General features: G+C 44.1%; 1 protein-coding gene and 1 pseudogene across 1 annotated transcript; one reads left to right on the top strand and one right to left on the bottom strand.

The window, feature by feature from the left end:
• The first annotated feature begins 14,250 nt into the window (after positions 1-14,250).
• Slc38a5 (solute carrier family 38 member 5) lies at positions 14,251-23,556 on the top strand. Its single transcript, XM_075957066.1, has 16 exons — positions 14,251-14,350; positions 14,666-14,719; positions 14,806-14,881; positions 15,442-15,557; positions 15,651-15,724; positions 16,396-16,488; positions 16,605-16,683; positions 19,510-19,592; positions 19,973-20,031; positions 20,141-20,269; positions 20,445-20,524; positions 21,143-21,243; positions 21,438-21,553; positions 22,201-22,345; positions 22,436-22,539; positions 23,123-23,556. The coding sequence occupies exons 1-16, from the start codon at positions 14,328-14,330 to the stop codon at positions 23,222-23,224; spliced, it is 1,434 nt and encodes a 477-aa protein (XP_075813181.1). The 5' UTR covers positions 14,251-14,327; the 3' UTR covers positions 23,225-23,556.
• A 15,896-nt stretch (positions 23,557-39,452) lies between these two features.
• On the bottom strand, positions 39,453-41,818 carry LOC142840543 (kelch-like protein 24 pseudogene; annotated as a pseudogene).
• Between the last annotated feature and the right edge of the window lie 30,271 nt (positions 41,819-72,089).

Consider the following 72,089-nt stretch of genomic DNA (forward strand, 5'->3'; position numbering starts at 1 on the left):
GCGAACAGATAGACCTCCATCTAAGACAGTGTGCTAGACTGTGTGACATTCTTCCATTAGGGTATGGACAGGCCTCACCCAATGCCTAGGCTGGGCTCCAAGACACTGAGACACACCCAATTTGATGACACCATCCATACTTCTTACTCAGCTACAAATGCTCTCCCTATCTCTGTCTGGGTGACCAAGTGTCTAGGGTCCTTTTCAGGTTAGGTTGCCTAAGATGAGCCTCTAGTGACATGGTTTCTGTCCTAAGGCTTACTCTGTCCCTTTGTCTCTTTGGACTGATGTATCTAATGTCTGTGCCAAACCTGTTGGGGACACATTTAACTGCACATACCTGTCTAAGTAGCCTCTTTCTGTTACTGGCTCTGATTGCCTTTGGCACTCTTCCTGGTTACTGTGTGAACCCATTTCCACCTACCTGTCTGAGTTTGCCTCCATGGCGTTTTCTTTCTTTCTTTTTTTTTTTTTTTGTTTTTCGAGGCAGGGTTTCTCTGTGGCTTTGGAGCCTGTCCTGGAACTAGCTCTGTAGACCAGGCTGGTCTCGAACTCACAGAGATCCACCTGCCTCTGCCTCCCGAGTGCTGGGATTAAAGGCGTGCGCCACCATCGCCTGGCTCCATGGCATTTTCTTCCAGCAACTGTCTTTCCAGATGTTTTCCACTTCCTCTTTCCCTGTGCCTACCCTATCTGTCTTTTTGATCCACTACTTCCTGTCTACGTGCTGTATCTCTTGACCTCTAATTTGTCTAAGACTCTCTCTTTTTGTCTCCTCTGTGCTCCTCCTCTGCTGTCTGAGTCTGTTCCTTTCTCCTGCCTGTCTGTCTCTGGATGTGGCTACATCTCTTCAGTCATTCAGTCCATCCATTCGGTACACTTCAACACACACACACACACACACACACACACACACACACACACACACACACTTTGTTTCCTTTACATGGGTCCAAATGGGTAACCTAGGGTTCAAAGAAGTGAAACTCAATTAAAGCCAACACTTTTTCCCTCTCCCCCAAGCAAAAAAAAAAAAAAAAAAAAAAAAAACAAACCCAGCAGAAACACCCAACCAACCAGCCAACTAACCAAAAAGAATTCCTCTGGTGTGATGGCAAAGCTGACTGGATGTGGGACAGGCACTTGGGAAGTAGGTTGGTATGGGACAAGGCAGAGGCACTCCAGGAGGAGCTAAGCTTGGCCAGAGTTCAAGTCTGAGTTGTTTCAACTTCAGGACTTGAGAGAAGCTTGAAGATGAAGGAGGATGGAAAGCCATGGAGATGGTGGTCCTAGAAACCCTGGGGATGGGTGGCTGTTTTAGGGGTTCCCTGGGGACATTCGGAACGGAAGGAGAATGTCCTTTTGGTGCCTTCCTCATAGGAACTGAATTTGGAAGTGGTGGGAGCCTCCAAAGTGTACTTTGGCTGGGGTGGAGATCCTTTGGGACTCCTCATCCCAGGAGAGGAATTCAGGAATTTTTCCAAGGGCCACACTATTTTGTAAAACTCCATTTTGATTGAGCTGTGAGAATTCCAGTAACTACAGTAATTTGGTTTCTAGAAGTAAATTAACTTGTTTTTCTAGCTTCTTGACTGCCTCTCTCCATGGACCCTCAGTAACGGGCAGCCAGGCCAGATGTTCATGAGGCACCTAACATCCTTTAACTGACTACTCACTGGTTACCCCGGCAATGGTCAACTGCAGATCCAAATGGAAGCCTTTTAACCTCATTTCCTCCCCGCTTCTCCTCTATTACTAACTCAGTTTATAAGAGGACAGTGGACACTGAACCTAACAGAGACTCCTCTGAAGGTTTCTCCCTGCAGATAAAGTCTGCAGTGTCTTAAGTCCCTTGTTCCCTTGTCTGTTTTTCCTTCTCATTGACCTTTCATTTGGTGGCCATATGGGGAGTCAGTGTGTGTGAGCTCTCCCATAGGGTTTCTCTCCCACCCCTCATGCCCTTCCTTTCTCTAGGGACCATCTCTCCATTGCAATCCTCACATATACCACCAGTTGACTGGCCCTTGGGTGAGTTTTGAGATTCCTTTCCCTTCTCAATAAACCCTTCTCTTCTGACTGTGTGCCTGGAAGCCTTCTCAGAACCCATGGGGCCTTGTAGAGGGTTTTCCTAGAATGAACTCTTGGTCTCCTTTGAGGACTTCAGTAGAGATATCTCTATCCTCTAGATGGTCCTCTTACTGAACAGAGCCATTGGCTGAGGGACACCTCTTTCTTTCTGCTTATTTTCCATCAGGAACGACTCCCCTCCCCCTTTTTTTTCACTGCTACTTGCAGCCTTGGGACAGCTATCTTCTAACTGCCTAGAGACTTTTTTGGTGTATCTTAAATTTTTTCTACTGTAACCCAGCCTGGTCATTGTACCCCTGTGACAATGGCTACCACTGGCCAGACAGCAACAAGCTTTTGATGTCCAAATTCAAAGACTGATGCAAAGGAATATGGTCTAAAGTCTCCTGCATTCAAACCTTCATTTTTGTCAGTTTTGGCCTTTCTGGTTCTGCAAATCTCCTAGGTCCCATCTTACTCCTAACTTGTGATGAGTGTGTTTTCTCTTGTTGCAAAGGCCACCTCTTCTATCAGTTGCATGCTGCTTTCCAAAGCCTGCTTCTAAAGATCTACTTCTCCAGAAACCCTTCGTCCTGACTGAGGGGCAACTGCCTAGCAAAACCTGCTCCCTAACCAAACTCCTGTTCTAATCAGATAAGAAGGCCCAGGCAGGCCCTCTCTGTGCTTCTCCTCACACTCTGATATGCTTGACAGCTCATGACCACTATCCACTCCTCCTCGGAGAGTTTCTCTGCCAAATCTCCTCATTTCTGCCTGCTTCCTGCTCGACAGCTCATGACCACTATCCACTCCTCCTCGGAGAGTTTCTCTGCCAAATCTCCTCATTTCTGCCTGCTTCCTGCTCGACAGCTCATGAGCACTACCCACCACTCCTCGGAGAGTTTCTCTGCCAAATCTTCTCATGTCTGCCTGCTTCCCACTTAGCTTTTTCATGCCTGGTCTAAAACTGGAATGGGCCATTCATCTCCATGTGGGCATCTCACCCACATTTGCCTGCAGGGATCCTTCAGTGAGAAACCCACTATGCCTACATTTGCAGTTTCTCTCGCTAGACATGTAGATCAAAGCAAGGACCAAATTCTTAGCTTCTCTAGAATGGCAAATCAATCTTCACCCACCTGGCTGCCCTGAGGAGCCACTGGAGGCTCCCCTCATGGCTGACTGACCCTCCAAGCTGTATTTTAAAATTCTATGTTAAACATGTTGCCACAGTTTTATTTATTTATTTACTGTAATGGAGGCCTGCCTGCCACACCGTATGGGGGATGTCAGAAGATGACTTGTAGGACTCAGTTCTCTCCTTCTATCATTGGATCCCAGGGGTGACTCAGGTCATCCAGCAGATGTGGCAAAAAGTGTCTTTACCTGCTGGGCCATCGAAGGGCCCCATCTTAATTGTTTTTTAAAAAAAGCTAAAATACTTCAATCTGCAGACTTCTCTAGCCTGTAGGGATGTGTTCAGTTGAACCTCTTTCTCTTTCTGACCATACCCCAGTTTCCTGCCCCACCCACCCTGCAAGAGGTCTCTCAGCCAAGCTGCAATAGATAAGGTGCTCTAGAAGGGGGCAGGGTTAAACTGCCCAAACTAACTCCTAGCTGTACCTCTGTTTCCCAAATGCCCACAGTCTGCCCAGATATAAAAGTTTACACTATTTTTGCCCTTCAGTGATTCATTTGATCATGTTATTTTAATGTGTTCATTTTTTTTTCCAAGACAAGGTTTATTTGTGTAGTCCTAGCTGCCCTGGAACTCTCTTTGTAGATCAGGTGGCCTCAAACTCACAGAGATCCGCCTGCCTCTGCCTCCTGAGTGCTGGGATTAAAGGCATGCGCCACCACCACCCAGCTAATGTGATATCATTTTTGTTTGCTTCAGCTGCTTGTTATCTATGTTCATAAGTGTTCTGTGTTACATGTATATAAACTGTCTTTATGTTTCATAAAACCAGTGGCCACTGTTAAGAAAATAGAGTACCTGGTTTAAAGATGTGTTCCATACAGGAGGTGGGGCTTAAGGAGGTAGTTACAAGAGGTGGTGAAAAGCGCCATCTGGGGGCTGGAGAGATGGCTCAGTGGTTAAGAGCATTGCCTGCTCTTCCAAAGGTCCTGAGTTCAATTCCCAGCAACCACATGGTGCCTCACAACCATCTGTAATGAGGTATGGTGCCCTCTTCTGGCCTGCAGGCAGACACACAGACAGAATATTGTATACATAATAAATAAATAAAATATAAAAAAAGAAGACATTTGATTAAAAAAAAAAAGCGCCCTCTGTTTTTCCAGAGAACCTTCGCTTGGTTCTCAGCACCCACAGCCATCTATAACTGCTAACTGTAGCTTCAGTTACACCTTTAGCCTCCATGGTCACCTGCACACACACACACACACAAGTACAAACAATAAAAACCAGGTGTGCATATGGAGCTGGAGAGATGGGCGGCTCAGCGGTTAAAGGAGTGCTGCTCTTGCAGAGGGCCCGGGTTTAGTTCTCAACTCTCATGGGTGGCTCACAACTGTGTTACTCCACTTCGAAGAGATCTGATGACTTCTTCAGGCCCCCACAAGTACCAGGTATGCATGTGGCAAACATGCATGCCAGCAAACACACACACAAAAGGAATAAACCTTGTTTTTTTAAAGGTATGTGAATGTGTACCAACGTGTATGACTAGATAGATATTTGTAAACACATTAAGGTGACTTAATTTTTAAAAACTGCATATACAGCTTTCCTATTCAGCATATTTAAAATGATCAGCATATTTAAACATTTGAGATACAGTGTATATATCTTCTTGTCTCGTAAGATTTATTTTATGAGTATGGGTGCTTTGCCAGCATGAATGTCTGTGTACTACAGGTGTACATTGCCCATGGAGATGAGGACAGTGGACCCTTTGAAACTAGAAACTAGGATTATAGAAAGGTTTTAGCTGATATGTTAGTGCTGGGAACTGAACTGGGGCTTTCTCCAATTATAAATATAAAGTATAATTGGTTTTTAAAAGCTATTACATTTAAACAGATACAAAATATAAAGTACATAATTGGTAAAATGTTAAAGGAAAATGGTTTTACATAAAAAAGACTTTAAAAAAGATTTATTTATTCATGTATTTTATGTATATTAGTGCTCTGTCTTCACACACACCAAAAGAGGGCATCAGATTCCATTACAGATGGTTGTGAGCCACCATGTGATTGCTGGGACTTAAACCCAGGTCCTCTGGAAGAGCAGTCAAGTGCTCTTAACCTCTGAGCCATCTGTCCAGCTCCCATAAAAAGATTTCAACATAAAATTTACAAAGGATGGTTATAATATAGTTCTAACTATTTTAACTTCTAATATCTGGTATATCCAGATAAAACTGAAGCCCAATTCTCTATTTACAGCAAGGTCATCTTAAGTATTGATCTGCTCTTAATAATTCTTATCAAATCTTAGTAGTGTTTACAAAAACTGTTTTTGCAAAAGCATAGATTTTAGGGCTGGAGCGTAGGCTCAGTGGTTGGGAGCACTGGTTCTTCTTACAGAGGACCCAGGTTTCATCCCCAATACCCACATCATGGTTTACAACCATCTGTAACTCCAGTGGAATCTGATGCTCTCTTCTGACCCCTGTGGGCACCAAGCACATTCGAGTTGTTGTAAAAAAAAAATGAGAATTTTATTTTATCCTTTTACTAAATGAGAACTTTTCCTTCCTTCCTTCCTTCCTTCCTTCCTTCCTTCCTTCCTTCCTTCCTTCCTTCCTTCCTTTCTTTTTTTATTTTCAAGACAGGGTTTCTCTGTGTAGCTTTGGCTGTCCTGGAACTTGCTCTGTAGACCAGGCTGGCCTCAAATTTACAGAGCTCTGCCTGCTTCTGCCTCCTTTGTGCTGGGATTAAAGGTGTGTGCCACCACTGCCTAACGCTAAATGAGATTTTAAAACCCTGTGATTAGATTTCTCTAAATACTGTTTTTATGTTTTGCCATGGGCTAAATTTCATAGTGATCATATATCTTACTTCATGGGACAACAACTTAAATATATACAAATTTGGTCGATTATACAAAATTTCACTGTGCCTATGACCTTCAGTCTTGTATATTTAGCTATGGGAAAGGGCCATACTTTAATATTTCTGAAATCCTAGATATTTAAATTTTTGCTGAGTTATTTTTCAGTGATAAAGATGACTAATCTTAAGTCTGATAAATTTACAAGTAAAGGTAATTTCAGCTCCTTCTGGTATAACCTCGTTTACCCAGGTTCCCTATCTTATTTTGGGGGTATCCATACTTGAATTCTTCTAAGTTAGAATATCTCACCTGCCTCTGCCTTCCAAGTGCTGGGATTAAAGGTGTGTGCCACCACTGCCTAGTCTATCTTAGTCTTCTTTTTCACTTTTTAAATTTTTTAAAAAAGAAAACAAGGTATCTTTTTTCTTTTTTTTGTTTTTTTGAGACAGGGTTTATCTTTTTTCATTTTACATACGAATCCAAGTTCCCACTCCCTCCCTTCCTCCCATCCCCTCTACCTTCCCCCCCACATCCATCCACTCCTCAGAGAGGGTAAGGCACATTGATGGGGGAAGGTCCAAGGTCCTCCCTACTATATCTAGGCTGAGCAAGGTATCCCTCCATCCAAAGAGAATGGGTTCCCAAAAAGCCAGTACAAGCTGTAGGGATAAACTTGGTTCCACTGTCAGTGGCCCCTCAGTCTGCCCCAGCCACGCAACTGTTAACCACATTCAGAGGGACTAGTTTGGTCCTATGCTTGTTCCTTCCCAGTCCAGCTGGAGTTGGTGAGCTCCCATTAGCTCAGGTAAACTGTTTCAGTGGGTGAACCCCTCATGGTCTTGACCTCCTTGCTCGTATTCTCATTCCTCCCACTCTTCAACTGGACTTTGGAGAGCTCAGTCCAGTGTTCTGATGCGGGTCTCTGCCTCTGTTTCCATCAGTTGCTGGATGAAGGTTCTATGGTGATATTTAAGATATTCATCAGTCTCACTACAGGGCAAGGCCAGCTCGGATCCCCTCTCCTCTATTACTTAGGATCTTAGCTGGGCTATCTTAGCCTTTTAAATAGTCAGTCTAGTACCTTCCTGTATATATGACAGCATTTTGTTTTTTAGATTTATTTATTTTTACTTCATGTGTATGGGTGTTTTGCCAGTGTGTATGCTTCTGCATCATATATGAGCACTGTGGAGACCAGAAAGAGGAGTCAAATCTCCTAGAACTGGAGCTACGGACAGTTGTGAGGTACCATGTGGATGCTGGGAATCTAACCCAGGTCTTCTGGAAGTGCAGCTAGTGCTCTTAACTGCTGCATCATCGCTCCAGTCCCTGTGACAATATTTTTGTGATCAAAACTCAAAATCTACTTAGTGGGATTAACTTTAAAGAGATCTAAAATACCTCTATTAAAATTACCTGTAACTCTATGCTGCCTTTTCTACAACTTCCTCTAAACTCGTAATAATAATAAGCCCTCCACTGCATAGACACTCCTCACCTAGTGCCTGTCTGTCATTAACTTTCCCATTTGTTCTCTAATCCTTAGGATGCTCAGTTTATGTCCAGCTGTATCTCTTCCCACCCTCATGTTCACTTTTCTCTCATCAATTTTACATTGTGTTGGAGGTCTGGTGGCCCCTCCCAGCTTTGTCCTCATAGCAGCATTCTGGTGGCCCCTTTCTACATCGCCTTACTGTCAGGGTCCTGGTGGATCTTCTGCACTTTTGTCCTGCTCTCAGGGTCCTTCCTCACGGCCCATCTTCTTTATGGGACTCTTTAACTTACTCCCGGGGTTCTGGCCCCACCTTTCCTGCCGCTTGCCTTTCCCAGAACTTCTGCTCATTCTTTCCTTCTCCCTGACTAGCTTCTGAGTTATTCAGGACCCCTGTCTGTTCACTGTGCACCTCTCTTTGTGCAGGTAAACTGAGGTATACAGAGATGTGAGTCTGCCTTCTCCCTGTTCTGAACTCTCTTGACTTAACAAATACTCCTTCAGTAATGGGCAACACTCAATCCAAGTATTCCTCCCTTGACTGTGCTTACATACTGTTTTCTGTGCATTAGAAACAGACCTTATGTAATAAGGTCAATACACTTTTTTTTTTTAAATTAGGCTAAAGCGGTAATACCAGACCTCCATGAAAAGGTATCATAGAGTGCAGATAGTTTTTTTTTTTTTGAGGCAGGGTTTCTCTGTGTATCAGTCCAGGCTGCCCTGAAACTCGCTCTATAGACCAGACTGGCCTTGAACTCACAGAGTTCCACCTATCTCTGCCTCCTAAGTGTTGGGATTAAAGGCGTGCACTACCACCACCCAGCTTGGTACAGGTAGTTTTTTTGTTTTTGTTTTTTGGTTTTTTCGAGACAGGGTTTCTCTGTGGTTTTGGAGCCTGTCCTGGAACTAGCTCTTGTAGACCAGGCTGGTCTCGAACTCACAGAGATCCATCTGCCTCTGCCTCCCAAGTGCTGGGATTAAAGGCGTGTGCCACCACCGCCCGGCCGTAGTTTTAATAGTTTTGTTATAGATCTCTTTTTATAGTTACTTCCCTCCACTGTTGATTCCTTTGGTTTTTGAAGCAGCTATTTTACATAATGCAGCTACTGGATGCTAAAAGAAACTTAAGAGATTTCCCCAGCCGTATACACCCTACTCGGGTGAGAAACTGAAGATGCTGGCTTCACTGTTCGTTGTTTTGTGTAGTTTGTTTGTCTCACTATGTAACTATGGCTGGCCTGACACTCACTGTGTGGAGTGTGAGGCTGGCCTTGAACTCACAGAGATCCGCTTGCCGCTGCCTTCCAAGTGCTGAGATTAAAGGTGTGTGCCACCATGCCTGGCCAGCTAACATTCTTTGGTTATACATAGCAATGGCCAACTGCAGGCCAAAAAGATACTTTGAAATTCAGAATATTATAAGTGAGTATTTTTAAAAAATCTATTGTACATTAATTTGGAAAACATAAAAGAAAGGAAATTTCTAGGTTCATCCAAACCACCAAAATTAAACTAAGAGAGATTGACAATTTAAACAAATAAAGAGATTAAAACAGTGATAGAAAGCCTTCTGACTAAAAAATCTCCAGGCCCAGATGGATTCACAGCAGAATTCTACCACTTTTTCTTTTTTTTTAAATTTTAATTTTTATTTTTTTTGGGGGGTTTAATATTTTATTTTATTTTTTAATTAATTAATTTATTTATTAAAGATTTCTGCCTCCTCCCCGCCACCACCTCCCATTTCCCTCCCCCTCCCCCGATCAAGTCCCCCTCCCTCATGAGCTCGAAGAGCAATCAGGGTTCCCTGACGTGTGGGAAGTCCAAGGACCACCCACCTCCATCCAGGTCTAGTAAGTCTACCACATTTTCAAAGAAGATCTCCAGCCAATATGTTGTAAATTATTTAAAAAAAAAGAAAGAAAATCTAGGCTGTGGTAGTTCACGTCTTTAATTTCAGCACTTGAGAGGCAGAGGCAGGTGGACCTCTATGAGTTTGAGGCCATCCTGGTCTACAAAGAGAATTCAGGACAGCCAGGATGGGTTACATAGAGAAACCCTGACTCGAGAAACAAAACAAAACAAAAAAACAAAACAAGAACATAACCCCCCCCAACCCAAAAAGAAACAGTTCCAAACTCCTTCCATGAAGTCAGTATAATATTTTATATACACAACATGTAAAGACACAAGAAAGAAAGAAAACTATAGGCTAATATTATTGATGAACAAAGATGCAAAAAATCCTCAATAAAATGCAAGCCCAATATAGGCATATATCAAAAAGATCATCCATCATAATTAAGTTGGCTTTATCCTGGAGATACAGGGAGGCTTCAAAATACCTAAGTCAATAGATGTAATAAATCATACAAATGGACTTAAGGGAGCCGGGCAGTGGTGGCACACGCCTTTAATTCCAGCACTTGGGAGGCAGAGGCAGGTGGATCTCTGTGAGTTTGAGGCCAGCCTGGTCTACAAGAGCTAGTTCCAGGACAGCTAGGACTGTTACACAGGGAAACTCTGTCTCGAAAAACAAAAAACAAAACAAAACAAAACAAAAAAAACAAAAAAAGAAAAGAAAAGAAAGGAAAGGAAAAGAAAAGAACCAAGTTGAGCAAGCCACGAGAAGCAAGCCAGTAAGCAGCATTTCTTTATGGCCCCTGCTTCAGTTCCTATCTCCAGATTTCTGCCCTGATTTCTCTTTATGATAAATTGTGACCTGAGAGTTCTAATTAATATGAAATAAGCCTTTTCCCACCCATGTTGCTTTCAGTCATGGCATTTGGTTACAGCTTCAGAAAGCAAATTAAAACATATAGTAATAAAACTGTGTTGGCTAATGAGTAAAATAGGAGACTCAAACACGAATACACATTAACTACAGCCATCTGATATTTGACAAAGATGCCAAAAGAAAATCACACTGGAGAAAAGACAACATCAACAAATGGTGCTTGGAAAACCGGATGCCCACATGTAGAAGAACGAAATTAGATTCGTATCTATCATTCTGCAGAAAAATTAACTCCAAGTGGAGCAAAGACCTAAACGTGGATACTGAAGCACTGAAACTGCCAGAAGAAAACATGGGCAGCAGGGCACAGGATACGTGTAGGAGAGGACTTTCTGAAGAGGACTGCTTGGCCAAGAAGTTAAAACCAGCAATTGACAAGTGGGACCTCATAGGACTAAAAAGTGTCTATACATGAAAGGAAACAAGTGAAGATGGAGTCCACAGTATGGGAAAAGATCTTTACCAGCTATACAGTTGGTAGAGGATTGATATCCAGAATATATAAAGAACTCAAAGTCAGGAAAACAAATGACCCAGTTAAAAAAAAAACAATGGACTATGAAGCTAGTCATGGTGGCATTTGAGAGGCAGAAACAGACAGTTCTCTTATGAGTTTGAGGCCAGCCTGGTCTACACAGCGAGCTCTCAGTAGCCAGGACCTTGTCTCAAATTGAAAAAGGGAAGGGGTATGGATCAGAGAGTCCTCAAAGGAAAAAATAAAAATGGCTAAGGAATATCTTCAAGAGTGTTTAACATTCTTAGCAATTAGGGAAACGCAAATCAAGACTAGTCTGAGGTTTTATTTACTCCAGTCAGAATGGCTATCAAGAAAACTGGCAATAAATGCTGGAGGGGATATGGAGTAAGAGATAACTTCCGTTATTTACTGTTGATGGAATTGGTGGAAATCAGAATCTTTGAATTCTCAAAAAGCTAAAAACAAATCTATCATGTGATCCAGCTATACGGCTCCTTGGCATATATATGCAAAGGACTGGGTATCTCAGTCCTGTCCATTTTACCCAAGTATTCGTGTCCTTTTGTGTAGCTGGTAAAGATCCTCACCCATTCTGTGGACTTTTTCACTCAACTTATTGTTCACTGCAACTCTATTCACTACTCATTGAAATTCTTTTATTATTATTATTATTCATTTTACATACCAACTACAGTTACCCCTCCTCCTGCTTCTCACCCCTCCCCCCAGCCCACCCCCATCCATTCCTCAGAAAGGGTAAGGCCTCCCATGGGGAGTCAACAAAGCCTGGCAAGACCAAGCCCCTCCCCGCCCCTGCAGCAAGGCTGAGCAAGGCATCCCTCCATAGGGAATGGGCTTCAAAAAGCCAGCTCCTGTATCAGGGATAGATCCTAGTCCCACTGCCAGGAGTTCCACAAACAGACCAAGCCACACTGCTGTCACCCACACGCAGCAATTTCTAGCTAGAAATAGAAACAACCTACATGTTCGTCTTCTGATGAACGGATTAATGAGAATGTGATACATATCCATTCTGGAATACTATTTAGCTGCAAAGAAAAGTGAAATCCTGAAGTTTGTAGGTAAATAGATGGTAATCGAGAATACTGTACCAAATGAGGTAACCAGACCCAGAAAGACAAACTTCGCACGCTCTCTTTTCTTTGTGATGACTAGTTCTGAAGTTTTGAATATGAGTATATAACCTGGTATAACCAAAGAAACCAGGAAAGAAAAAAAGGAGGAGGACCAAGACAGGGAATGAGGGGTGAGAGAAAGAGCTCTAAAGAGGGAAATAGCAGACATAGGTGTTATATGAGGGCGGAAATGGGAAAAGGGGGGTTAACTGTGGAGGAGGGCATTACAGAGGGAGAGGGAAAGAGGAGGAACAAATGACACTAAATATGTTTGAAAAAGTCACAGGCAATTATTATTTTATATTTACCTAAAATGACATGCGATAAACTGGGCAATGGTGGCCCATGTCTTTAATTCCAGCACTCAGGAGGCAGAGGCAGGCGGATCACTGTGAGTTTGAGACCAGCCTGGTCTATAGAGTGAATTCCAGGACAGTCAAAGCTACAGAGAAACTCTGTCTTGAAAACCCCCCAAAATTACACAATCTCACATGCATGCACGCACTCACTCACACACATACACACACACATACACACACACAAATACATGAACACACACACACACATACTCATACACATTTAAATGAAGTTATACCATTAGGGGTGATAATGCTTCTTGCAAGGGCCATAGTCTATGTAACAAAATCCTCACTTCAGAACTGAGAAGCCTCCTTACAAGTCATTGCTCAGGGAAGTGCAAGAGACTCCTAAAACAATATAGGCTTATTGCCATTGTTCTTGCTTGCCTCCCAGATGCATTCAAAAGTGCAATAGTGGCACTTCTATTTTGGGGGTAATCAACGACTGTCTAATTGGACTTAAGACCCTATCAACAGGAGACAAGCCTGGCACTGTAAACCTAGCCAACTTTCCCATGGCTAGTAAAGTCATGGAACTCAGATGAGAAAGTACTAGTGCCCATTTCTGATACCAGTATAATTTCGATTTGCATTCTAAGTAGTTATCCTTTTAACCACCAGCAAGTGTAACTCTCATTCTTCATCAAAGAAGGTTCTTTTACTGGAGAAGGAGAGCATTATAGAAAGCCCTAACTGATAAAAATGCAGAGAACAAGTAACTGACCATCATCGTGTGCTCATTCCCAATTGATACACATACAACATAACCTCTACATCTAAGGCTTGAAGAACATCATAGAAGAGGGGTCAGAAAGGTTGTAAGAACAAGACGGTCAGGGTTTTGGCTGAGAGACTATATACGACAAGGAAGCGACACTCATACAATCTCAATAGTACGGTTGCCTATACAATGACACCGGTTCATGTAGCCGATGTGTGCTGTGTAAATGAAGTCATAATTGTTATAGGCAGTTAGTGACTGTTGAAAGAGGGAGAATCAGTCATCCTCAGGGATGAGCTCCCCAACTCATTATGCAATACCGGGGGTCAGTCCTGAAAATATATACATTCAAGCCACACTAAAGAGATCCAGCAGGTTGTATTTATATATGTATGTATACATGTAACAATAATAAAGTAAAGAGGAAAACAGTAGGGATAATACATGAAAGCAGAAGGAGGGCTTGGAGGTAGAGGAAGGAAAACAGTGGGAAGCAGGGCAGGATATGGCAATAGAGGAATGAAGACGATCAAAGCGTATTTCAAACATATATGAAATGTCATCATGAAAGCCACTATTTTCTACAATTTATAAATGCTAATTAAAAAAAGACAGACTTTCCAGGTTCACATGGAGATTGCAAAGCCACTCTCACCTTGAGAAACACGTGAGGACCTGGAAGGGGGACTTGGGTCTTGTTGGCAGCTCGTTATCAGGAGGGGGAAATATTTAAAGTCTTACTGGTTTCTGAAGTACTCCAAGCCCAGAAAGTGTTCCAAGTCTGGAAATGTCTCCCAAACTATTTCTTCCAGGAGAAGAGAGTTTAAGAATTGACAGGGGGGTCATAGAAAATTCCTCTAGAACCTAGAAGGGAAGTTCAATGGGAGTCCCTGGGTCAGTTTTTTTTTCTTTGTAGTCCTGAGGATTGAAAGCGCTCCAGCACCCAGCCACACTTCATATGGGTCAGTCATGTCTGTCCCAGGAAGAGGGGCACTTCAATTTGCAGTCTCTGGCGAAGATGTTTAGAACTGCAATTAAAAGCAGTTTTCAGCATTGGGGCTGGGGTCTCTAAGCTGGGGGGCAGGGCGGCGCTAGGAGGGGTGGGGCAGACAGGTGACACGTGTCCCTGCTAAGAGCCAGCCGGAGGGAGGTGGGGGCGGGAGATCAGGGACAGAGAGAGACAGAAAAAGGCAGACACCGTGAGAGACAGAGTTCGCCTTGTGGGAGGAAAAGTCTATTTCCTACTCCAAATGGCCATTTCATGTGCTGTGGGGTGGGTCTCTCTGTATCTTTCTGTGTCTCTCCCTCCCTCTATTTATCTCTCTTTGCCTTCTTTTCCCCCGGTCTTTCTGAGAGGTTGTTTTCGTTTCTCCTCCCCTGATCTTCATCTCTCTTTCTCTCTCTCCTACCTTTCTCAACTCTCCATTTTCTCCTTGGCCCCTCATTTCTCTCTGTTCCGGTTTTTCTCTCTGGCCAATTGCTCTGCCTTTACATCCGTCGGTCTCCTCTCCCCTTCCTCTAACCCTCCTCACTTTCTAGTCCCTTTTGCTCCATTCCTGACCCTCCTATCCCATTTCTTTGCCAGCAGGATGGAAATGCAGGATCCAAAGATGAACGGAGCCCTCTCTGCGGGTGCTGAGGGGTGAGTGGGGGACTCCAAGGAGGTTTGTGGGGACAGGTCGGGGTTACCTTTTCATGAGCCTCTGGTTTCCTGCCCCATCTATCCAGCTACAGGCAGGAACGTGAGGGCTTCCTGCCCACCCATGGTACCGCTCCTGGGAGGAAACCTGTCCAGTTCATGGATGTAAGTAAGCCCACAGGATCTGTTGAAGTCTCACCTCCGCTATCTTAATTCCAACTCCTTCTCCTCCCTAGCTGCTCTCCTGCCTAGCTATCTCCCTGCCCCAGCTATTGGCTTCTTAGTCGCTGCCATCTCCAGATACTCCCTTTCCCCAAGTACTCCCGCTCTACTCTCTCTGTTGCCTACTTTTTCCCTTCCCACCTATTGCCCCTGCCTACTGACTGCTCTCCCTAAATATTCTCTTTGGCTTTGTGCCCCCTACTGTTCCCCCTCTTCTTTTCTTTTGTTTCTTATCTCCAGTTCCTCCCCGACAGCCCCCTTGCATTTCCAGCTGCTCCCTCCAATCTTTCTCTTACGTTTCCTTTTGGAAGCTATGTTTCCAGTTTCTTCCCATGAACTCTCTTTCTGTTTCAGCTTCCTCTCGCTTCCCATCACTCCTCCTGGATGTCTCCCTTCTCAGTTGTCTTAATCTTCCTGCCCTTCCTTCCCTGGATCCAGCTCTAGTCTCTTGTCCCATTTTCCCCCCTCCCCGATGTGTGCTGGACTTTGCCCCTTGCCAACAGTTTGAGGGGAAGACATCATTCGGAATGTCCGTGTTCAACCTCAGCAATGCCATCATGGGGAGCGGCATCCTGGGGCTGGCTTATGCCATGGCCCACACGGGAATCATCTTCTTTCTGTGAGTCTATAGGTAGCCTTTGGGGGGTGGTCAGTGGTGTGGCAGGCAAAATGGGAGGCCTGGGCCAAGTCTGAGCTCTGACCCCTCTTGCAGGGCCCTGCTGCTGTGCATTGCCCTCCTGTCCTCTTACTCGATCCACCTCCTGCTGACCTGTGCCAGTGTTGTCGGTGAGACTCCCGTCCTAGGACCCCATCTTCATCTCATCCTCTCTGGACCTCAGACTCCAGCTTCCAATCCAGACCTCAACTCAGATCTTGAGCTCCAGACCCAGATCTACTTCCTACTGTCTGATTGCAATTCAAATCTGACTCTAGGCACGGCTGCTCTGACCTCAGACCCCAAACTCAGCACCCCAATTCCCACACTCAACTTCCCATGTGACAGATTCCATATTCAACCCTAGCCCTCAGTCTTTATCTGGGCTCCTAGATCATCAGGTTCCAATTCCTAACACCCATCCCGTAGTCTGACCTTGGACCTTCCCCACCAGGACACTCGTAGACTATTCCGTCCCACCTCTAACTTCTATCAGTCTTTGCGACTTCTTAACCTGGAAACGACTACTGAAATCCTCAGACCCCTGATGTCCATGGGTCCAGGATTCTCTCCCTCCATGGTCTCAGTCCATAGTCTGCCTCCAAAACCCCGACACTTCACTCTTAGCTTTTAATGTCTCCCTGGCCTCAGATACCATCTGCTGGATTCTACTCAGAAATTCTACCCTAAGCTGCACAGTCCTCACCTGAATCCTCTGTCAGTCACGCCAAAGCACACCTCTCTCACCTAGCCTGGCTTCCCCAAATTCACAGGCTGTTCTTTCCTGCCTCCTCCTTCGCAGGCATCCGAGCCTATGAGCAGCTGGGACAGAGGGCATTCGGGCCTGCTGGGAAAGTTGTGGTGGCCGTCATCATCTGTCTGCACAATGTTGGGGGTGAGGACTTGGGGAGGGTCAACTAGGGGGAAGAGGGTGGAATGAGGTGGGCTTTTCTCTGGGTGGTCGGAGGCGGGGGGTGGGAATCCTGATTAAATAGTCTCTATCTGCACCAGCAATGTCCAGTTACCTGTTCATCATCAAATCTGAACTCCCTCTGGTTATTGGCACCTTCCTGCACATGGACCCTGAGGGGTGAGTACACAAAATCTCCCTGGCTGACCGGGACTCTACCTGGTGAGCCCAGCAATCATCTCCAACTCTGTCTTCCTGGCTCCCAGGGGCTCTGTTTCAGGTTAACCGAGACTATGATGCCCGTGTATTAGGAGTCAATATTACATGTGACTATAACTCTCCACAGGACTATGGTAGACCATGCGCTGATTCTGAGACTTCTTCAGGCTGATTCTGGCTGGCAGCGGTCTCTGTATGCCTGGTGTATGCTGATGCTGACCATATGTGTGCGTGACCGTACAGATGGAGTAGATGTGGACTCTGGATTTGACTGCTGTCCTGGCTGATTCTCTCTGGTCAGCCATGTGATGGCTAACAGCTGGGTCCTGTATGCTGCAATTGATCCCAACCATATGTGTTTGACACTTGGCTACTCTCATTTTCCCTGTTTAACTAATCAGGGTCCATCAGGCTGCTGGGCTCTATCTAGCTCTAACCGTGTGATTGCTGACTCTAGTGGTCTGTGTGTCGTGTCAACTGTGCGCTCTGTCAACTCCATCTCCTGTTTGCTTTGGCGATTATTGTGTACCAGCTTCTCTCAGGCTGTGTGTGTGTGCTCAGGGAGCTGTAACTGTGGAAATCCTCTTGATTGTGGCCTCAACCATGTGTATGCTCAGTCTGTTAGAACCCAGATTCATAGTCCTGGCACAGCCTCCCAGATGTTTTCTATACATACAGTGGGATTCCAAGTGTGTTCATTTGTGCACATATCTGTGTTTTTCTTCATTTGCATTCATCTTTCTTCCTCTATTTGTATTTTTTTTTAATGTGGCTAGAACCTGAGGCCTCATGCGTACGAGGCAAGTGCTCAGCCACTGAACTACACACTCTCGACTCCCTCTCTGTACCTTTTGGTTGTTGTTTTGAGAGAGGGTCTCTCTATACAGCCTTGGCTGTCCTGGAACTCACTTTGTAGATCAGTCTGACTTTGAACTCACAGAGAGCTGCCGCCCAAGTACTGGGATTACAGGCATGCACCACCATGTCTGGCTTTCTATATATGTTTCTGAGATGGGGCTCTGTTCTGTAGCCCAGGCTGGCCTGGAATTTGTCTTAGCTTCTCAAGGGCTGGGACTACAGGTTGCACCACCATGTCTGGCTTTCTATATATGTTTCTGAGATGGGGCTCTGTTCTGTAGCCCAGGCTGGCCTGGAATTTGTCTTAGCTTCTCAAGGGCTGGGACTACAGGTTGCACCACCATGTCTGGCTTTCTATATATGTTTCTGAGATGGGGCTCTGTTCTGTAGCCCAGGCTGGCCTGGAATTTGTCTTAGCTTCTCAAGGGCTGGGATTACAGGTTGCACCACTTGGCCTAGTGCCTCTGTGTGTGTGTTATTTATTTTTTGAGACAGGGTTTCTCTGTAGTTTTGGCACCTGTCCTGGAACTCATTCTGTAGACTAGGCTGGCCTTGAATTCACACAGATCTGTCTGTCTCTACCTGGACCCCACTCGAGTGCTGGAATTAAAGACATGTGCCACCACCACCCGGCTAGCCTCTGTATATCTTGACATACATATTTGTATGTTTAGGGACCAGCTCTTATTCTACTTAGTAGTCCTATGGACTTTGGTATACATGTGTGGTTTTGTCAGTTAAACTCCGGGATAGTTTTATGTGCCTGTCTGACAGTTTTATGTGCCAAGCTGAATAAGTGTTTGGTTTTTATTATCTGTGTGTATCCTGTGAAATGGTTGGCTTGATTCCGAGATCATCCAATTATGATTAGGTATGTCTGAGTTTTCTTTTTTTCTCCACCTTACTGGGGTTCAAACCTGGGACCTTTGTATATGCCAGGCAAGTGCTTTTACCAGTGAAAGATGTCCCCCTGCCGTAGCAATTACAATTAAGTCCCATGTGTAGGTAACCAAGATTTACTCGATTCAATTTTGTTTATGTGATAGAAAGAGAAAATGTGAATGCCTGGAACATAGACACTCAAAGGGTGTTTGTGTTGTATGTGTGTAAGTGTGTTTTTTGTTTTGTTTTGTTTTTTTTGAGACATGGTTTCTCTGTAGCTTTGGAGCCTATCCTGGAACTAGCTCTTGTAGACCAGGCTGGCCTCAAACTCACAGAGATCCACCTGCCTCTGCCTCCCGAGTGCTGGGATTAAAGGCATGCGCTGCCACCACCCGGCATATGTGTATGTTCTTATGTATGTGCACATGTGTGTACATGCGTGTAAAGGCCAGAATTGGTCTCAAGTGTCTCTTTTATCTTTCTTTTTTTAAAGATTTATTTATTTATTATGTATACAGTGTTCTGTCTGCATGTATGCCACCAGACCAGAAGAGGGCACCAGATCTCATTACAGATGGCTGTGAGCCACCATGTGGTTGCTGGGAATTGAACTCAGGAAGAGCAGTCAGTGCGCTTAACCTCTGAGCCATCTCTCCAGCCCCTCTTTTATCTTTCTTTATCTTATGTTTTGGAGATGAAATCTCTCACTGAACCTGAAGCTTACCAATTAGGCTATACCAGTGTGCCAGGAAGCCTACAGCATTCTGCTGTCTCCACCACCACCGTGCGGGGAGTACAGATGTGCACTGTGGCATGAGAGATGGAGATCCAAACTCAAGTCTTCACGTCTGCATAGCACGCACTGTATCAACCGAGTCATCTCCCCAGTCCTAAGTTTAGATATTTGTCGGAATGTGTGTATGTGTACCACATTTGCACGGTGGCCCCAGAGGCCAGAAGAGAAAGTCAGAACTGAAAGTTAGGAAGTGAAACTTAGGCATTTGCTAGCCATCTGATGTGGGTGCTGGAATCTTCTTGTCTACCCAGGGACTGGTTCTTGAAGGGAAACCTCCTCATTATCATGGTCAGCTTTCTAATCATCTTGCCTCTGGCTCTCATGAAACACCTGGGTAAGGAGGCTTCCTGGGTTGGTCATCGGGTGGCAGGGGTCAGAGCACTAAGTAGCAAAAGCCCTTATTATTTTCCATATTAAGTTTGTTTTTATTTTGGTCCTGGAGACTGAGCCTAGGAGTGCACACAGACTAGGCAAGTGTAATACCACTGGGCTATATTGCCAGTCTGAAAAAAAGAGACATTTTCCATGGTTGTGGAATGCTGAGAGGGTGGGGAGGGTTTGTCTGATTTGGCTTTTAGCCGATTGGTAGGAGTTTTCTACAGAGGGAGGTTGGTTCAGGTGGAAATGGAAGCGTATTCGAAGGACAGAGTAAGGTTTTGGTGTTTGGTGTACTGGGTTTCTTGATTTCCAAGGCTCTGTTATCACTTCTTGTAGGCTACTTGGGGTATACGAGCAGCCTCTCTCTGACCTGCATGCTGTTTTTCCTCGTTTCGGTAAGTTAGTGAGGACATGAATGGCTGGAGGCGGCGGGGGAGAATTTGAGACACCGAGGCATAGGCAAAACCTTCTTTGCAACTTTGTTTCCTTACTTGGGATACCCAGGTCATCTATAAGAAGTTCCAGCTTGGCTGTGATGTGAGCCACAATGACACAGCAGTGGAGGGTGAACAGCCTCCCATCCAGGGGTTTAACAGCAGTTGTGAGGCTAAGCTGTTCACAGTTGACTCACAGGTAGGTATGCAGGCAGGTAGGAGCTTGTACCACACTGGGCCCTCTTGCCCTATCCCAACATTTCATTTTTTTAATCAGAGTACTGGGCTTTGGGGGCTGTGTCATGTGCCCTACTTCAAAGGTAATGGGGACTACTCAAAGGGTTCTAATTCTATATTCATGGACCATTCCCCAGATGTCGTACACGGTCCCTATTATGGCTTTTGCCTTTGTCTGCCACCCTGAGGTGCTGCCCATCTACACAGAGCTATGCCGGTGAGTAGAGTAGAGGGGCGTTGTGATCAGCCATCTAGAGGGGGGCAGTAGCCATAATGTCTGGCAGTCTCCGTAGCAACCTTGGTATGCTATCTTGAGGGTGGCTGGTTTTGACAAAGGAGGGATTTGGAATGTTTATGAAACCTCAGGGATGCAGAGAAGTGACTATTTACTGACTGGATTTAAGTAGTACACTCTTCTAATGCCCAGAATAAATGTGAGTGGACAGAGTTGGGAGGCAGGGATCAGATGAGTTGATGGAAGAGGTGATGGTCTCCAAAGATGAGGTCGAGGAAGCAAGGATGATCCGATGGCTGGAGAGGGACAGGTGGACAGAAGCGAGGCAGGACTGGGGTTTTTAGAGGATCAGACAGAAGGGGGCAATATAGATGTCAGATGGAGGAAAAGGCAGAGATGGTCATAGGGGCAGAGACATAGATGGACGGATAGGGGAGTCTTGGCTAGTTACCCAAAGGAGGCAGAGATAGAGTGTCAGTGTGTACCAGTTGAACATTGTTGGTCCTAGGAGGAAGGAGACTCTGGAGGGTGGGAGCCAGTTTTGAGGGTACACAAGTTCAAGGGTATGGCCATGACAGTTCCATGATCTATACATTCCAGGCCCACCCAGCGCAGGATGCAAGCTGTGGCCAACATGTCCATCGGGGCTATGTTCATCATGTATGGGCTCACAGCCACCTTTGGATACCTGACCTTCTACAGTGAGTGTGGCCGGGGCCATGGGTGGGAGTAGAGACTGAGCCTGGACGAGAGCAGAAGCCTCTGAGCTTTTGCCCTCCAGGACCTCAGGCCCATCAGTTTTCAAAAAGTAAACATCATGTGTGTAGACTTTCTCATCATATGTGTCATGGTTTCTGGGCTACTGAGCCTAGTGTTCTTGTATCTTGTGTTCCAGGCACTGTGAAGGCAGAGATGCTGGAAATGTACACCCAGGAGGATCTGCTCATTCTTTGTGTGCGTCTGGCTGTGCTGCTTGCTGTTACCCTGACTGTGCCAGTTGTGCTTTTCCCTGTGAGTGGGGGCGAGGAGGGCCTGGGGAGTGAGGGAATAAAGGGATGAGCAGAGGGAAGAACGGGCCTGGTGAACAGAGAAGGCAAAAATAGATGGTTGGACAAAAGGGGACCTGAAGTCAGGTATGTAGCTCAGTTTGCAGAGTGCTTCCTAATGTACACTGTTTTAAATAGTATATAGTGGTACGTGCCTGTAATCCTAGCTCTCTGAAGGTAGAGACAGGAGGATTAGGAGTTCAAGGTCATTCTTAGCTACAGTGTTGAGTTTGAGGCCTGTCTGTGCTACGTGAGATCCTATCTCGAAAACCACGAATAAAGAAGGGACAGGGTGGTAAAGATAGTCAGATAGTGAGAGAGGCAGGGCTTTCAGACAGGGTAAAAGGATAGGTAATGGTCAGAGGGGGAGGTGGAGATGAACAAAAGAGGAGACAGGATTTCCGTAGTGGTGGAAGCAACGATAGAGTCATATGGAAAAAGGAGACGTGGCCTGTTGAGGTAGAGGCATAGATACCTGGTCAGACAGGCTGAAGGCATAGATAGTGGGGTAGGAAATCAAGGATCTTGGACCGAGTAGAAACAGACAGGATCACATACCAGAGGGGACAGCATGTGAGTCCTGATCCCTGTCCTGCCCTTCCTTACCTGCAGATCCGCCGAGCCCTACAGCAGCTGCTCTTCCCAAGCAAGGCCTTCAGTTGGACACGACATGTGGCCATAGCCCTGATCCTGCTGATTTTGGTCAATGTCCTTGTCATTTGTGTGCCAACCATCCGAGATATCTTTGGGTTTATTGGTCAGTATCTTCAACCTCAGTTTCTTGCCCTAGCTAATATGGGCCTTGCCTTCAGACTTAGGTTGATTGCTGTCCCCTTCTGTCCTTCAGGATCCACCTCAGCCCCTAGCCTCATCTTCATCCTTCCCAGTGTCTTCTATCTACGTATTGTTCCTTCTGAGGTGGAACCCTTATTTTCCTGGCCCAAGATCCAGGTGAGTATATCAGGAAGGAGTGCTGGGGAAAGAAGTAGCATTCTGAAGAGCGACCACTTGCTCCATGAGGGCTAGAAATGACAGGAGCATTATCCAGATGAGGTCGGGAGAGGAAGGAGCATTCAGGAAGAGGGACAGGTTGTGAGAAAGAGTGAAGGTGACTGTCTTCGGAAGGGGTAGAGCAGATAGAATAGATAGAACACAAGCAACATTTGGGAAGAGAGAGAACACTCTAGAAGGACTGGTAGGCTGAGCTCGTGGTTCAGTTGCAGCCGGCTTCCCTAGCATTTTTGAATCTCTAGGGTCTGTGTCCAGCAGTGCAAAGTGGGGAGAGGACTAGTATAGAGAGAGGACTCTTCAGGTAGATGGGGAGAGAGGCAGCGATACGCTGAAAAAGTGATGGAGGGAATTAATTCCCAGAAGGTTCTGAAAAGATGGGATAGCTGCTTGCTTTGAGGGCCGGGAGAATAGAGGAGGGCCAGGAATGGATGGGGCTTTGTCGGAAAGGGGTTCAAGAGCATTCTCTGGAATGCTTTGGTGGGTGATCTTGGCCAACTCCACCTTTTCTTCCTCTTGCTCACAGGCCCTGTGTTTTGGCATCCTGGGAGTCCTCTTCATGGCCATCAGCCTGGGCTTTATGTTTGCCAACTGGGCCACAGGCCAGAGCCGTATGTCTGGACACTGACCTGGCCTGGCCTGCCTCACTCAGTCCCCATGTTCACAGGCATGTATATGAGGGCATCCAAGTCACTTTCCTGAGTTCCTCCTGCGTGGGATGTGGAGGTGGCTGGTCTCTATTATATTAACATTGCTGCCAGAGATGGGGACAGTCGAAGCTGTAGAGTAGTTCACTTCCTTCTCCATAGGGTTGCCTTACTTCTACTGCCAACCCCGTGAGAGGAGGAGGGGAGGCTAGGTCCTTAGAAGGGTTCTTACCCAACATAGTTCTCACTTTCTAGATGAAGCTGTTGTCAGGGTTATATTGGGGCTCAAAGGGAAGAATAAAGATGCTGAATGAAACCCTGGTCTGAACTTTCTGATATTTCTCAAAGACTTATTGGAAGAAACAAGCCCAAGTGAAGGCAGGGGTAAACTGAGGCTACGAGTAGAACTGTGTTCTTTCTCATCTGTTCCCTCTTTTCTCCATTCCTCCGGTGACTCTGCACCCAACCCAATCACATGCCCTTTTACTTACTCAGCAGTGACTGTGAGCTTGGGAATATAGCAGTGAATGTTCCAATTGCCATAGATAGAGCCATGGACCAAACAGATCATAGTGCTTCCGTACAAGAGAGAAAAATGGTCTAACTTTGGTCTGCTTCCTACTTCTGAGGGTCCTTGGACTAAAAACGTTTTTTGCAAATTTCTAATGTATTTTAAAAAAATAGAAAGAAGAATAGCGTTTTCTGGTCTGGTAAGATCGCTCAGCAGGTAAGTGCACCCGCCACCAAGCCTGACAAAGTGCGTTTGTTTGTCCTCTGACCTCCTCACGAGAGCCATGGCACTTGTGCACATGCAAATATATGCACGTGCATGCGTGTGTGGACACATCTCAGATGGATAAATGTTAAATGAAAGCTATTTTGTGACCTTTGGAAACTGAAGGAAAGTCACGTTTCAGTGCCTGTACATTTCTGCCGTAATGCGGTCAGTGCGTGTGTTTGTGGACTGTTCATGGCTGTTCGTGCAGAACTAAGGAGTTACTTAGGAGACCATATGGCCTTCGATGCCTACGTTATTTACTCATCTGTCTTTTCCAGAAAAAAAAATTAGCTTAATGCTGACTTAGTGGAATGGAAGAAAAACATCTTTTTTTCTTTTATTTGAGACAGGATTGCATTACGTAGTATTTTCTGGCCTGGAACTTACTGAGTAGACCAGTCCTGGAACTCAAAGAGATCAACCTGCCTCTGTCTCTGCTTCCCACGTGTTGGGGTTAAAAGCGTATTCTATCATGACTAGCCTTTCTAAAAAGGATTGATTTTTAGTGTGTATGAGTGCCTACATATATGTATGTGCACCATATTCATGCTTTGTGACTGTAGAGTCAGAAGAGGGCATTGGATCCCCTGGGATGGAGTTACAGGAGTTACAGGTGGTTGTGAGCTGCCATGTGGGTGCGAGGAACCAAACCCAGGTCCTCTGCAAGAGCAGCAAGTACTCTTAAGTGCTTAGTCGTCTTCCTAGACCCATAAAGATCATTTTGAACACTGAAGCAAATGAGTACAGATGTGATGTTTGAAGTTGTGTGAGGAACCAGTCTGGGAGGTCTCACTGAAGAGGGGCCAGGGACCAGGGATCCTAGTTGGGATAGAAAGAGTAAGCCTTGTGATTGTTTTGACAAAGACTCTCCCACGCAGAGGGCACAGCAGGTACAAAGTCCCTGAGGCATATATGGACACGTCAAGTCCAAGCAAGAGTAAGGAGCAAGGAGGAGCTAGCATGAATGGGTACGGACTGATTTCACCACAGCTTTGTTAATAATCCTGAGTTACACAACACTTATTGGCTGTCAAAAGAGATAAAAATGGTATGGCTGTTACATTTATATATTTATGGAAGAAAATTTCAGATGCTAGGGAACATTTAAGCTCCCAGATAATGTATATTTTTAATATTTCTTGCGCTGAGAATAAAACCAAAGGCTTGATACCTGCTAGGTGAATACTTGATCAAAGCTGCACCCCAAGCCTTCCCAACAATCTTTATGCATACATAGGCCACTACTGATAAATAATATGTACCCCCATGTGATGGGTAGCGTTTTAGTTTGCTGTGAAGAGACACAATGACCACGGCAACTCATAAAGAAAACATTTTCCCTTTTTTTTATTGATTTTTATTGAGCTCTACATTTTTCTCTGCTCCTCTCCCTGTCTTTCCCCTCCCCCGTTCAACCCTCCCCCCAAGGTCCCCAAACCTCAAATTTACTCAGAAGATTTGTCTTTTTCTACTTTCTACTTCCCATGTAGATTAGATCTATATATGTCTCTCTTAGGGTCCTCATTGTTGTCTAAGTTCTCTGGGATTGTGATTTGTAGGCTTGGTTTTCTTTGCTTTATGTTTAAAAACCACTTATGAGTGAGTACATATGATAATTGTCTGTGTCTGGGTTTACCTCTGAGTAGCCAACTACTCCCTAGCGAATTGGCAACCCTGTGCTGTCCTGGGGTATATAGAAGCCAGGGAAGACCAGAAGGGGATTCCATCTATGTGGCTCTGGGGAAGCCCTCATCCCAGCTGGGTAAGGCTTTCCAGGTGAGGCTTGTTTGGGAAAGAATGTCACACCCCTGTAAGTGACCACTCACTTAGGTTCTGCAAGGAAGCCCGATAACTCATTGGTTCTCCAGCATGAACTTGAGATGAATCATGCCTCATGTCACTGAGACCTTAGGAGAAGGAGTAGACATTGTTTATGTCTCCTCTGGGAGGGAATTTTAGCAACGAGGTTGATCTCAAACCCCTGGTTTCAAGGGATCATCTTACATACACCTGAGTGATGGGACTATGCCCAACCTATCTATCTATCTATCTATCTATCTATCTATCTATCTATCTATCTATCTATCTATGTAGTTGAGACAGGGTCTCATGTAGCCTCAGCTGATCTCAAACTTGCCATGTAGGCAACGGTGATCTCGAGTTCCTGATACTCATCCCCAGTCTCTCAAGTGCTGGGTTTTCAGGTGTGCACCACTATGCCCAGTGACGTGCTCCTTGCTTCACTGTTCTTTGATCCTCACAAGCCCAAGGCCTACCTGGGCCATAAGTAAGTTTAAAGGCAATTAAGTGAAGACTAAAAAGTCCCGTCTCTTCAGAAACAGAAAGATCTGGAGGTAGATCTCACTGGGAGAGTGCTCATCCAGCTAGTACTGGTGAGGCTTCAGTTCCTAGTATCATGCACATAGAACAAAGAATAGCCAGGAACTTCCTTATTCAGAGCTGGACATCAGATCCAGAACCTTGTGCATAGTAGGCAAGCTCTCTGCCAACTGAGCTACACCCCTGCTTTACAGCCCAGGATTTTTTGAAAATGAGGATAATATGATATAATTTTTAAATTTTATTTTTTTATTAATTAAACTTATTCATTTACATTCTGACCACATGAGAACCTATTTCCCATATACGGTTGCCTTGCCCAGGCTAAATACAATGGGAGGAGCTTAGTCCTACCTCAACTTGACATGCCATGCTTTGTTGATACTCATGGCAGGCCTGCCCCTTTCTGAATATGGCATATTTGCCCTAACAAATATGAAAATGTAGCTTAAAATAATAGTCAATGGGCTAGCGTGGTGTTTTAAGCAAGATAAGGGTCCCTCAAAGACATCTACATCCTAATTCATAGAACCCATGAACATGTTGAAGAGAAACTGAAGTTGCACGTGGAATTAAGGTATATAACCCTTAAAATAGTGAGACCATGTTGGCTTATCCTCATGGTTCCAATGTCATCATAGTGGTCTTTATAAGTGGCATGTAGACAATAGTCTGAGAAAGACTACAGAAACAAAGCCAAAGAAATGTTATGTTGTTGGCTTTGAAGCAGCAAGACGAAAGTCGGGAGCCAAGGCAGGTAGGCAGGGAATGTTTTCTTTGCAACACAGTTCTCTACCTTGCTTTAAGTCCAGGGAGATTTGTGCTGGATCTCTGAACTAAAGAAGTGTAGGATAATACATTTGTGATTCTTTAGGCCACTGAATATGTGACAATTCATCATAGCTGCAATAAAAACGAAATGCACGTAAACAGGTCAGGTAGCGAAACAAAAGAGAAAGGTAGGAACTAGACCAAACTACACATGAAGCCACCATTCCCAAACAGTGGGCAGAGGATGTGTAGTAATATGGGGCGGCGGCGGGGCTATGTCCCCAAACACCCCAGCCATCTGCCCTGCCCGGCTAGCTTATGCCCCGAAATAATTACACACAAACTGTATTCATTTAAACACTGCTTGGCCCATTCTCTTCTAGGCTAATTCTCACATATTAATTTAGCCCATTTCTAATCATCTGTGTAGCGCCCCTAGGTGCGCTTACCGGGAAGATTCTAGCCTAAGTCCATCCTGGGTCGGAGCTGGGGCATGGTGTGCGTCTTCCCTGGAGCAGGTAGCATGGCGTCTCTCCTGCATCTGCTCTGGAGAGCAGAGCTGTGGAGTCTGACCTCACTTCCTCTTCCTCTTGGCATTCCCTTCTGTTTACTCCACCCACCTAAGGGTGGGCCTATCAAATGGGCCTAGCAGTTTCTTTATTGCTTAAACAATGAAATCAACAGATTGATATATGACACTCCCACATCAAGGATGCTTTCATGATACATGATTGACAAGTGCCTGTCCATGCACAAAAATTTAGTACTTACCCGACAAGACAAAAATAATAAATTTAAGAAAAATTAGAGGTTTAACTGCCAAAGGTACGTTAAAAAGTAGATGCAGGCCGGGTGTGGACATGCATGCTTGTAATTCCAATCTTGGGGAGGCAGAGGCAGAATAATTGTGAGTCTATGTGGCTAGCTTGGGCTACTTAGTGAGATCAAGTCTCATAAAACAAAACAAAACATAGCCATAAATTTAGCACAATATAATAATTTAGTGTAAGCACTTCTTGACATGACATAATGGCTACAAACAATAAATCAGATATATTTTAAGATCTGAAAATTAAAATGCCATTTAAGGCAAAAGACACGATGAACTACCACTTAAAAGGCAGATTGGGTGGGAAGGGAAGAGACGTGTAACAGATAAATTGTATCTGTTCAGAGGATACAGTTCATTTTGTAAGAGTGCTTTCCCAGCAATAGATCTGGGTTTGATCCTCAATACCCCATAAGAAGAGTGAGATATGGGGCTGAAGAGATGGCTCAGCTGTTAAAGACTAGGCTCACAACCAAAAATATAAGAAGAGTGAGATATGGAGGTTGGAGGATCAGATATTTCTCAGCTACATAGTGAATTTGAGGCCAGCCTGGGCTACATGAAAATTTTTCAAAAAGAAAATAACTTCTTAGAATATAAGAACAAAGTTATTGTGTATTAGTAAGTAGGTATCATATTGACTGAAATTAACTGAATATTAAAAATAAAGTCAGGGCCTGGAGAAATAGATAACACAGTGGTTAAGATTACTGGCTGCTCTTGATGAGGGTCTAGGTTCAAATCCCAGGACCCACAGGGCAGTCCAGAACTGTCTATAACTCTAGGTCCAGTGGATCTGATGCCCTCTTGTGGCTTCATTATGCATAGACATAAATGCAGGCAAAACACCCATATACATCAAAAAATGTTCAGTAGTATCTCAGCATAGCACAAAAAGACTAAGAAACAAAGAACGGAAGGGAAAGGAACCCAAAGGGAATGGAAAGTAGATTCCAGAAATCCCAACATTCATTCAATGGGATTTTCAGACATAAAGTATAAAAAGAAAGAATAGAGAGAAGGCACTACTTGAAGAAATAATGATCTAGAACTGTTTGAACTTGGCATGAGTCTTTGGGGGCTGGAGAGTTGGCTCAGTGGGTAAGAGCGCTTGTTCTCGCAGAAGACTGTGTTTGATTCCCAGTGCCACATGGTGGCTCACAGTCATTTGTAACTCTAGTTCCAGGGCATCCAACACCCTCTTCTCACCTTATCAGGCATACATGTGGTACACATACATGTATGCAACAAAACACTCATACACGTAAAATAGAAAAATTATAAAAAGAGACAGAAATCTTCAAACTGAAAAAAACTCTATCCAAATCTGAGCACAGTTCTCTCAGTGTCTGATTCCCCCCACAACCTGTGGGGATCCCAGGATACATATATTACAGTCCAACACAGATGATAACATTATGTTGTAATATAAAAATGTTGGCTATACATAGAGGACATCTCATCCCCCAGTGTGGGCCAAACCATCAAGAATTATGTTGCCCAGGGGCTGGAGAGATGGCTCAGAGGTTAAGAGCATGGCCTGCTCTACCAAAGGTCCTGAGTTCAATTCCCAGCAACCACATGGTGACTCACAACCATCTGTAATGGGGTCTGGTGCCCTCTTCTGGCCTGCAGGCATACACACAGACAGAATATTTATTTATTTATTATTTATACAAAGCAAGTTCCAGGGTAGCTAGGGTGTTTCACAGAGAAACCCTGTCTTGAAAAAAAAAAACAAAGAAGAAGAATTGTGTTGCCATAGGACTGGCCAAAGTGCTTGCCTCGCACACACAACATCCTAGATTAAATTCCTAGTATGCCCCAAACAGAAGATTTGTTTCTGGCAGCTATTTGAAAATCCAACCACCTCCACCCATCTTCTGTACCATCTCTGTGGATAGGAAGGAAGCCAACAGCTATTGCTGGTCTCCATCTCTATGTGGAACCACAAATGCCTTCACTTTTTTTTTTCTGAGATGATCTCATCTGATAGCCCAGCTAGCCGCAAACTTACTAGGAAGCTAGCTCAAGCTAGCCTAGAATTTATGGTCCTCCTGCCTCAGCCTCCCTAGTACTGGGATTACAGGAGTGTGCCACTGTCCCAGCTCCTATGCCTTTACAGTTTAATATTCAGATTGTCATTAACAGCTAAAATATATAGTAATACGTATTGGGTGATGCCTGTTGTTCTTATTTTTAATGTATTAGTTCATTGAATAGTTCGATTTTGTACTCCTGCAATCTGGCTCTAGAGTTTGTACCTGAAACTGGCAGAGCTTTGGTGGAAACATGCTTCGTCTTCCTCCTGGGCCCCAAGAGTCTTAACATTTTTCTCAGGCTGGCCTCAAACTCCTGGGATAAAGCAATCCTCCTGAACCAGCCTTCCAAGCAGATAGTGCAAGACTCTATACCTGGCTCTCCTCCTTCTGCTGCTCCTCCTCCTTCTGAGACAGGCAGACAGACAGGGACAGAGGTACATAACTGTAACTCTATCACTTGGGAGGCAGAGGCAGGAGGATTATGGGTTTAGGCCAGATCGGGCTATAAAACAAGATCCTGCCTATAAAACAAACACAACTTTGTTGACAAGGATACACTGATGTAACAGCTCAACAATGTTAAAAAAAAAACTTTCAAATAGGGTGGAAGAAAGAGAGTTATTATGTGGGATTCCCCTCTGTACGCTCTGGGAATGTTTTATTTCCATTGGTTAATAAAGAAGCTGCTTTGGCCTATGGCAGCACAGAATATAGGTAGGCAGGAAAACTAAGTTGAATGTAGGGAGAAAGAAGGCAGAGTCAGGCAGACGCCATGTAGTTGCCCAAGAAGCAAGAGGTAACAAACCACGAGTCTCGTGGTAAAATATAAAATAATAGAATCGGTTAATTTAAGATGTAAGAGTTAGTTAATAAGAAGCCTGAGTTAATAAATCAAAGAGTATGTAGTTAATACTAAGCCGCAGAGTGGTCTTTAATCCTAGTCCTTAGAAGGTGGAGGCAGGAGGATCTCGGAGTTCAAGGCCAGCCTGATCTACACTACCCAGAGAATTCTAGGACAGCCAGAGCTACACCGAAAAACCCTGTCTCAAAACAAACAAGGAGATAGACAGACAGACATCAGACAAAAACAAGCTCATTACAAATTGCTCATAAAAGGCCTTCTGAGTAGGAGGGCAGATTAGAAGTTGCCTTCATGTGGTGCAGTTAAAGAGAAAGAGGATAAGAAAGAAGAGACTCTGTCTCAAGTAGAGAGGAAGAACAGCGGGAATTCACAGATGCAGTGGCCAGTGTGGAGAAGCTGAAAGACAACTCAGCAAACAGCAGCCACACTCGGTTCTCGCCTTGCCTTTCCCTGGTGGGATGGGGAAATACAAGCCTCATCCCACAGGCAAGCCCTAGTCAGAACACACTGGCAGCACTAATGCACACGACAAGCTCTCAGCTCTAAGACTGGAGTCCAGGGGCTGGAGAGATGGTTCAACAGTTAAGAGCACTGGCTATTCTTCCAGAGGTCCTGAGTTCAATTCCTAGCAACCACATGGTGACTCACAACCGTTACGTGATGAGATCTGGCGCCCTCTTCTGGCATGCGGGCCAGAACACTGTATGCATAATAAATAAATCAATCTAAACAAAGAAGACTCAGGTCCAGTGCTGAGTTTTGATGAGATTCTGTGGGACAGTCAGCCGTGGAGACAATCCCATTCTGTTACTCACATAAAGACCTTTTCAGGGCACCCTGAGGGAGAACCTACTATCTAAAACCATAGACCCAGGATGAATGAGCGTGAGAGCTTGCCTGCAGGCTTAGCTCAGGCAGTGAAGTGTACACTGGGAGGGGCCCTGCCCTCCGTGGCTTTCATCCCCTGAGGGTAGTCAGTATCATCCCTTGAGGGTAGTTTCGGAGTTTGATAACTTTCAGCGTGAGGCCAGCGGTTGGCCAGTTGCTAGTGATCTGCAGTGAGAAGCCTTGCTGTAGAGATCGAGCACTCTGAAGCTCTAGCTACTACTTCCAGCCTACAGCTCCAGTAGGCTCACTAATAGGTAGCCCTGTTTGCAAGTATGGGGACAAGTTTGCATATACAGACCTTGAAAGAATACTACTCAACTTCATATGAAAAAAACAAACAAAAACCCAGGATAGCCAAAACAATCTTGTACAAGGAACTTCTGACTTTAACTCTATGATAGAACTACAATAATGAAGTCGGGCGGTGGTGGCGCACGCCTTTAATCCCAGCACTCTGGAGGCAGAGGCAGGCGGATCTCTGTGAGTTAGAGGACAGCCTGGTCTACAAGAGCTAGTTCCAGGACAGGCTCCAAAGCTACAGAGAAATCCTGTCTTGAAAAACCAAAAATAGGGGCTGGAGAGATGGCTCAGTGGTTAAGAACTCTGGCTGCTCTTCCAGAGGTCCTGAGTTCAATTCCCAGCAACCACATGGTGGCTCACAACCATTTGTAGTGGGATCTGGCGCCCTCTTCTGGCATGCAGGCATACGTGGAGGCAGAATGTTGGATACATAATAAATAAATCTTAAAAAAAAAGAACTACAGGGGTTGGAGAGATGGCTCAGAGGTTAAAAGCATTGCCTGCTCTTCCAAAGGTCCTGAGTTCAATTCCCAGCAACCACATGGTGGCTCACAACCATCTGTAATGAGGTCTGGTGCCCTCTGCTGGCCTGCAGGCATACAGACAGAATATTGTATACACAATAAATAAATATTTAAAAACTACAATAATGGTATTGGCATAAAAATAGACAGGTTGACCAATGGAATTGATTTGAAGACCTGGATATTAATCCACACACATATGAACACCTGATCTTTGACAAAGAAGCTAAAATTACACAATGAAAAAAAAAAAGAAAACATCTTCAACAAAGAGTGCTGGCATAACTGGAGTGCAAATACATCCATATCTATCACAAAACTCAAATCCAAATGGATCAAAGACCTCAACATAAACTGAACTTCATGGAAAAGAAAGTGGGAAGTACACTTGAACACACTGGCACAGGAGACCACTTCCTAAATATAACCCCAGCAGCACAGACACTGAGAGAAACAATTAATAAATGGGACCTCCTGAAACTGAAAAGCTTCTGTAAAGCAAAGAACACTGCCAACAAGACAAAACGACAGCCCACAGAATGGGAAAAGATCTTCACTAACCCCACATTAGACAGAGGTCTGATCTCCAAAATATACAAAGAACTCAAGAAATTGGTCATCAAAAGAACAAATAATCCAATTTAAAAAAAATGGAGTAGCCGGACGGTGGTGGCGTAAGCCTTTAATCCCAGCACTCGGGAGGCAGAGGCAGGCGGATCTCTGAGAGTTCGAGGCCAGCCTGGTCTACAAGAGCTAGTTCCAGGACAGGAACAAAAAAGCTACAGAGAAACCCTGTCTCGAAAATTTAAAAAAAAAATGGAGTACAGACCTAAACAGAGAACTTTCAACAGAGAAATCTAAAGTGGCTGAAAGACACTTAAGGAAATGTTCAACATCCTTAGTCATCAGAGAAATGCAAATCAAAATAACTCTGAGATTCTATCTTACACAGAATGGCTAAGATCAAAAACACCACTAAAAAGGATTTTAGTGAGGGGAGGCTCGAGAGGTGACTCAGAGAGTAAAGAACTTGATTGCAAGCACAGAGACCCGAGTACAGAGTGCCAGCAAGCACATCAAAGCCAGGCATAGGAGCTGCTGTCCGGAACCTTGGAACTGATGGGAGAGGAGGAGACAGGTCTTGCTAAGAGGCTTCTTGCCAGCCAGTCTAGCTGAAACAGTGTACAGGAGACACCTTGTCTCCAAGAACAAAATGAAGAAGGATAGAGTCCTCACCAGCAGATGCGAACAGCTCAATAGAACTGTGGGATCTGCACAGAACTTTCATTTGGTTTGTTGAATTCTCATGATGCATCCCATACTCACCTGGAACTCACTATGTAGCACAGACAGTCATCAACCTCGGGGAAATCTTCCAAGTGCTGACATTAAAGACATGTACCACCACCAGTTGGAACTTTCTGTTTTAGTAAATCAGAATGAACAGCTTATAGAGGAGACCAGAACCTATCTGAATGTATTACATACATGAAGAAAATTACCATTGTTTTTGTGAAGCATTTGTTTTCAGATCAATGCCACCTTGAAACAAATACTTCACAAAAACTGTGTGTGTTAGAGATCGAACCTAATGCCTTGTGTGTGTGTGTGTGTGTGTGTGTGTGTGTGTGTGTGTATAGTTTTTTCAAGACAGGGTTTCTCTGTAGCTTTGGAGCCTGTCCTGGAACTAGCTCTTATAGACTAGGCTGTCCTCAAACTCACAGAGATCCGCCTGCCTCTGCCTCCCGAGTGCTGGGATTAAAGGCCTGGGCCACCACCACCTGGCACCTTGTGTATGTTATGCATACAAAACTCCATCTGCAGCTCAGAAGACCCATTCTAAACTGTGGCAGTGGTCAGAAGAGTCTGGACTCACTTCTTTGGATGGATCTCCTATTCTCTCTCGCTTGTCCTTATGTTTTTCAAATTCTTTACAAGGAACAGGGATTATTTATCAAATACGTTAAGAATTTATTGAAACTCTAGACTGGTGAGATGACTCAGTGGGTAAAGGGGCTTGCCACCAAGCCTGATAACCTGAGTTTGATCTCTGAACCCACAAAAGAGGAATGTGTAAGTGTAGAGGAGGAGGAGGAGGAATAACGCAAGGAGTTAGTTCTATCTCTTGGAAGGAACCTAGTACTAATATTTTCAGTCATGACAGCGATCTATGAATCCCCCTTCTCTGTGACTGTCTCCTGTGATTGAAGATCCAAACACGATCATGTCTTTCTAGGAAGAGAGAAAAAGCAAATCTTCACTACTCTTCTGTTTCCACGGAGAAAAAAAATCTCCCTAGACCCCCTCCTTCTTAACCCAACCTCTCCTTTGCATCCTGGAGAAGTCTCTTTTCCTGCTGTTATTTATTTCTGGGTCTTCTTACCTTCAGTCACCTTTCCAATGATACCCTATCTTGGAAAATGGCCCATTGTCCTATTCCCTGAGATTTGGAATTGAACCAGAGGCACATTCAGTTGTCCTTACTACACCATCCCCTCCTGTCCTTTTAGCAGTCCTGAAGTCACATTGAACTCCCAAACCAGCTTCTGTGCCCATGCCAACTCCCTGGTAAGATGATTCCTATTGGTCTCGGTCACCAAATCTACATTTCTGCTTAACATTGGTGGCTTTATTGTTCACCCATACAAAACAGCTTATGGGGAAAGGTCTCTTTTTTTCTAGATTCCAATTAAGGACTGACTACTGTTAAGAAATGTTTGTATTATTTTAAGATGAGGAAGAAAAAGTTTGCCACTGTTTGGCTTTTGATGATTACCTTATTGGTAAGCTTTATAAAATGGAGACGAAAAAAACCTAGAGAAAAAAATGAATAGAAATTTGAAAACATGGATCAATATTTTATACAACGGCTCCCAAATAGGTGAATTCTCTCAGAAAACTGAAACTGCTGCTGGCCAGTGTTGCTCAGACTTAATTTGCGAAAAGTGGTTCCACTGAGAACAGTGGCTTCTGCTTTACACGATTGAGGAATCAGTGTAGGGATTCCTAGGGCTGGTAGATGCTTGCAAGTTAGGGAAGAGGTACTCGACAAAACTTCAGACTAGTAAGGTCCAAGTCTATTGGGCTGGGTACGGAGCAAACCTGTTCTTGTTTGTGTTTTCTTATAGCAGTATTACAAAAACACATTTGGTTTTTAAAAACATTTATTTCTTTTACGTACCTATATATGTGTGTCTGTGTGAATTTATGGGCACCAAATGCCTGTAGATGCCCAGGAAGGTCAGAGGGTGTTAGAGTTCCTGGAACTAGAATTACAAGCCTTTGTGAACTATCTGATATGGGTGCTGGAGCCACACCAGGGTTCTCTGCAAAAGCAGTTGTTGTGGAATATTACTTTGACTAGGCAAAGATGTGTTGCGTTTGTTTATTTTTTATTTTTATTTTTTAAAAGATTTATTTATTATGTACACAGTGTTCAGCCTCCATGTATGCCTGTAGGCCAGAAGAGGGCGCCAGATCTCATTACAGATGGCTGTGAGCCACCATGTGGGTTGCTGGGAATTGAACTCAGGACCTCTGGAAGAGCAGTCAGTGCTCTTAACCTCTGAGCCATCTCTCCAGCCCCTGTTGCGTTTGTTTATACTGTGGAATATTGCTTTAACTGTGTAAAGGTGTATTACTTTTATTTATTTGTGTATTTATTTAACAATGTAAGGATGTGTGGTTAACTATGTAAAGATATGTTGTATTTGTTACATCTCGCCTCCCTAAGGCACCTGATTAAAAGGTCTAATAAAGAGCTAGGTAGTGAAAGGACAGGCGGGGCTGGCAGGCAGAGAGAATAAGTAGGAGGAGAAATCTAGACGGGGAGAGAATGAGAGGAGAAGAGAGAAGAGAACAAAGAGAAAGAGGGGGACACACCCAGGGCCAGAAGCCAGCCACATGGCTGGCAGCCAGTGAAGCAGTGAAGGAAGAGATACAGAGGAAAGAAAAGTTAAAACATCCTAAGATAAAAGATAGATAAAGAGAAACAGGCTAAATTGAAAGAGCTAGTCAGAAACAAGGCTGGGCATTCAGAAGTAATAGTAAGTCTCTGGGTCATGACTTGGGAGCTGGTTGGTGGCCCAAAAGAAAAAGCCTGGTAGAAGCAGTAAGCATTCCTAAACACTGAACCAACTCTTCAGCCCATGCCTTCCAGATCCTGGATACAGGTGTGTAGTACCTGCCTGGCTCTGTCAAGGGATTTCGATTCTTCTGTTAGTTTTTTTGTTTGTTTCTTTTGCTTTTTTGAGACAGGGTTTCTCTGTGCAATGGCCCTAGCTGTCCTTGAACTCACTCTGCAGACTAGGCTGACCTCGAACTCACAGAGATCCTCTTGCCTCTGTGTCCTGAGTGTTGGGATTAAAGGCGCGTACCACCACTGCCCGGTTTTGATTCATTAAGTACTCTGAGAACCTAAGCGGATCACAGTTTTTTTCTTTGCTAGTTATTTAATTTTCCCTCTAGGGACTAAAGTATAATTTAAATCTCTTTATTGTTATATATCTTACATAATTTTACAAAAAGTATTAATTAATTAATTATTATTTTTAGTTTTTTGAGACAGGGTTTCTCTGTGTAGCTTTGGAGCCTGTCCTGGAACTCATTCTTGTAGACCAGGCTGGCCTCGAACTCACAGAGATCCGCCTGTCTCTGCCTCCCAAGTTCTGGGATTAAAGGCGTGCACCACCACCGCCCAGCTACAAAAAGTATTTAATATCAGAGAACAGTCTATAAATGTTGTAATAAGGAGCGGCGGGGCTGCGTCCCCACCACCCAGCCGCCTGCACGGCTAGCTTTATACCCGAAATAATTACACGGAAACTGTATTCTTTTAAACACCGCTTGGCCCATTATATCTAGCCTTTTCTCGGCCAACTCTCGCACCTGAACTAGCCCATTTCTAATAATGTGTGTAGCCCACGAGGTGGCTTACCAGAGAAGATCTTAACCTGCGTCTGTCTGGAGTGGGAGCATCATGGCAACTCTCTGATCCAGCTTCTTTCTCCCAGCATTCTGTTCTGTTTTCTCCACCTACCTAAGGGTTGGCCTATCAAATGGGCCTAGGCAGTTTCTTTATTAATTAACCAACGAAAGCAACAGATTAGAAAGAAATCACTCCCACATCATATAAAGTCATAAAATTTGGTATTTTATGGTAGCAGAATTGTTATGATTCAGCGACAGCATGGCTGACACTTCCGGGTTCCAGGGCCATGTGTGTGCAGACAAGCCCTCAGGCAGAAGTGCCTAATGGCCCCGGGGATCTTAGAGGACCCTGCGTGACCCACGTGCAGCATGGTTGCATCACCTACATCTGATACAACTGTGTGAGGCCTTGCATGCATGCATGAGCTATGTCATCTGCATATGACATAACCATACCATCCCCCTGTGCACATGCCCTGGGCAGCCTTTAAAAACTGGAGACCCCATCTTCCTCTTCCTCTCCTTCCCTTTCCCTCCCTCCCTCCCTTCCCCTCCATCCCTCTCCCTCCCTCCCCCTCCCTCCCCCTCCCTCCCTCCCTCTCTCCTTCCCTCTCCCTCTCCCTCCCTCCTTCCCTCCCTCCCTCCCTCCCTCTCTCCCCTCCCTCCCTCCCTCCCCTCTCTCCCCTCCCTCCCTCTCCCTCCCTTCCATTTACCCCCGTCCTCCCTCATCCCCTTTCCCTCCCCCCACACACCGACCTCACCAGGCCTGTATCCCCCCCCCCACCAATAAACTCCTAATTGGTTTTGTTGCATGTTCCGTGTTTCCTTCTCACTCACACCAGGGAATTTCAAGAATTGTCACTACAGCCAGGCGGTGGTGGTGCACGCCTTTAATCCCAGCACTCGGGAGGCAGAGGCAGGCAGATCTCTGTGAGTTCAAGACCAGCCTGGTCTACAAGAGCTCGTTCCAGGACAGGCTCCAAAACCACAGAGAAACCCTGTCTCAAAAAACCAAAAAAAAAAAAAAAAAAAGAATTGTCACTACAGGACTACAGGGCTGGAGAGATGGCTCAGTGGTTAAGAGCTCTGGCTGCTCTTCCAAAGGTCCTGAATTCAATCCCCAGCAACCACATGGTGTCTCACAACCATCTGTAATGAGATTTGATGCCCCCTTCCTGCCTGCAGGCAGAGCTCTGTATACATAATAAATAAATTTAAAAAAAAAAGAATTGTCACTACATTTTTACAATTAGAAAAAAAGAACTTCAGTGAAATGAATCAGTGTGGATAAAGTCAGTGACAGGGATGTTAAAAACTCATCTCTTCCCTTCACAATGAATTCTAGATGTTCTTAACATCAGGCAGTTCAACTTAAATGAATCTTAAGGCAGGCAATTTTTCTCTACATAACTGACAGAGAGAAAGAGAGAGAGAGAGAGAGAGAGAGAGAGAGAGAGAGAGAGAGAGAGAGAGAGAGAACATTCCTAAAAGACAGTTCATAAATCCCTAAGATGCTTGCAGCTGGGAGTCATTTTCTACCCCACATAGTTTCTCACAGATACAAGAGTATAGTCATAGGCCAAATTATATTTTTTAGAGACAAGGTCTTAGTGTGTAGCCCTTGCTGGTCTAGAACTTGTTATGTAGACCAGGATAGGTTCAAACTCAGAAAACTCCACCTGCCTTTGCCTTCTGGGTGCTGGGATTAAAGGCGTGCACTACTATGTCTGGTTCTAACTACTATTATTCCACTATTATTTTAACACCCCATACTCCCCAGTTACAGGAAAGGATTTATTACTGCTTCAACTATTGATATTTTGAGCAGAAAGGCATCAGGATGGTTTATTTCTTTTTGCACATAGCACAAATGAGCTTGTTAACTGGTTAGTTCTTAAAATTCTGCTCTTGGAGTGGCATGGCTTCTTGTGTAAGGTATCCTGGGTTTAGAGCTTAGAGTGTTTCTCTTTTCTCTCGTATATATGAATGGTCACACAGCCATGATAGGATACTGTCTTGGGCATCATAGTGACCCCTGAGATGATACTTGTTTCAGGATCATAACAGAGAATAGTATTTATGGCTTCTCCGTTTTCCTGTCTTCCACCCAGGATATAGATCTTACCATTACACACAGCCATACCACAATTTTCCCGTGGACTGAATGTGTCCTGTACATGTATCCAGTGGTCTTCAACTGGGTCATAACAGTACACCGCCTTGCTCATTCCACCAGCAACATAGATCAGGTTGTTCAGAGAGACAGCTGTTATGTATCTCTTGGCCATTGGGAGAGATGCGCGAAGGAGCCAAGCATTGGTTTCTGGATCGTAAGATTGGACCTTATCCGAATAAGAGTTCTCATCAGGTCCTCCTCCTATCACAAATAATTTTTTCATGCAGCTTGTCACTGCAGGAGAACTCACTGCTTCCTTAAGCGGCGTAACTTCTGTCCACTGGTTTGAAAATAAATCGTAGCACTCTACACTGCTAAGCCTCTTTTGTCCATCGCAGCCTCCGACAACATACACTTTCCCGAGAAGGGCAGCCATTTTGTGGTGCCACCTGCCTTTGTTTAGAGGAGCGACCCTGAACCAGATATTTAGCTGTGAGTTGTACATCCAGACATTGCGGCTGTTGATTCTTCCACCTGAGACAAGAATGCCATTTTTCAGTGCACAGACAGCATAGGCTGATTTGATGAATTCTGGAATCTTAGCCAGGGACTTCCACGCTCCTGTTACTGGGTCATAGCATTCAGTGTATGGGAGATTAAATCCTCCTGCTTGTTCACAGCCTCCGACCACGACGATCACTTCTGCATAGCCGGTAGACCTGCGGGGCCTAGTTCTCGGAGATACGATTTCATTACCAAGTACATGGTACCTTCTTGCTTCCCGTAGCAGCTGGTAACAGTCACGGGAATTCTGGATCAGCTGGTCTTCCTCAACAGTCTCAACAAAGTAGTTGGGATGCAAAAGAGGGAGTCGGACGTGGTTCAGCAGCTCAGGCAAGAACGGCCTTCGATGATCAACATCTTCATAGATCCAGCGCATGACCGCTTCAAAAACTATCTCCTCCTTCCTAACAATAAGTTCATCGTTACAGATATAACCAATAAGTCCATCTTTGTCCATCTCAAGAAATTCTTCATACTGGTACACATCCTCAAAAGTTTGTAATGCAAAGGTCTGACATTTTGCGAAGAGGGTTTTGAGTGAGTGGGTGTCGGCGAAGCGCTGGATTCCTATGCAATTGCATGGATCAAGCTGTTCCTCTAGAAAATGGACACATTCGTCACAGAGACCGTTGACCTGAAAGAGGCTGGATATTTCGATGAGATACTGAACATTCTCTGCTGTGAGCTTTACCTTTCCAGTATATACGAATTGTAAAAAACAGTCCATCGCTTCAGCTAAGATGCCTTTGATCTCAACCAACATTTCGCGGCTCTCCTTGTGGCCATTACAGAACATGGCCCTGAAATAGTCGCTGCAGGCTGAGAGAACAGCGCGATGGCACGGAAACTTCTCTCCTTCCACGCAGATGATAACATCTGTAAATATGTAATTGTCTCGGAAGTCCTTAAATACCCGGAGTTCATTCTCAGCATGGGCTGACCCGAAAGAAAACTCAAAATACTTGGGACTTCGCAGAGATTTCGGGCCCATTTTATAAACTTTCTGCTCAGCTGTTTGGGAATCACATAACACAAGCTCCTCTGGGTCAAGTCTGCTCTGGTCTGCCTCTCACTATTAGTCCCATTGTTGCATCTGCTGACTATGTAATTGTTGAGCAACGTGGCTGGTAGAGAATCTTAGCATTGGCTTGACCAAGGCCCCAGGCAAAAAAATACCCGTGTTGTTTAAATTTCCACACAAGCTGGGTCCAGCCTGCAAATGCAGTGCCCAACCCGGATAGTCTTCGCTTTGGGTGTCTAGGGCTTGGGGCGGGAACACTGGGAACTAAGAAGTAGAGCCCGGCAGAGAAGGAAGCCGGCAGCCTGGTGGCAGCGCGGGGGGGGGGGGGGGCAACGACGGGGGGCTCCCCTATCAGCCCCAGAGGGTAGCTTTCCTGTTAGTGTACAATGGCACATGGGGAGAGGATTGTCCCATCTCTGCCTTGAAGTCGCCGTTTGTACGACTATTTTTAGGCTTCTCTCATCCTGTGTCTAGTAGAGATTTCCAACTGCTGCTGGCCTGAACCTACACTTGGTGAATCCTTCTGGCCTTGTCTACAAACCACGTTCCAGCACCACGCGCTTCTTCCTGATTCCTTCGCATTTCTCGTTTGCTGATGTGATCTGTCTCATTCTAACACAGTACACAGGGCAGACAATAGCACTACCGCTTAACTCTTCACCGGGAGATGCTATATTCATTTTTTCTCACACTTGTTATTAGGATTTCAGAGTTGTGCCCTTGGTTCTTCTCATTGCTTGGCTATGTTTTGCTCTCTAGGGCTAAGACAAGGACAAGGTCAGAGAAGGGAAGGAAGCACCAGAGAATTCCTGCAGCTGCACGCTCCTGTCTGCAAAACCTGCCTACCCTCCTGTGCCCCACTCCAGAGCCTGCAGCCCAAGTGAAGCCTCTGTTAAGGCAACCCCGATGGCCTCCCCTGGTCTCTGTACTGCCTGCGCATTGAGAACTGCCCCAGGGTTTGGAAGCCCACTGAGCCCCCGGTAGGGAAGGTCTTGAGTATCCAGAACAGGAGTAGAGAAAAGATGGATATTTCAGCACTGTTTGGGGCTGGAGAGACGGCTCAGTGGTTTAGAACAGTTGTTCTTCTCACAGAAGACCTGGATTTGATTCCCAGGACCTACATGGTGGCTCGCAAACATTCATAATGTTAGTTCCAGGGGACCTGACACCCTCTTTGGCCTCCCAGGGCAGCAGGCATATATGGAATGCAAATACATACATGCACACAAAACACTCATATCTGTAAAATAAAATAAATCTAATTTTTCAATAAAAGTTCCAGTGTTACATCTTAAAGAATAAGAATAAGTAAGTGATTTGGGTGAACAAAGGGCCATATCAGAGATGAAAGGTATATTTCTTTTTATTGAAAATAGATTCTTTCCTCATACAATATTACAGTTTCCTCTCCCTCTACTCCTCCCAGCTCTTCCTCAGCTCCTCTCCCCTCCGGATCCACTTTCTGTCTCTCATTAGAAGAATGGGCCCTTACTAGAGCTTATACCTCTAAAGCAGTGTTTGCCACCTGTGGGTTGTAATCCCTTTGTGGAGGGTTGGAAGGACCCTTTCACAGGGGTCACCTAAGACCCTCCTGCATATCACATATTTACATTATTATTCATAACAGTAGCAAAAGGTTATGAATTAGCAACGAAGACAAATTCATAGTTGGAGTCATCACAACATGAGGAACTGTATTAAAGGGTCGTGGCATTAGGAAGGTAGAGAACCACTATTAAATACCTCTTCCTGCCTCATAGAGCTACTATAGGTCTTTAGGGATGAGTGGCTCTTCTAAGCCCTACCCTCTAGCAACTGTTAACTGTCTACAAATCCTCAGAGAGTGGAGGGGGCCCCACAAACTCCTGACCACCTCTGGACAGAATGCTGAGGGGCCTGTCAGTCTGCAGGTAATCATAACTGATTTTCTTCCATAGGACTGCACCTTTTCTTCCACCTCTGCAGCGTTTTCTGCTCCCTCTTCCATAACTTCTGGGCCCGTAGAGGGTGTGGAATGATGTCCTATTTAGGGGTGAACATTTAGTACTCCCTTATTCACAATGCTTCGTGGCCAAAGTTAATATTCTCTGCACTAATTGCTGCCACTGCAAAAAGAAGTTTCTCTGCCCAAACCTGAAAGCAGCTCTGACTTATGGGCATAAGCATAAACACTTAGAAGGCAATTTCTCTTGATATTATTTTTTTTTACTTGAGCAAAGGGCTTACCTTTAAAGATACAGAAATTTGTCATTTTCAAAAAAGATTTCTTTATTAATTATATTTGTGTGTGTATATGTGCAAGCCTGCCTGAGTTTAAGTGCCCCATATGTGTGCAGGATCCCATGGAGTCTAGAAGAAGGCATTAGATACCTTGGAACTGGAGTTATAGGTGGTACTGAGTAACCATGGGGTCCCTGCAAGAGCATCAAGTGGTCTCGTTAAGTTAAGCAGTTAGCTGAGCCATCTCTCCAGCCCCAAGTCTATCATTTTACTGTGGACCTCATTTAATATTTTTTCTAAAATATGGTATACAAAAGTGGACTTGGTAACTATTCCAGAGGAGCTTTTATTGAATATTTGCTCTCACTATCAAGAAACGAACAGAAGGGTGATTCCCAATTATGTATTCCCTGCACTCCTCTCCTTGGGACATATTTATTTTCTTGTTACAATTGGACTGGGGCATAGAGCTTCTAAAAATGTTTAATAAAGCTGGGGATGGTGGTTCATGCCTCTAATCCCAGCACTCAGGAGGCAGAGGAAGTGGATGCAGTTTAATAGTAGAGTACTTGTCTAGTTTGTGTAAGGCAGCAGCTTAATTCTGTATTGGGTTAAACAATAATGAAAGAGAGAAATGAGAAGGGCTCTCATCAAACACGTGCATAAATATTTAGAGACAGAGGAATATGAATTATCCACATTTGATGAGCACACACATATACCTATTAGGAACCATTGCACTGTATTCTAACAGAATATGCAGTATTATTATTATTTTTTTAATATGCAGTATTATTATTTGTGTATTAAAATGAGTTGTGGACAATGTCAGAAGAAATTCTGAGAAGAAACACTGAGCCAGATTTGGTGGGGGAAAACCTGTAATCATAGTACTTGGGATGCTCAGGTTGGAGGAAGAGCATTTTAAAGGTATCTTGGGCTAAATATAAGAGGCTTGGTTTCAGAAAAAAAGTTAAGGGCCGGGCGGTGGTGGCGCACGCCTTTAATCCCAGCACTCGGGAGGCAGAGGCAGGCGGATCTCTGTGAGTTCGATACCAGCCTGGTCTACAAGAGCTAGTTCCAGGACAGGCTCCAAAACCACAAAGAAACCCTGTCTCGAAAAACCAAAAAAAAAAAAAAAAAGAAAGAAAAAAAGTTAAGAAAAACAAACATGTCTTCATTAGAAAGTTAGCAACATGAGAATATTGTATCTTTGTACATCAAAAAGGTATTAATTTCTCAGAAAGCAAAGAAAAAAATCAGTAAAGTTTTATAAAACAAAAACTCCATTTAGTTTATCAAGTGAAATTTTTCCTTTTAAAAATATATTCTTGGCAATCTTACCAAAAGTAATCTATAGATTCAATGCAATGCCCATCAAAATCTCAGAAAATTTTTTCAAAGACCTCAAAAGAACAGTACTCAGCTTCATATGGAAAAGCAAAAAACCCAGGATAGCCAAAACAATCCTGTACAATAAAAGAACTTCTGGAGGCATCAGAATCCTTGACTTCAAACTCTACTACAGAGCTACAGTACTGAAAACAGACTAAGAACAGACAGGAGGACCAATGGAACTGAATAGAAGACCTGGATATCAATCCACACATCTTCGAACATCTGATTTTTGACAAAGAAGCAAAATATATCAAATGAAAAAAAGAAAGCGTATTTAACAAGTTGTGCTGGCATAACTGGATATCAACAAGTAGAAGAATTAAAATAGACCCATATCTATCACCATGTACAAAACTCAAGGCCAAATGGATCAAAGACCTCAACATAAAGCCAGCCGCAATGAACCTCATAGAAGAGAAAGTGGGAAGTACACTTGAACGCATTGGCACAGGGAACCACTTCCTAAATATAACCCCAGAAGCACAGACACTGATAGAAACTATTAATAAATGGGACCTCCTGAGACTTAAAAGCTTCTGTAAAGCAAAGGACACAGTCAACAAGACAAAACTACAGCCTATAGAATGGGAAAAGATCTTCACTAACCCCACATCAGACAGAGGTCTGATCTCCAAAATATACAAAGAACTCAAGAAATTGGACACCAAAAGAACAAATAATCCAATAAAAAAATGGAGTACAGACCTAAACAGAGAACTCTCAACAGAGGAATCTAAAATGGCTGAAAGACACTTAAGGAAATGTTCAACATCCTTAGTCATCAGAGAAATGCAAATCAAAACATCTCTGAGATTCCATCTTACACCTGTAAGAATGGCCAAGATCAAAAACCCTGATGACTGCTTATGCTGGAGAGGTTGTGGGGAAAAGGGAACACCTCTGCATTGCTGGTGGGAGTGCAAGCTGGTACAGCCCCTTTGGATGTCAGTGTGTCGATTTCTCAGAAAATTAAGAAACAGCCTTCCTCAAGATTCAGTAATATCACTTTTGGCTATATATTCAAAGGGTACTCAATTGTGCCACAAGGACATGTGCTCAACTATGTTCATAGCAGCTTTGTTTGTCATAGTCAGAATCTGGAAAAAACCTAAATGCCCCATGATCGAAGAATGGATAAGGAAAATGTGGTACACTTATACAATGGAGTACTACACAGCAGAAAAAATGACATCTTGAATTTTGCAGGAAAATGGATGGAGCTAGAAAACATTATTTTGAGTGAGGTAACTCAGACACAGAAAGACAATTATCACGTGTACTCACTCATAGGTGGTTTAAAAACATAAAGCAAAGAAAACTAGCCTGCAAACCACAATCCCAGAGAACCTAGACAACAATGAGGACACTAAGAGAGACTTACATAGATCTAATCTACACGGGAAGTAGAAAGTATAAAAAGACAAGATATCCTTAGTAAATTGGGAGCATGGGGACCTTGGGGACCTTGGGGGAGGGATGAAGTGGGGAGGGGTGAAGCAGAGAGGTGAGCAGAGAAGAATACAGAGCTCAATAAAATCAATAAAAAATAATTAATAAAAAATCCCAATCAAGCCAAATCACAAGAAGACAAATTAAAAAATATCCAGGTTTAATGGGATTCCTGCACTCTTGGGTGGCTCTGAGGGGGAACCGTGAAGCTGCTAACACTATCATGGGGTGGGGGCATGGGGGGAGAAAGAGACCATGAGGAGACTTTCTGGGGGAGCAGTTTAAATAGACTAGGGGAGTGGTCAAGATTTTGGCGGGCTGTCTTGACCCTCCCCTGGGGAGGGGTCAAGGTTTGGTGGACACAGGAACGGGGCCTTCAAAGATGGAGACCAGAGACGAAGACTCACAGTTTTCTGTCTTGTTTGGTCCAGTATTTCTTTACTATCCCCCTCCCTTTTGGATATACTGTGTATTTTGTGCCATTGTACGTTGGAAGTATGTGACCTGCTTTCTTATTTTGATTTTACAGGGATTACAGGTAAGAAGAGATGGCCTTGCATCTCAGAAGAGATTTGAACTTTGAACTTTTATACAGTGTTAAAACTGTTATAGATTATGGGGACTTTTGAAGTTGAGCGAGTACATCTCTGCGTTATGATATGGCTATATATAAGCCTATGGGGGCAGGGAGTAGAATGTGGTGGTTTGAATAAGAATGAACCCTACAGGCTCATAGATTTGAGTGCTTAGGGAGTGGCACTATTTGAGCACATTAGGGGATGTATCTTTGTTAGAGTGAGTGTGGTATTACTGGGTAGGTGTGGCCTTTTTGGAAAAATGCATCACTGGGATTGGTCATTGGGGTTTCAGAAGCCCAAGGCAGGCCCAGTGACTCTTTCTCTTCCTGATGCCTTCAGATGCAGATATAGAAGTCTCAGCTACCATGTCTGCCTGTGTGTGGCCATGCTTTTCACCATGAGGTTAATAGGTTAAATCTCTGAAACTGTAAGCAAGGCCCAAGAGTTGCTTACTATTTCTAAGTCCCCAAGTTTATAAGAATAATGTACAGGGCAATAAAAACAATAAAAAAGAGTTGCTGTGGTCACAGTGGCTTTTTAAAATTTATTTTTTGTGCCTCCTGATCCCACCAATATCCCTCCCCACCCCAAAATAAAACAAAATAAAATTGAAGAGAAAAAAAGAAAGAAAAAAAAAGAAAAAAAGAAAGGAAAAATCTTGTCATAGAAGCTGCAGTGTGACACAGTGAGTCTCACAGTAAACCCCTTTATTCATACATTTTTACATGCAGGTGTTTATCAGAAAGAACCATTGGTCTGGTTTGAGGCCCCCAGTCTCTGCTGCACCCTCAATTCTAGGCAATCACTGGGACTCTTCCCGTACATCACGTTGCTGTCCTGTGTTGAGGAGATTCTGCAGCTCTGGGAAGACAGGATTGACTCCCCCTCCCACTGTGGTCCAGCAGATTACAGATGGGGTGGATGCTGGGGTGGGTCAGTACATAGCTGTGGTTCTGGCCTGGATACTTGCAGGGTTGGTCAGCCAGCCAGCTCTCCCGTCTTCACCACCAGGGGGAGCTCTCCAGCATTACCCTGGCTAGTTCACCCCTCACAGTGATGAGCAAGAGGCAGGGCCCCTTCTCCGGCTTTCATGTGCTCAGGGTCAGTTCCCACACCTACACCTTCTGGGCCAGTGAGGAAGCTGCTTGATTCCATTTTGAAGGCAGGAGCTTATGCTGTATTTTTAAACACAAGTTTCTATTTTACTGTGAGAGCTGAGTTGCTGTTTCCTGGAACTTGACCTTCCCCAACCCATGACCTTGATTTGTTTTTGAGAATAGCCTGACCCTCGCTGCTGACTCCTCCTTAATCACATGATGACCACATGATGTTTTTCTTTAAGTTTTTTTTTTTTTTGTATTTTCTTATTGCCCCACTGTCTGTGTTTTGTAAAAACTACTCTGATTTTACTCCTTAAGAGGGGCCCAGGAGGTAGATTTGGGGCTACTCTCTTTAACTCGACTCACACATTCATTGGCCAGCTCTTGGATTCTCCCAAATAAAAATCAAGCTTACTTCAAATTTGGCTAAAACTGTGGTAGTAGACTTATTGTCACCGTTGGGATTAACAGCAGCTGTACTATGTTGCCTACGTGAGGTATAGGGACCACTCTCCCAAGTGCTGCAACCGATGAGGGGCGGGGACAGCTCTCCATTTTATTAATTCAGGGCTAGCTCTCCACTGCTTCAGGGGTTGATGGGTGGGAGCGGGTATAATGGTAAAAATAAAATCGCCCGTTCCCCAAGGGGCGGCAGCGGACAGCAGGCCACAGGGGCAGTGGGTCCCAGGCAGGGAGCAGCGTGGTGGGTGAGAGACAGAGATGGATAGGCACTTCATGCAGATTTAGTGGGTTATGGAAGGGAAGGAGAGAAGGAGGGAGAAGGGGATGAGGAGAGAGAGGCGGAGAGAGAGGAGAGAGAGAGAGAGAGAGAGAAAACTAGGGTGAAGGAAGAGAGGAGAAGAGAACCTACTTCTTTGGGAGAAAGACACATGGAAAAGATGCTCAGGCTGGAAGTGGAAGATAGGCTTGAGGGAGGGTGGGGGCAGGGCTTCGGGGCTTATCTCTTAAAGGGACAGGACAGACCATTACAGTGGGGTGGAGTGGGGGAGGCAATTCTCCTCGGCTCATGCTGCCACAAGACAGTTCTCCCATGCTCACATCAGGGCTGGCTCACCCACACCTTCCCCAACAGGGCCTGATCTCCCGAGTGGTGTAGCTGGTGGGGGCAGGGACAACTCTCCTGCTCTTATGGCCCCAGAGCCAGCTCTCCTGATTGTTAGCTTCCGCTGCTTCAGTAGCATCCTGCCTCTGCTGCCAAGGCAGTTTCATCACCCCTTGCCAGGTGCCTTTCCACCATCAGCTATGCGACATGTGCACTCCTTAAAAGTGCTCAACAGAGCCGGGCGGTGGTGGCGCACGCCTTTAATCCCAGCACTTGGGAGGCAGAGGCAGGCGGATCTCTGTGAGTTCGAGACCAGCCTGGTCTACAAGAGCTAGTTCCAGGACAGGCTCCAAAACCACAGAGAAACCCTGTCTCGAAAAACCAAAAAAAAAAAAAAAAAAAGTGCTCAATAGAGCACAGCTTGCCCTCTTGTCTCTTTTGCTTTACTCCTCTTTGCCTCTTCTTTTCTTTCTTCTTCTCCTTGTCTCACTATCTGACATCCTGTTTGCCTCTCTCAAGCTCCCACTCAGACATGGCCTTTCACTTGTTCACTCTCCCCTCTCTCAGTAAACCTCTTGCACCAACGCTGTTGCACATGGTGTGTTTGCTTAGTAGTATACCTTGGCAGGGCCCACCAAAAGGTACCCACTTCGCCTTTTCCTTTTATTTATCCTTTCATTGGCGCCGTGACTCAATAGACTCTCTTGGCATTTGGTCTGGCCATGCTGGGACCCCCCCCCCATACAACAGATTTTCTTTCTTTTTTTTTGATTTATTTATTTATTAAAGATTTCTGTCTCTTCCCCGCCACCGCCTCCCATTTCCCTCCCCCTCCCCCAATCAAGTCCCCCTCCCTCGTCAGCCCAAAGAGCAATCAGGGTTCCCTGCCCTGTGGGAAGTCCGAGGACCACCCACCTCCATCCAGGTCTAGTAAGGTGAACATACAAACTGCCTAGGCTCCCACAAAGCCAGTACGTGCAGTAGGATCAAAAACCCATTGCCATTGTTCTTGAGTTCTCAGTAGTCCTCATTGTCCGCTATGTTCAGCGAGTCCGGTTTTATCCCAGGCTTTTTCAGACCCAGGCCAGCTGGCCTTGGTGAGTTCCCGATAGAACATCCCCATTGGCTCAGTGTGTGGGTGCACCCCTCGCAGTCCTGAGTTCCTTGCTTGTGCTCTCTGTCCTTCTGCTCCTGATTTGGACCTTGAGATTTCTGTCCAGTGCTCCAATGTGGGTCTCTGTCTCTGTCTCCTTTCATCGCCTGATGAAGGTTAATATTCAGGAGGATGCCTATATGTTTTTCTTTGGGTTCTCCTTTTTATTTAGCTTCTCTAGGATCACTAATTATAAGCTCAATGTCCTTTATTTATGGCTAGAAACCAAATATGAGTGAGTACATCATATGTTCCTCTTTTTGGGTCTGGCTTACCTCACTCAGGATAGTGTTTTCTATTTCCATCCATTTGCATGCAAAATTCAAGAAGTCCTTGTTTTTTACTGCTGAGTAGTACTCTAATATGTATATATTCCATACTTTCTTCATTTATTCTTCCATTGAAGGGCATCTAGGTTGTTTCCAGGTTCTAGCTATTACAAACAATGCTGCTATGAACATAGTTGAGCATATACGTTTGTTGTATGATAGGGCCTCTCTTGGGTATATTCCCAAGAGTGGTATTGCTGGGTCCAGGGGTAGGTTGATCCCGAATTTCCTGAGAAACCGCCACACTGCTTTCCAAAGTAGTTGCACAAGTTTGCATTCCCACCAGCAATGGATGAGCATACAACAGATTTTCTGTTTCATTCACTGATGGCTTTGACTTCAATTCAATACCGGAAATTGGGTCTCTGGTGAGACTACCTGCCTCTGACCATTCCCCTGGATGTGAGGCTTCATTTTTTGAGCATAGTCCCTGCCTTCTAGCTTATCCCAAGTCATAATAACAGGCAACTGTGTCTTTCTTGAGCTCGTAGCCCTTGACCCTTGTTCTTGCATGAGGATGCACTGAACAGCCTGTATCAGCTCTGTTTGATTCTCCTCTGAGTCCTGGGGATGCCTGAAGCTCTCAGGTTCTGGACTTCTTTCTGCCTCATCCTTGGGAACTGTGTCATGCATCTCCTCGCTCCCATTGGGATCTCTTTTGGAGACCCACTGACCACTGCTTTCAAATCAAACCTGGCCTCAGTATTCCATGTGAAATATATTCAGCAGTACAACCCTGGCAGGTTCCCTGGTGGGTGGGAGACCGAGTCAGGAGGGACACAGACAGAAATGCCATGCGGAGAGAACTGGGGTATAGAGTTTATTTAGTGGGTATTGGGAACAGTGTAAGAGCAAGGGGTTATGAAGGGGAGGGAAGAGAGAGGTACCCTGTCTTTTAAAGGGACTGGTACCCAGGTGACAGGGAAGGTCAGCAAAATGATAACATTTCCATCTTTCTCTTATAATAACAAGGTGGGGAATTAGGCGTGGCAGCTTAAAGGGATGGGGATGTTGGGGTCTCAAGACTGCTTCCTGCTTATTTGTGGAGTCTTGGGGGACCTGAGAAAGCTGGGTGCTGGTCACATCCTGGGGTAGCTGGTCACTTTACTCCTGTCCAGGGTTTGTGGTATGGAGCTGTCTGGTGTCTCTTGGACCTGGCAAGGTGTTGGCAGAGCAGAGGACAAAATTAAGTTTAGGAAAAAAAAATTTCAGGACTAGGAAATTGAGAGAGGGGTATATCTGAACTGTTTAAGGTGAATCCTTCAACTTAGCTTCCTGGAACTCACAAGAATTCTTTGAGTTTGTGAAAACATAAGTTTTAGACACATACATTGTATAAACGGCAGCATATTTATGTCAGAATGACTGTGACAGATGTTTTTGCACAATGAAAAGTATCTTTAGAAAATTACCAAAGAGAATTTAAAATCTTGATCTCACAGTAGTGGTAGCACTCTGCCAGAGTGAGATTAATAGCTCATCAGCATTTTATTGATAATGTTAAGACTATGAACGGCAGTGTGAGAGAGAAATTTGGTAACTTGCTTTTGTCCTCAGACCTTTATAACTTGTAGGTACACACCTTAATAACTTGCATTTGTATATCTGAACTTTTATATCTTAAAACACCTTTTATTTAGAACATGGTAAGAAGTTATACTGAAAGTAGCATTACCTCTCAGCTGTCAACTGCATCAGAGATCTTTGAGAAGGATAAAACTTTACTTGAATTATTGATTTAAAATGACAGAGAACGTACTTGATTGGCTGCCTAGAGCCACTCCTCAGGGTCCTCCATGGACAGGGTACCCAGGTGACAGGGAAGGTCAGCAAAATGATAATGTCATGGACCAGGCAGTTGGGGAACAGAGAAAGAATTCTCTACTCTTTTTCTTTGCTCCAAGACCTGCTTGTTTGTCCCTGATCTCCCTCTCTAAACTTTGTCAATGTCCTGTCTATGTTTGTTGCAATGTGGGAATCAGAGATGGAGAGGCCAGCTTCATCTTGCTCAGCACACACCAGCTCAACCCTGCAATATCTGCTGATCTAGCCCTCAATAAGGTATGTATGGATCATTTGCCTGTGGTTAGAGTCCATTCTTAAGCTCTAGACTGCTGTATTCGCCATGTGGCTCTGGCTCCTGGGGCTTGCTGACTCACATGGACACCTCCCTTTTCTTCTGCTCCTTCCCCGCTTTCTCTCACCTTGCAGCCAGCCTACAAACCTACTGTGTTATTTCCTGCAGTTCGCTTTCACTCTCAAAATTTCTTTGAACTTATGGGAGCATTCTTGCAGTGTTCCACTTCATGACTCTCTCTCTTCCTCCATGGACCCAGATTTTATTACAATGTCTGGCCTCAGTACAAATCAATGGCTAAAATTGGCAATTTTTGTTTCCAAATTTTCCCAAATCATTAACAACTGTTACTGCCACAGACAAAGGGTCCCCAAATATCTTATATCTAAACTCGCTCTGCTCCACTTACAAAGTCCCTTACCTCTAAGGCTCTACTTCTCCACTCCTAAAAATCTTTTATATCTGTGATTTCTTTGCACTCTACTCCCACAAAAAAGAAACCTTACTGCATGGATTTCCCTGGGAAGAGGGAGTAGAAAAGATCTCCTGGGCAAACTGGGGGTGGGGGTTGGTAAGATGAAGGGATGGGAGCTAGAGGGAGCAGGTTGGTCAGGCTGGGTGCAGGAGGTGGGTTGGAGGCAGAATGGAGGGGGAGAGTAACAAAAGAGATGTCTCGATGGAGGCATTTGAGGTATAGGAATAAACTTGCTGTCAGGGAAACCCCCAGAAATCCACAAGGATGATCCCAACTAAGACTCCTAGCAATGGTGGAGAGGGTGCCTAAACCAGCCATCTTCTGTAAGAAGATTGGTGACTTCCCTAATTGCCATCAGAGATACTCTATCCAGTAACTGATGGAAGCAGAGGCAGAGATCCACAGATAATCACTGTGCTAAGCTAGGAGAGTCTTGCGGAAGAAAGGGAGGAGGGATTGTACCAGTCAGGGGTTCATGATGGGGGGAACCCACAGAGACAGCTGACCTGAGTTCACAGGAGCTCAAGGACGCTGGACTAACAGTCAGGGAGCTTGCATGGGACCGACCTAGGCTCTGTGCAAGCGTGTGACAGTTGTGTAGCTTGCTCTCGTCATAAGGCTTCTAATAGTGAGAACAGGACCTCTCCCTGGCGCTTAGCTGTCTATCGGTAACCTGTTCCCCACACTGGATTACCTGACTCCACCTCATAAGAGGAGGAGCTCGGTCCTGCCTCACTTCCTGCACCAGGCTTTGTGCAGGCCCATGGGAGGCCTGACCCTTTCTGAATGTAGATGGAGGAGGAGTGGATGGGGAGGGGGTAGTTGGGAAAGGGGAAGGGATGGGAGGAGAAGGGGGAGGGGAAACTGGTTGGTATGTAAAATAAATGAAAAAAATGTTCCTACTCCACAGGAAAGTCTGTCAGACTTCTGGGCCTGGCAGCCACAGACTGAAATTTTCCTGAGTCCTGTGCCCCCAATGACTAGAAAGGAACATTGGGTAGCTGTCTAGGTACCCAGGAAGTCTCTGTCATTTTAGTAGATTCTGAAGCTGCTTGGTCTGCACTTCTGCTTACTCAGGTGAAATTTATCCTTCTCAGATCTCTGATGGTGTCCATTGAACCAGGCCAGTGATAGCTCTGTCAGTTCAACAGCAGCAGCCTTTACTGCTGTCTCAGTCTATATGTCTCTCTGTGCATAAGATTTCGGCCACAGTCTCTCTCTCTCTTTCCTGGAGCTACTACTAGGTCTAGACACAGTTCACTTTGTTACCATACTCAGAACGGAGCCAAACTCACAGAACAGATTTCTTTTTTTTATTTACTTTATAAATAATACCAATCAAAATTTCCACTTCCTCCCCTCTGATGGAGGAAGGTCATTGGTTAAGTAATAAAGAAACTGCTTGGCCTCATAGGTTAAAACATAGGTGGGAGGAGTAAACAGAACAGAATGCCGGGAGGAAGAGGAAGTGAGCTCAGACTCCACAGCTCTCCTCTCGGGGGCAGATGCCTCAGAGAGACGCCATGCTCCCCCTCTCCTGGGCAGACGCGATAGCTCTGCTCTCTGAAGCAGACATGATGGAGCAAGCCCCCAGGTCAGACATGCTGAATCCTTCCCGGTAAGACCGGTGCTACACAGTTTATTAGAGATGGGTTGATCAGGATATCAAAATTAGTCAGTAAGAGCTAGAGCTAAAGGGCCAAGCAGTGTTTAAATGAATACAATTTGTGTGTTGTTATTTCAGGGCATAAGCTAGCCAGGTGGCTGGGGTGCTGGGGACGCAGCCCCGCCGCTCTTATTACAACACCCCTCCTCCCACTTCCCTCAAAATCTGCATCCTGGACAGCTTCAAAGTGTCTGCCCCAAGTGGTCCAGCCTCACAGACTGCTTCAACTATGTCTGCATTTTCCTAGATCCTAGCACCGGAGATGGTCCCACAGAGCCTGGACAGCGAGTTAACAGTCAACTAACCCAGGACTTGGCCAGCATCCCAGCTTTCACAGGTCCCCCCAGATATCAGGAAGCAGTCTAGGGAACACTGCGCCCCCATTCCTGCCTCACCTGCTACTCCTTCCTATTTCCTCACCTTTCTATAAGAAACAAAAGGGAGAAATGTTAGTTTCTGCCACCGCAGTAGCGGCCTGCCACCATGGCCAACACAGTTACATCATCACCTGTTGCCAAGTGCCTTTCCACCTTCAGCTATGTGACATGTGCACCCTTAAAAGGGCCGGGTGGTAGTGGCGTACGTACTACTTTAATCCCAGCACTCAGGAGGCAGAGGCAGGCGGATCTCTGTGAGTTCGAGGCCAGCCTGGTCTACAAGAGCTAGTTCCAGGACAGGAACCAAAGCTACAGAGAAACCCTGTCTCGAAAAACCAAAACCAAACCAAACCAAAAAAAAAAAAAAAGAAGTAGAGCATCGCTCTTTTCTCTCTTTGCCTCCTGTTTGCCTCGCTCAAGTTCCCACTCAGGCATGGCCTTTCATTCTTTCAATTTCCTCCTCTCTCAGTAAACTCCTTGTACTAACGCTGTTGCACATGGCTTGTTTGCTTAGTGGCATACTTTGGCGGTGCCCACCAAAAGGTACCCACTTCACCTTTTCTTTCCATTTATCATTACACCACGTGCCTCAGGCATTGATGGGCAGGGTGTGTGTGTGTGTGTGTGTGTGTGTGTGTGTGTGTAAGGCATCTCTCCCAGCCCATGCTGCCTCAAGACAGATGAGCAGGTCATGGTGGTTTTTCTCACAGTAATAGAAGACTAAGACAACATGTTATGGGTATTTCCCTGTATATATGTACATGTGTGATTGGTGCCCTCAGAGGACAGAGATAGCATGAGATCCCTTAGTGCTGTAGTTATAGGCTGTACTGAGGCACCATTGGCTTTGTAATGATGAGCAGCCGGCTTACGTTCCTGGCACCCGGCTAGCTTTATACCCGAAATAATTACACGGAAACTGTATTCTTTTAAACACTGCCTGGCCCATCATTAGTTCCAGCCTCTTATTGGCTAGCTCTTACATATTGATCTAACCCATTTCTAATAATCTGTGTAGCCCACGAGGTGGCTTACCAGGAAAGATCTTAACCTGCGTCTGTCTGGAGTGGGAGAATCATGGCGACTCCTGACTCCGCTTCTTTCTCCCAGCATTCTGTTCTGTTTACTCCGCCCACCTAAGGGTTGGCCTATCAAATGGGCCAAGGCAGTTTCTTTATTAATTAACCAATGAAAGCAACAGATTAGAAAGAAATCACTCCCACATCACATTGGGGTGTTGAGAATAAAATCAGGGTCCTCTGGAAAAGCAGTCAGTGCTTTTAATCACAGAACCATCTGTAAACTGTAAAGCAAGTTTAAAAAATACAAAAGAACTGAAATAATTTTATTGACAATGACAAAGAACTAACATCTACAATATACAAAGAATCACAAATTTTGGGCCCTGGAGAGAGGGCTCGAAAGAAAACTTGTTGATTTTGCAGAGGACCTGGGTTCAGTTTTCAGCACACACATGGTGGTCACAACTGTCTGTAACTCTAGGTCCAAGACATATGAATCCTTTTCTGGTTTCAACAGGTACCAAGCATGCACGTGGTGCACATGCATACATGGCAAGCAAATATTCATGTACTCTAAAAATTAAAAAAATTGGCTGGACGGTGGTGGCACAAGCCTTTAATCCCAGCACTTGGGAGGCAGAGGCAAGTGGATCTTTGTGAGTTCGAGGCCAGCCTAGTCTACAAGAGCTAGTTTCAGGACAGGCTCCAAAGCTATAGAGAAACCCTGTCTCAAAAAGAAAAAAAAATTAAAATAATCTTCCAAAAGTTATAAAAATAAAAGCAAATCTTTTAAATCAAGAAATAGGCTAATAAATTCAATAGAATTGTCTCAAAAGAAGAATAATGCAAATTAATACTACTTTGAAATTGGATCTTACCACAGTGAGAATGTTCTCTACTAAGAAAACAAGATACTGGTAAGGATGTGGGGACTGAGGAACCCTTGGTTACTACTGGTGGGAATGTAAACTTGTATATTCACTATGGACATCAGTGCAGAACTTCTTCAGCCACCTGAAACTAAATATGCCATGCGATCCAATTATATACTCAAAGGACTCAAGGTCAGTGTCCTACAGATGCTTGCACAGTTATGTTGATTGCAGCCCTGCTCACAATTCCAGGATATGGAATCAGCCTAGATTCTCACCAACAAATAAATGGATTAAAAAATATGGTACATGTACATGACAGAAATTTGAAATTTGATGTCATTCATAGAAACAATGGCAATTTTGTCATAAGAATGATGAGTGCAATCATTTTTGAGTGAGGTAACACACAGAAAGACAATTATCACATGTAATCACTCATAAGTGATTTTTATTTTATTTTATTTTTTAGTTTAGTTTTGTGGGCTTTTTATTTATTTATTTATTAAAGATTCCTGCCTCCTCCCCACCACCGCCTCCCATTTCCTTCCCCCTCCCCCATCAAGTCCCCCTCCCTCGTCAGCCCTAAGTGCAATCAGGGTTCCCTGCCCTGTGGAAAGTCCAAGGACCACCCACCTCCATCCAGGTCTAGTAAGGTGAGCATCCAAACTGCCTAGGCTCCCACAAAGCCAGTCATAAGTGATTTTTAAACATAAAGCAAAGAAAGCCAACCTACAAATCATAATCCCAGAGAACCTAGACAACAATGAGGACCCTAAGAGAGACATACATAGATCTAATCTACATGGGAAGTAGAAAAAGAAAAGAGCTCCTGAGTAAATTGGGAGTATGGGGACCTTAGGGGAGGGTTGAGGCAGGGAGGGGAGCAGAGAAAAATCTAGAGCTCAATAAAAAATAAAAGAATGATGAGCACTGGGTGGTGGTGGCGCACACCTTTATTTCAGCACTAGGGAGGCAGAGACAGGCTGATCTCTGAGTTCAAGGCCAGCCTGGTCTACAGAGTGAGTTCCAGGACAACCAGAGCTGTTACACAGAGAAACCCTGTCTTGAAAAACCACCACCACCAATAATAATGATAATAATAATAATAAATGAAGTTCTGAAATTTGTAAGAAAATCAATAGAACTCAAAATATCATTTTAGTAAATAAACCCAGGCTGAGAAAGAGAAATTCTCTCTCTCTCTATTTTTCCTAATTAGTGTGCTTTCTATTGCTGTAAGAAACCATCTAGACAGAAAGGAAACCGAGGAAAGGTTTATCTCATCCTGTCACTCATAGCTCGTCTTGATGGGAAGGCAGGGCGGGTGCTCAATGGAAGATCCTGCAGGCAGGTACTGAAAACAGGCTATGGAGGAACCCTGTTAACTGACTTATTTTCTAGGGCTTGCTCAACTTGCTTTCTTATACCACCTAGGAAAACCTTCCCAGAACTGTCTCTGCCTCGAGTCTACCTATAACAATCAGTAACCAAAACCACAACAACAAAGAACAAACCACAACAGAGTAGGCTGCGGGCAATCTGATGAAAGCAATTTATCAGTTGAGTTTCCTCTCCCCAGATAACTCTACGTGTACAAAGTTGACAATAAAGAAATAAACCCCAAAATATAAAATAAAAAACAAACCAAAACAAAAACCCAAAGACTAACCAGAACAATTGATCCCTTGTTACCTTGACAATGAATACATTACTATTACCTTTTCTTTATTCTTTAACCTCAAAATCTCATATTAATAACAATAAAAATAAAACACAACCGGGTAAATGGTGTTGGGGGAGAGAAGAGGGGATGTATCAGGATGACTGACTTGGGGGCAGGACAGAGAGGGAGAACCATTTTTTTTCTCTGGCTCTGCCGTTTACAGCACATACAGTTTGCCTCATAGGCTCAGACTGGCTCCATTCAACAGCCACCCCTGTCCTTGGTGGTATTCCCATTGTCCTGCTATCTCCAAAATATTGGGTTATCCTTAGGCTTCACCTTCACCAATGGCTCTGGGCCTCTTTTCAGAAGGGTTGCTGCTTATCTTCATGATCCCTACAATCTGGCTTTCCATCTCAACTGAGACTGTAGCTTCCCCATTTGCCTCTCCTGCACTTTGATGGTGCTTTTCCATGGCTTGCTCAGTCTGCTGTCTTTCTTATGCCACCAGTGTCATCTCCCAAGTGTGCTGCTGCCCCCAGTGGGCTGGGCTTTCTTATAAAATTATCAGGCAAGAAAATGCCACACAGACTTGTCTACATGCCTTCTGATGGAGGCATTTAATCAGTTGAGTTTCCTTTTCCCAGGTGACTTTGTGTCAATTTGACATATAGACTCATATGTTCAGAAAAGTGAGGACTTATATTTGTGGCAAAGACAATAGAACAAAGTAGGAAGGGGAATATTGCATATATACCTATATATAATATATGTATACACACACGTGTGTGTGTGTTTGTGTGTGTGTGTGTGTGTGTGTATTTGCAGAGGGCAAGATACGCACCAGAGGAACACACAGATAAGTACCTGGAGAAGCCAGGAAAGTTAAACATGCAGCTTATCTCTTCTCCTTCTTTTTAAAATTTATTTATTATGTATACAGTGTTCTGCCTACATGCATACCTGCACCCCAGAAGAGGGCACCAGATCTCAGTACAGATGGTTGTGAGCCACCATGTGGTTGCTGGGAATTGAACTCAGGACCTCAGGCAGAGCAGTCAGTGTTCTTAACCTCTGAGCCATCTCTCCAGCCTGCAGCTTATTTCTTCAAAGGAAGATGTTTACCTGTCTTCCTCCCGGAATTCGGGGAAAGGATACAGTTTACAACCTGGTGATCCCTTGCTATCTATATAGCCAGGCTTCACTCATATCCTCCAGAATTTATGTTTTGATTATCCCATACCTTTTCTCTCCAAATCTTGAGCATTGTTTCTTGGAGGCCATGAAACTCATCCTTATGAGTGATGTCATTTGTACAACAGTCTAAGTGACTTCTCTGTTACCTTAGGGCCAGGCCAACCCTGACACTGACAAGCATTTTGTTTACCTCAGTCATTCTCCCTAGATCCTAAATCTTGGGTGCTATCTTTGTGACAACAGTAACCATCTTTTGTGAAAAAAGCTTGTCATACTTTGTAAAGAATCTCAATGTAAACATGTCTTAAGCTCTGCTATACTCATGGAACTGAGTTAATTGTTATCAGAAAACTTTTTCCCTAAAATTGTGCTGTGCTTAAATATGGCTAAAATAAACAACCTGGTGTCAGACTCTAAGTCTGAATCAGTGACGGCTAAGTTGAGCTGAACCAAGTTTCCTTCCTTCATCACCTGGATCATTCCCCTACCAGCCAAAAAGCCTATAGGGATGACCCTCATGTATAATATAATATAATATAATATAATATAATATAATATAATATAATATAATATAATATGAAAACTTTGAGGAGGAGGAACAACTCTAAAGGAGAGAAGTGGGGAGAAACAAAGGATCAAATAGCATGATTTTTATCATGTGTGAAACATAAGTTATCTATATACACATATAGATATACATGTGACATATAAGTAGTAGAGGGCTGTTTCTCAAGACAGGCACTATGGAAGGAGAGGACAGAGATGAGAAGGCATTAAGTATGCAGATATAAGTATGGTGTATAATGGGGGCTGGTGGATGTAGGCAGAGTTTTCTTGTACTGACTTTATGCATCCAAATAACCAACACAGAGGCTTAATATTAATTATAAATGCTCGACCAATAGCTCAGGATTGTTACTAGTTAACTCTAACATATAAATTTTTTTCTTTTTTTTTATTGAGAAAAGGAAGAAAAAGTATCCGCCTCCTCCCAGCCTCCCATTTCCCTCCCCCTCCTCCCACCCTTCTTCCCCTCCCCCCACTCCTCTCCCCCTCCCTCTCCAGTCCAAAGAGCAGTCAGGGTTCCCTGCCCTGTGGAAAGTCCAAGGTCCTCCCCCCTCCGTCCATGTCTAGGAAGGTGAACATCCAAACTGGCTAGGCTCCCACAAAGCCAGAACATGAAATAGGATCAAAACCCCGTGCCATTGTCCTTGGCTTCTCATCAGCCCTCATTGTTCGCCATGTTCAGAGAGTCCGGTTTTATCCCATGATTTTTCAGTCACAGTCCAGCTGGCCTTGGTGAGCTCCCAATAGATCAGCCCCACTGTCTCAGTGTGTGGGTGCACCCCTCGTGGTCCTGACTTCCTTGCTCATCTTTTCCCTCCTTGTGCTCCTCATTGGGACCTTGGGAGCTCAGTCCAGTGCTCCAGTGTGGGTCTCTGTCTCTATCTCCATTCATCACCAGATGAAGGTTCTTTATAAGTAACTTGGCCTTTTTCCTTTGTGGCTCTTAATATTCTTTCTTTATTGTGTATGCTTTGTGTTTTGATTATTATATGGTGAGGGGATTTTTTTTTTTTTGATCCAGCCTATTCGGTGTTCTGTATGCTTCTTGAAACTTCATAGGTACAACTTTCTTTAGGTTGGGAAAGTTTTCTTCTATAATTTTATTAAGTATATTTTCTGGACCATTGAGCTGCACTTCTTCTCCTTCTTCTATTCCAATTATTCTTAGGTTTGGTCTTTTTATTGTGTCCCATATATCCTGAATGTTTTGTGATAAGAGTTTGTTGGACTTGCTGTTTTCTTTGATCAGTGTGTTTATTTTCTCTATGTTATCTTCAGAATCTGAGATTCTTTCTTCTATCTCTTGTATTCTGCTGGTTATGCTTGTTTCTGTAGTCTCTATTCATTTACCTAGATTTTCCATGTCCAGCCGGCCCTCTGTTTGTGTTTTCTTCTTTGCCTCCATTTCAGTTTTCAAGTCTTGAACTGTTTCCATTATCTGCTTGATTGTTTTTCCTTGCTTTCCTAGGGTATCATTCACTGATTTACTCAATTCTTCAAACTTTCTGTTATACTTCTCATCTATTTCTATAAGGGCGTTTTTTACATGCTGTTTAAGGGCCTCTATCACTTTCATAAAGTCAGTTTTTTCTACTTCTTCTGGATTAAGGTGTTCATGTCCTCCTGTTGTGAGGTCGCTGGGTTCTGGTGGTTTCATGTTGTTTTTCAGATTGTTGGGTGAATTCTTGCATTGGCGCCTGCCCATCTCTTCCTCCGAATGCTCCCCTATGGATCTTCTTTTACAGGATCAGGTCTTCTTGCCCACTGATGTACCTTCCCAGTGATGTCACTCCCCAGTGATGGCTCTCCTGGTGTTCAGATCGGAACTCTGTGCTGCTTGGGTAGCTCGTAAACAAAGGGCCTACCTTGCTTGCTGCAGGCAGGCTATGGAGACAAAGGAACTACTGCCCTCCCGTTTGCCCTCCCGATTCGGATTCGGTCCCAGCGCCCAAGCAGGCTGAGCTGGGAGGTGTTATGCCGCCAAAGAGGGGAGGGAGGGAGACGGGGGGGGGGTTTGGATGTAAGCTGGGTGGGATAGGAAGAGAGAGCTCTTACATATAAATTAACCAATATTTTTTATCTATACTTTGCCACATGACTCATGGCTTGTTACCTCATTTTCTATATGTTCTACTTCCTTGACTGATGTCTTCTGCCTCTGCCTCCCTTCTTTTTTCTTTCTTTCTTTTATTTGTTTGTTTTTTTTCTTTCTTTTATTTGTTTTTCAAGACAGGGTTTCTCTGTAGCTTTGGAGCCTGTCCTGGAACTAGCTCTTGTAGACCAGGCTGGCCTTGAACTCACAGAGATCCACCTGTCTCTGCCTCCTGAATGCTGGGATTAAAGGATTAAACACCACTGCCTGGCCATATGTTTTTTTTGATGCCCATTATCTTCCTTGAAGTAGATTTGTGCTGTCAGGAGTAGATGTGTCTCACTGACATGAAAAGTCTTAGGTTATTAAACATATTAAATTCCATATTCTGTAGGTCTTTGAAGTGTCTAAAGATCACATACCTATCTAAATATATTTGTGTATGACCTTGAAAACATACCTAACATGACTACAAGTTTGACTATTACAGATGACTATTAATCTGTATTTCTTAATGCATTTTTAAATGAGCTGCATAAACACAATACCTTAAACAAAAGTAGAAATATACATATGATATAAAAATTTAAATTTGTATCAATTAAACCAAAATCCATACCAAAGTAAAATATTTAAGACTAATAGTTAGCTTTTGGATTAAATTAGATTCAATAACCTACCCTTCTATCATATCGTTTCTATATCCCTCCTTTTCCTTTTAAAATGAGATCCTTTGTTCAGCTTTTTCCCTGACCATTACCAATAACAGTTTGTAACTAATCCCCCTTAAATGATAATAAACATCCATAGCACATCATTTGGAAATGTGGATATAGTTCTCTAGACTACTTCCTGTGGACTGGGGGCACTGGTAATCTTTGGGGGGGTCCTGAGAAAATTTAGCATTATGGTCAAGTTCTGACTGAAGTATTCTGTGAGGCTGGATTATCTCAGCCAGCAGATGTGAGGCTGTTCTGGATGCAGAATTCTAAGGAGATGGTGACAGAGGCATTTTGAAAGGCTGAATCTCCTGGGCCATCCATTTTCCTTGGTGTCTGGTCTCCTTGCTCTGAAAACACAAAAACTTTAATAGGTAACATATAAGTATAGACTATGTGGTATGTATAAGTCAGTTAAAGATTTTTTTTTTTTTGGTTTATGTTTGAGCAGGTAAAATATACATCACGTGTCTTGTAGTTCTTTTAGGTTTATTTCTTTATGTTTGCAGCTAGAATTTTCAGGGGAGATTTTCCTTGGCCAAACCTGATTTTCTTTAACGTGGAATGAATCCATAGTCCCTCATTTCCTGTGGAAATATAAGCATAACCTCTCCCCCAAAGAAATACACCTTTTTACTTAAATTTTAAAGTGAAGACATTTTCAAAATATATATGTTGGTTTAATCTAGCTGTCCTCACAATTCAGTGTGGTCTAGCAGCCAAAAAATTTAAAGACAACACAATAACAAATAGGATCCAGAGTCTCTGTGTATTTCCCATCTTCATGTAGCTTTTTCTTTTATATTACTTTACTCCCTTTTAAGGACTTTATTATTTTAGAACTATGTATTTCTTTTATTTATGACTGTCCATATCTCCTCTCCAAGCCTATGCATATTTTTAAACGCACTGTAACCTGTTTGGATGGTTTTATTTTTCATCTGTACCTTCCCTTTACTGAGTATCTGTAACTTTTTTGTCTGCATGAGTAAAACTTAAACTGTTGTGTAACTTAGATCATGGTGTACTCGTAGCTGACTCTTCCCCTTCAGTTCCCTGAGAGGCTGGAGGTACATTTACTGCCATATCTGGGAGCTATGTTTACTGCCCCAACTCTGGGAAGTTTCTGGGTCCACGCCACCCCCAAGTAATGTGCCACCCACTGCTCATAAACTCCATTTAAGTGTTTCGTAGCAGGGCCTCTGAAAAGAGCCACTTGATTTTTGCCACTAGCACTGAGCCAGGAAGCCACCAGCAAACAGAGCCCACAAGAGAAAATTCAGCCACCAAAAAGCTGTGCTCGACTTCATTCTTTTGAGTGTTTAGAATCCTTTTTTTTTAAAGCTTTCTCAGGTTTTATGTGGAAATTCTTGCTGGACTATTTGGGTGCCAGTTCTGTGACCCTTAAGGATTTAAACCAGGGACTGGGGAGATGGCTGCTCTTCCAGAGGACCTGGGTTCAATTCCCAGCACCCACACGGTAATTTACAACTGTTTGTAACCCCAATTCCAGAGCATCTGACACCTTCACACCAATGTACATAAAATGAATTTAAATAAATTTTTTTTTTTTTTTTGGTTTTTTGAGACAGGGTTTCTCTGTGGCTTTGGAGCCTGTCCTGGAACTAGCTCTGTGGACCAGGCTGGTCTCGAACTCACAGAGATCCGCCTGCCTCTGCCTCCCGAGTGCTGGGATTAAAGGCGTGCGCCACCATCGCCCGGCTAAATAAATTATTAAAAAAGGATTTAAACTAATGAAAAGTAGAATGGAGCTCTTACAGAAGAATAAATGATTCTTGATGATACTTTTTTATCATATGCATGTATGCATGTGTGTGGGGTCCCTCTGTAGACCCCCCCTGCCTCCAGGTCTCAGAGACAATCAGATGCAGCAGGGAGTCAAGTCAAGCAGGAACTCGTTTATTTCCTTACAGCATGCAATTTATAAAGCAAAAACTCACAAATCCCAGAAGTTGAAGGGGAATTAGCCAATCACATCAACAGTCACGTCTGCATGAGCCAGGCTCTTATAGCCCCTAATGGGGAGCACAAGGGCATCAGCACTTACCCCATCTCTAACTCCAATCATCTTTCTGTAAACAAGTCAGGTCTTCTCCCTGCTTGCTCCCCTTCAGCACCTTCTTGGCTGGGAATATTACTCGCGGGCTTTGTAAGGTCACTGTTTTTTGAATTTCATGCCTTTTACTAGCTGTCACACTTTTGGCATAGCTGTGCCTTTTTCTGTCACTGTTTTTGACATTAACTTGGCCACTCCAGCCTCCTATATGCTCGATTTGGCCCACACATGTGTATAATGTGAGTTTGCAAATGTGTGACCAAACATTTTGGGTGTGACCACATTTGTATGTAGGTCTATGTAGAGGCTAGTGTATTTCTTAGTTGCTTTTTAATATACTGAGGCAGGATCTCTCAACTGAAGCCAGTGTCTCTTTTTTTAAGTTTATTTTTCCATTCAAAAAATTTACACCTCCTCCCCTCCTCCCATTCCCTTCTTGCTCCCCTAGTCCCCCTTCTTCCTCCCCCTCCCTCCTTAAGAGAAGGCAGGGAACCCTGCCTTGTGAAGTCCAAGGCCCTCCCCCCTACATCCAGGCCTAGGAAGCTTTGCATCTGATGGAGGAGGGTCATCTTTCTCTCTGTTGTTTTATTGGTTAAGTAATAAAGAAACTGCTTGGCTTCTGATAGGACAGAAAATTAGGTAGGCGGAGTAGATAGAACAGAATGCTGGGGGAAAGAAGCTGAGTCAGGTCAGTTGCCATGGTTCTCCCACTCCAGACAGACACAGGTTAAGATCTTCCCTGGTAAGCCACCTCGTGGGCTACACAGATTATTAGAAATGGGTTAGATCAATATGTAAGAGCTAGCCAATAAGAGGCTGGAACTAATGGGCCAAGCAGTGTTTAAAAGAATACAGTTTGTGTGTTGTTATTTCTGGGCATAAGCTAGCCAGGCCACCAGGAGCTGGGGCAGCAGGAACACAGCCCGCAGCTCCTACTACACGCATCCAAATAGACTATGAACCCAAAAAGTCAGTACATGCAGTAGAAACAAGTCCCAGTGCTTTTATCAATGGCTTCTCAGTCAGCCCCCATTGCCAGCCACATTCAGAGAGTCCGGTTTGATTGCATGCTCATTCAGTCCCAGTCCAGCTGGATTTGGTGAGCTCCCATTAGAACAGCCCCACCGTCTCAGTGGGTGGACCAACCCCTCATGGTCCAGACTTCCTTGCTCATCTTCTCCTTCCTTCTGCTCTTCAACTGGACCTTGGGGGCTCAGTCCCTTGCTCTGATGAGGGATTTTATCTCCATCCGTCACCAGACAAAGACTCTATGGTGATATTCGAGATAATGATCAGTGTGATAGTGAAGCCAGTGTCTCTTAACTGAAGCCAGAACTCAATGACTCAATGATTTGGCTAGTCTAGTTAGCTGTCTCGATATGGAAGTTATTTATTTATTTATTTATTTTCGAGACAGGGTTTCTCTGTAGCTTTGGAGCCTGTCCTGGAACTCACTCTGTAGACCAGGCTAGCTTCAAATTCACAGAGATCTGCCTCTCTCTACTTCCTGAGTGCTGGGATTAAAGGCGTGCGCTACTACTGCCCTACAATATGGAAGATTTTTATGTTTGTTCTGAGCATTGGGATTACAGTCAGGTTGCCACACCCATGCAACATATGTGGGTTCAAAACTCGAGAGGCACTGAACTAATGAATAAGCCTAATGTTGGGGAATCATGGAGAAAAAGATTACAGAAAGCCCCTGATTCAAATTTGGTAAAAAGAGACAGTCCTTGGTCGAAAGTGTAAGTGATGGAGACACCAGAGCAGTAAACTGAATTATGATAAAGAGGAATTCTTTCACATTTCGAGGTAAGGATAGGATTTAACCATTCACCATGGGTATGGTGATGGTAGTCTTGGTTGTCAATTTGGCCACGTCTAGAATCAAATAAAACCCAAGCTGTTAGGTATTCCTGGGAGGGATCTAAATGAAGGGATGGCTTCAGGGAGTGGAACATGAAGATCTCATCCTGTTGGACCCTAGTGTCCAATCACTGAGGAGGAGGAGTCGCCCCAAGAGACCATCTCTCATCACAGCTGATGTAAAAGCATGAGGATTGGTCGGGCGATGGTGGCACACGCCTTTAATCCCAGCACTTGGGAGACAGAGGCAGGAGGATCTCTGTGAGTTCGAGGCCAGCTTGGTCTACAAGAGCTAGTTCCAGGACAGGAACCAAAAAGCTACAGAGAAACCCTGTCTCGAAAAATCAAAAAAAAAAGCATGAGGATTTTATTAATTCTGTCATGACAGGGTCCTCCAGCAGTCGGGAGGCTAGAAGACCCTGCATGGCTGGTACAGGCTATTTTTAAAGGGAAAAACCACAGAAGGAAGGGGTGTCTGGGTGTTGTTCTTTAACTATTATGATTGGCTTATTCAAAAAGGCTATTACCAATAGTTGGCTGGAGAGTGGTTGCCAGATCAGATGAGGTAAGGGGAAACTTCTAGGGGTCACTTTGCCCCTTCCCAGGGACTAAGTCAAAACATCGGTAACTGAGTCAACACCTAAGGGTTATCTTGCCCCTATTCAGGGGGATGGAAAGTTCCCAACATCTCAGTACGTGCATGTATAGCTGTTCTGTCCTTGGTTCCCAGGGGAGGAGGGGAAGTACTGAGAGTTGTCAGAAATGGCTTCAGAATTGTCTTAAAGTTCTACAATCCACTCTCTTCTTTGCTTTCCCTCCCCTTTCTTCTCCTATTTCTTCCCTCCAGTTTCCCCTCCCAGATTCTCCAATCTGATCCCCTTTATAACAGTTTCCTGATTTGTCTTGGGAGCTGAGGCGCTATGGATTCCACGGCAGGAAGACAGCACAGGAGACTGAGGGCCGCGAGGTTTTCTCACGGGTGCCCGTCATTAGAGTCTTAATCATCCAGGACCAGTTTCACTGTTCCGGTAGAGAATGGTGTTTCTGAGGGCTGAGATGCAGGTGCCAACTGGCTCCACTTAGCTGGGTTTCTGCTTCTTGTCCAGTTTGTCTCTGGGGCACCTCTGGAGATCGTGCCTGGCTCCATTCATCCCCTAGAGGGCAGAGCTGAGTCCCTGACCTTGTGCTGTGCATTGTCCTGAGCCTCTTTGTCTGCTGTTTGTGAGGTGACTGCAGAGAAGAACATGTCCAGCAGGGGTCGCGGTGCACACGGATGTTCGCTGGGAGCACAGCCTTGTCTGGGAAGGAGAGCTAGACTCCGGGTTCTCAAAACACTGTTTTCCCGAGCATTCTAAGTACTCTTTGTTTTGGGAAAGAATAAAAAAGTATTTTTTCTTTTTTAAAGTTTTTTCATAATTAAGTCAAATGTGCTCAGAGGGAATAACTTTGGGGACTGTATCTTTGTCTTAGTCACTGTTCTATTATTGTGAAGAGATACTACAAACAAGACAACACTTATAAAAACAGCATTTAACTGGGGACTTGTTTACAGTTTCAGACGAGTAGTCCATTATCATCATGGTGAGAAGCAGACAGGCATGTTGGTAGGCAGTAGCTGAGACTGTTACATCCTGATCCACAGGCAGACAGAGAGGGGGGAGAGGGAGGGAGGGAAAAAGGGAGGGAGAGAGAGAGAGAGAAAGAGAGAGAGGGAGGGAGGAAGGGAGGGACACACACAGAGAGACAGAGAGAGAGAGACAGAGACACTGGGCCTCATGTGGGCATTTGAAACCTTAAAGCCCACCCCCACTGACACATTTCCTCCAACAAGGCCGCATACACCCTTATACAAATTAACTAAAAGGTGGAGAGAGAATACCCAAATTAACACAATTAGAAATAAAAGGGGAACATAAAAGACTCTGAGAAAATCCACAGAAAAATAAGGACATGCTTAAAAACCTGCACTTAATCCTTCTCAAATGGTATTATTCTTTGGTGACCAATTGTTCAAATCTATGAGCCTATGGGGGCTACTGTCATTCAAACCACCACATGGATCAAAACAGAAATTAATAAAGAAACTAAAGTCTTTCTAGAATTGAATAAAATGAATATACAACACACCCAAGCTTGTATGAGGGCTGTTCTAAGAGGCAAGTTCTCAGCACTATGTGCCTACATAAAAATTTTGGAGATATCTCATACTACAACTTAAAAGCACACCCAAAAGCTCTAGAACAAAACAAGAAAACCATACCCCAAAGGAGTAAATGGCAAGAAATAAACTTAGGGCTGAATAGAAACAAATAAAATGTAAAGGATCAATGAAACAAAGAGTTGGCTCCTGAGAAAATCCTAGATGGACAAACCCTTATACAAATTAACTAAAAGGTGGAGAGAGAATATCCAAATTAACACAATTAGAAATAAAAGGGGGACATAAAAGACTGAGAAAATCCACAGAAAAATAAGGACATACTTAAAAACCTGTACTCCATCAAATTGGAAAATCTAAAAGAAATAGATAATTTTCTTCATAGGTACCACTTACCAAAGTTAAGCCAAGACCAGAGAAGCAAATGAAACAGATTGGGAACTCACAGTGAAATAGAAGCAGTCATTAAAATCCCCTGTGCGTGTGTGTAAAAGCCCAGGGCTAGGTGGTTTTAGAGTAGAATTCTGCCAACTTCCAAAGGAGACTTAATGTAGACACTCTTCAAATTATTCCACAAAGTACAAACTGAAGGAACATTGCCTAATTTGTTTTATGAGGCCACAGTAACTCAAACCACAGACACCCAAACCACATAAAGACTCAATAAAGATAATTACAGACCATTTTCCCTTATAAATATAGATGTAAGAATACTCAACAAAATACTGGCAAACCAAATTCAAGAACACATCAAAAAGATCATCCACCATGATCAAGTAGGCTTCATCTCAGAGATGCAGAGATGGTTCAATGTATGAAAATCTTTCAATGTAATCCACCATATAAATAAACTGAAAGACAAATCCACATTAAACACAGAAAAGGCCTCTGACAAAATTCAATACCCATTCATGTTTAAAGGAGAAATACTGATACAAGGGACATAATAAAGACAGTTTAAATTAAAAGAAATTCTACTAAAATTAGGAACAAGAGAAGGTTGTCCACTCTCTCTCTACTGATTCGATATAGTACTGGAAGCCTTAGCTAGACCAATAAGACAACTGAAGGAGACCAAGGAGATATAAATTTGAAATGAAGAAGTCAAAGTTTATTTGCAGATGATATTATAGTATATATAAATGATTCTAAAATTTCCACTGGGAAACTCTTACGGTTGATAAACACTTTTCAGCAAAGTAGCTGGACACAAAATTAATTCACAAAAACTAGTAGCCCTGTTGTTTCTATATTTAAAAGTGAATGAATGAATGAGTGAATGTAAACCTAGCCCCTAGGGTAAAGGTTAACAACTGAACTGTCACTTACACCTGCTGGGAAAGGGAAAATCAGTTTCTCCAATGGAATGACACTGGGTATATCAACCACTCCAGGACATGTTCATATAATGGACTCCACAGGTTTTTTTGGGTATGAGTGTGTCTCTCTCTGTGCGTGTTTGCTTTCATTTGATTATAGTTTGGTATATATTTTACCTTTCTGGGTGTTTTTTTATTTTGTTTCCTTGGTTTTGGGGGGTTTTATTGTAATGGTTTTTTTTAAGGAAGAACTTAAATTTGGGTGAATAGACAGGGGGAGTGAATTTGGAAGAACCTGGGGGAGGGGTGAATATGATCAAATATATCACATAATACATATTGCATATATCAAAGTATATTTAATATTTCTACCAGCACTGATGAAGTTCTTTTGATTTACTCTCCTCATCTCATCCCCTTTTCATCTCTTACAGCTTCAGTTCATTAGACTTTGATTTATCTTTCCTTTCTCTTCTTATATGTTTTTTACTTTCCCTATTTTCTCTCTTTTTCCTTTTTCCTGAGACAGGGTTTTTTTGTATAGGCCTGGTTGTCCTGGAACTCACTCTGTAGACCAGGCTGGACTTGAATTCAGAGTTTTGCCCAATTCTGCCTCCCAAGTTCTGGGATTAAATGTGTGTGCCATCACTGCCCAGCTACCCTTTCTCTATTTCCTATTTGAGACAGTTTCTTGCTATACAGATATCACAGTCAGGCTTTTGTGCACTTCAGACAAGTTGAGTTATCTGGGAAGAGGACACTCACATGAGAAAATGCCTCCATCAGATTGCCTGTAGACAACCATGTGGGGCAATTTCCAGATTAATTATTGATGCGGATGCCCAGTCCACTGGGGATGGTGACAGCCCTGGGAAGGTGGTCCTGGATTGTATAATAAAGAAGCCAGAGGAAACCACAGAGAACAGCTAGTTAGCAGTGTTCCTCCACGGTCTCCACTCCAGTTCCAGGCACCAGGTTCCTGCCTTCAGTGTCTGTCTTGACTTCCTTCAACAGTGGACTGTGATGCAGACTTGTAGCCAGAAAATACCTTTTCTCCCAAAGTTGCTTTGCTTTTAGTGTTTATCACAGCAATAGAAAGCCCAGAAAGACAATAGCCTCCGCTGTTTTCTACGTCACAGCACTTCTGATCTGGTGCCTGCCTTGAATGCTGAGACTGCAGATGGGCATCGCCATATCACGACCAATTTCATCTCTTACCCAAAGACATGACTTGCCTAATCTTTAGCCAAACACCAACTCACAAACCAAGGAGACAATGGCAGCTCTTCGTTTATGCACTGTGACTGACACATAGGGAATTGTTTTAGAAGGGACCTAAAGCACTGTTCTGCTTACCTGTATACACTCCACTTTCAATCTTGAGAGAAATAGTTTCTTGAAAACCTCCTACAGAGATGTGGCAGAAACCATTAGGGCTTCAG

This window comes from Microtus pennsylvanicus, chromosome X, assembly GCF_037038515.1.
Source record: "Microtus pennsylvanicus isolate mMicPen1 chromosome X, mMicPen1.hap1, whole genome shotgun sequence".
NCBI lineage: Eukaryota > Metazoa > Chordata > Mammalia > Rodentia > Cricetidae > Microtus > Microtus pennsylvanicus.

Bases quoted from the DNA above. Each gene is read 5' to 3' on its own strand.
- Slc38a5 (XM_075957066.1), top strand. From the start codon at position 14,328: ATGGCCATTTCATGTGCTGTGGG. The intron at 20,032-20,140 runs GTAAGTTAGTGA...TGGGATACCCAG, and splicing joins TGCTGTTTTTCCTCGTTTCG to GTCATCTATAAGAAGTTCCA. The intron at 22,540-23,122 runs GTGAGTATATCA...TCTTGCTCACAG, and splicing joins TTTCCTGGCCCAAGATCCAG to GCCCTGTGTTTTGGCATCCT.